This window comes from Bos indicus, chromosome 8 (assembly GCF_029378745.1).
Source record: "Bos indicus isolate NIAB-ARS_2022 breed Sahiwal x Tharparkar chromosome 8, NIAB-ARS_B.indTharparkar_mat_pri_1.0, whole genome shotgun sequence".
Lineage (NCBI taxonomy): Eukaryota > Metazoa > Chordata > Mammalia > Artiodactyla > Bovidae > Bos > Bos indicus.
In genome coordinates this window covers 31,307,844-31,379,932 of record NC_091767.1, presented here as the reverse complement: position 1 = coordinate 31,379,932, position 72,089 = coordinate 31,307,844, and the positions used below count along the sequence as shown (strand labels likewise).

Sequence of the window (72,089 nt, the reverse complement as noted above, 5' to 3'; positions counted from 1 at the left end):
TTTTTGTTACCATCTTACCTTATGCAGTATGGCACTGGAAGATGATTTCAAGACATAGGCTATGTAAAGGAAAATAGCATGCACTCCAGAGAATGAAGAAATAGAGTATGTTTACATTACTCAGGTCTTCATCTTTTCCTTCCTCACATTCATCTTTCACTCAGCCAAAAAGCACAATCTCTTGAAATGCAATTCTATGCTCTGTTGCTTCAGTTCAGTTCAGTTCAGTCATGTCCAACTCTTTGCAAACCCATGGTCTGCAGCACACCAGGCCTCCCTGTCCATCACCAACTCCCAGAGTTTACTCTGCTGTTTACAGCCTTCCAAAGGCAACACATAGTTTGTGAGAAAAGTTCAAATCCACTGCAGGGCACAGGAACCCAACTATTTATTACACAATCATTGCTCACCTTCTTCACCTTTCACTTTATAACCTAGAAATACCAGATTACTGTATTTTTTCAGTGCCCATCATGATGAATCATACATGCTGCTGCCCCTTACGTTGCCTCTGCTGCAGTCTTACAAACCATGACCTTACTGACCCATATTTAAGACACAGCTCATAGCACCCACAAACCCTCTCTGAACTCTGCTCAGACTCAACAATGGGCCCTTGTTGATCCCATAGCACCCTCTGCTGTCTTCCGCTATAGAATGGATCATAGTGGGTTTTCTTTGTCTTATCTTCTAAGGAGACTGTGAATTTCTCAAGGTCAAAGGCAAATGTGTTCACCCAACATTTTACTTATCTCTTTACTACTCCTCACTTCCACATTCCAAGATGGGAATGGGTGGAGAGAAAGAGAAAAGCAGACACAGGAAAAACAGAAATAACTAGACAGAGAACAGTGACGCCAGGAGACTCCTAGTGCAGAACAACTTGCTTATAATAAAACAAAGCTCATTACAGGAGAGGAGAAGGCAATGGCACCCCACTCCAGTGCTCTTGCCTGGAGAATCCCATAGGCAGAGGAGCCTGGTAGGCTGCAGTCCATGGGGTCGCTAAGAGTCAGTCACGACTGAGCGACTTCCCTTTCACTTTCCACTTTCATGCACTGGAGAAGGAAATGGCAACCCACTCCAGTGTTCTTGCCTGGAGAATCCCAGGGATGGGGGAGCCTGGTGGGCTGCCATCTATGGGGTTGCACAGAATCAGACATGACTGGAGCGACTTAGCTGCAGCAGCATTACAGAGCATTATGTCTCTGTTCCTTGAAATATAGAAGAATAAAATGGACATAGACTCAGCAAATGTTCATGGGGTCCTGATGAATGATAAATGTCCTCTCTGCTTCAACAATCTTCTCTGTTTCCTCCTCCAATTATTTTTCTTACCTGAAATGTCTGTTCCAACCCTCTAGGCCCATTCAGATCTAACTCTCTAAGCCCGGTAAAACCCCATTGTCTCTGTGAAGCTTTTTCTAATTACTCCAGGAAACATTATTTTTTTATCATCTCTGAAACTCTAGAATGCTGATTCGTATTCCCACTATTCATAAATATTTTAGGGCCTTTTTTCCTTCATCTTCAAGCTCAAAAAATGTGTTTTTAAACATATTGATGATTGTACTGTGGCTAAAACCTCTGATACTCATATTTATTGTTAACAAAAATGGAATGGATGCTTAATTAAATGCTTTTCTCTCTTCTGTTTTCACTTTCCGTTAGAATTTTCATACATCTGTGGAGAACAACTGATTAAATCTGAATGTGTTTTAGACTTCTTTTACCCATCCATGTGCTCTTATAAAAAACTAAAATTTCAAGTGCCTGAAGGTGGAGAAAGGGACTGTTTATACACAGGGAAAGTTTAGTGCCCCTAAAATAGTTGAAAAGTATTTTATGCTCAAATTTGCCACAAATCTTCTATGTAACCTTGGGAAAATATGTTTTCTCTTTGGATTAGATTTCTTCCTATGAAATGAAGCATGAGATGATTGAACACTTACATTTAGAAGGATCCCACAATGTATGTAAACCTGTAATTTCTTGATTCAGTTGGTGTTAAACAATAGTAGTACATGGTTAAATAATTATATGAAGATTGTTGAACATGTGTAGCAGACATTAGTCTTAGTCCACAACTCAAATGCACAAAAATATGTTTCTTTTTAAAAATTTCATTCCATTTCTACACTATAAGGAGATCCATACTGAATTTTAAAATTTATTTTTAAGGTTTTAAGATACTCTTATTTTACATAGTATGTCTTCTCATTTTGTTACTAATATTTACTATAATTGTCTATAGTTGAACAGCTTCTATTTTGTGCTTCATTTTATCTGTATGACAGAAACGTAGTGAGTGTTATGCTTCTTATCCTCTTTTTCCTGAGATGTGCCTAAGTTTGGGGGTTTACAGAGTATCAATGCAGTGGGAATATAGAAGGGTTCAAGTGCTCAATAATGCCTCTTCACAGTGGTGCTCACTGAGTTTCCCTGTATCACTGCCTCATTCCCCATAGCTTATGCTAAGTCATTCATTCCTGAATCTTGTCTACAAGCCCCCAGAAGCTCAAGACCTCTCTTCACACATCTGAATGGAAACCAAAATGGAAACCAATCTGCTATATGTATGATTTACAATAATCAAATACAAAACAATATATTTAAAGTACCTAGTTCTGTGTATACTGCAATGTTAGAAACTCAGTAAATGCTAGGTTTTACTATCATTATTTTTTTGAATAAATAATGCAGTAACAATGTTCAAAAATCAAATATATATATATATATATGTATATATATATATATATGTATACACACATGTACAAATTAAAGGGAGATGTATCCCCCTCATCCAGGTACCACTTTATCTAGTTTCCCTATTCACCTGCTAAAAGATAACCATGATAGAGCAAAGATGGTGAAATAAAATTTATGATATCCATAAAATGGGGAGTTGAGGATATTTATTTTTATGTATTCACATATGTTTATATCAAAACCTTGCATGATACATTGTCAAATATTTATGGAGCACTTTCATAGACACGCTTCCAAGTGCTTTCCAAATATTAACTAAGTTATTTCTGATACAACATCATGAGGGAGGTGCTACTGGTTGCACCCGTGACAGAAAAAGAAACTGAGGCTGAGGAACATTTGGTGAGATTAAATTTTTGACACCTCTACCCTACCACAACTACTATAATTTATATCTGTACCCATTAGCCTTTGTATATACATCCACTTTAACATTCCCTTTAATTTTTTTAATCTCGTCATCAGTTTGTCAAAAGTCAGAACTGCCATTATTCTCAGAAACATTTTAGATAACTTAAGAAGGAACTTAGGAAGAAAAGGTTTGAACAGGGAGCATCAGTAAAAATCAAATGTTTGTTTCCACTTAATCTTTGAAAACATTACTTCTTTGAAAAAGCACCAACAGTTGCATAAAATCAAGAATCCTAACCTCTAATAATAATCATGACTTATGTTCAGAAACACAAAACGCACATCCAGTATCTGTATCCTCACAACAACTCCATTAGGCTAACTTCCTTATTACTATCTCTCTGTTATTTTTCTCCTTCAGTATATCTTTTGCAATGTCAATAGGTCTTTCAAATATGCAAACTTTATAATGGAATTCATGTCTTCAGAAAGTTTGAATATTTCCCAAATACTTTACGAGTTTAATTTTTAAAAAATATTTAAAATTTACTGACTTATACATTCATATTTTATACAAATATATGTGTAAACAGAATATATATATATATTTCCTATAGTATATGACATAATCATCACAATGCCAAGGAAAAGGCATTCAATTTTCAACACATACTTGTAGCCTTATCTTTTATTCCTTGACTTTGCCCCCATCACCCAGATATTCGATTATACTAAATTATTTGCTGTCACCTCAATGTGATAGCTACTTTCCATGCCTTTGCTTATACTGATCCCTTACGTGCTGATGGAGCCTTCTTTAAGGCTCAATTCAAGTATTACCTACTCAAGTTTCAAGACTTAAAAATAATGTCGAACTTAAGTCTTCCAATCATAGCAACATGCTTTTATAGCACTGTGTATGTGCAGTCTTCGCCACAATTCATTATCTTATTTCTTCACCTGCAACTGGATTTATCATTGTGTCCTCACAGAGTACCTGAAATACAACAAGTGCTTAATGAAGCACCATTAACTCCATGAATGTTGGTGAGATGACATAGCAAGAACCATCACTTGTATTTACAAATACAATGAAGCATATTCCAAACGTAAAAGTGGTTTTCTCAGGGCTACAAACTCCTTCAGGATATTGCACTGTTACACAAGCATATGAGAAAGCTAGCTTCCCCAAACTTCCTAACTTTCTCATGATGTGTGATAGGGACTGAAGAAATGACCGAGCTGGTGGGAAAAAAAAAAAAAAAAAAATCTAGGTAATTGCAAAGAATACTAGGGCCAGTTTACAGGGACTGAATAATAAATACTTTAAATTTATATGCGTCCATGGGCTCTGAGAATTACCTATTATAGCTATTCCACATCTGTTTTTTAAAGGGCCGTATCTGTTTAATTTATTTTTATTGACGTATGCTGGTAAGTCACTTCAGTCGTGTCCGACTCTGTGTGACCCCATAGACGGCAGCCCACCAGGCTCCCCTGTCCCTGGGATTCTCCAGGCAAGAACACTGGAGTGAGTTGCCATTTCCTTCTCCAATGTATGAAAGTGAAAAGTGAAAGTGAAGTCGCTCAGTCGTGTCCGACTCTTAGTGACCCCATGGACTGCAGCCTACCAGGCTCCTCCGTCCATGGGATTTTTCCAGGCAAGAGTACTGGAGTGGGGTGCCATCACCTTCTCCGTATTGAAGTATAGTTGATTTAATATCATCTTAGTTTCAGGTGAATAGCAATGATTCACTTATACATATATACAGATCTATTCTTTTTTCCTTATGGATTATTAGAAACACTGAGTATAGTTCTCTGTGCCATACAGCAGGTCCTTGCTGGTTATCTGTTTTATACATAGTACTCCACATCTTTTTTCAATTTTCCATCACACTTATGCCTCTCTTCACTCTCAAAAGTTGACTCTTCTTCTTCAATAAACCAATACAATATTGTAAAGTAGTTAGCCTCTAATTAAAATAAATAAATTTAAATTTAAAAAAAAGAGAGGTAGCAGCAACAGAGCTTTATTGCAAGGGAGGGTAGAAGGATGGATGGACTAACAGGTATATAAGGGACTAAGGGTGATTTATTTTGACATCTAGGAGTCCTTTGACTGCAAAGCTTAACGTTGACTTGGCTAGCTCACCTCTTCTTTCTTACTCTGTAACCCTCCCAGATAACACTCCCAAGAGAGAGGAGACCTGAGATATGCTGCTGCCTTGGATCTCAACTAGTTCTCTGGACCAATATTTATAAAAATGGAAGGAATAAACAATGATGAGAAAGGAAAAAATGAATTAAACTAGTGAGTAAAAGAAGATGGAGCATATCATTTTTTGCTTGTGATGGTGAGACAGACTTTCTGAGACATTTTTCACATATCAGGGTGGATATTCTGTTGCCACATAATGAAAAGAAGAAACTTTTAATTCTGTAGATCTCTTTAGGGTAGTGGAAACTCTTCCTTAGATTTTCTTTCTGTGGCTATAAAAAGTGGTAAGGATTACTAAAGCTTAGGTGACACATTCTGAAAGTTCAGCTCATTTAGATCTACAATTAATGTAGTAGAGAACATACCTCATCAATTCTACTTGCTTATACCAGTTTCTGCTCCCTTATACTATGAGTTCATGAGTTTCCAACATCTAGTATATTGCTACATACACAGTAGATACTCAATAAATGCTTATGAGGGCTTCCCTGATGGATCAACTGGTAAAGAATCCAACTACAATTCAGGTAATACAGAAGATGTAAGTTTGATCCTTGGGTTGGGAGGAAACCCTAAAGGAGGAAATGGGAACTCATTCCAGTATCCCTGCCTGAAAAAGTCCATGGACAGAGGAGCTTGGTGGGCAACGTACAGTCCAAGGGTCACAAAGAGTCGGACACCACTGAGCAAGTGAGTGATGGCAAATGCTTGTGGAGTGAACATATATCTTGGTGATTTGCTTGTGTTAGAAGTTTTGATGGAATTTCAAATCAAAATGAAGTAGAATGTACCATATTTTAAGAAAAGGTAGCAGTCTGAAATAATTATAAGTTGTTAACATGATTTGCATACTACCTCACAGGACAAATACGATTTTGGGCAGTGCTAGAAACCCAGTTCTAAGGAAAGATCAGGAATTTTAAATTCATTTTTTAAAGTGAGAGAACACAGAATATATAATTTCAAAAAGGACTCCTATGCTCTTGGCTTGGTTCTTTCCCCTTAAAAAGAAACTCGGGAAAAACACACATTATAATAAGTCGCTTTCACCTGAGTACCACTACTAATAACTAGATTTTATTCTTATCTGTATTGCTGCATATTTGCTGCATTGCTCATAAATTTCTTCAGAAGAATGGATTATTTCTTGAGTGTGCTTCAACTTAATAGGTTTGGAATCATGTTCAGGATTACTTATAAAGGAGGAAGAATAGACAAATTGAGGTTTTCCTATGTATTAATATTTTTTCCTCTTTGATTCTGGCTCACTTATAACTCCAGTGTAGTCTTGGAGTGACACTGCCAGATCTAAGCACCATCACATGAAATAAAACCAGACTTCAATCAGGGTTAAGTGGAAGGAAATGACTTTCCTGTAAGTCTCTGCTTCTCCTGTAAGTCTTTGCTTTTTGTCTTTGTGGATGCTGTTTCTATTTCCCAGGGGATTGGCATTACACTGCACAATGTTTATCCTTAGCTTCTTACATCTCTGAGAACCTTATAAGGTTCTGCATGGGATTGTATTTGTTGGTTTATTATGAAAAGAACAAACTCTAAAAAAGGCTTATTTACCATTTTATATCTGATCTTGAGTTGATTGACCAACTCAAGATCATATATAAATGCTTATCTAGTTATTTAACTATCTGATTAACTATTACTAACTAATAGTTATATAACTATTTAATATCTAGCTATTTAACTGCTATTTAAAGTTAAAATATTTAGCCTTGCTAAATACAAGATTTCTAATATTTTAACTGGGAATTTAATGTCTGACTTTGTTTTGATGTTGCTCAAGGACTCAGTCAAGAGAAACACATAATTCTTTAGATTCAAATCATAAGACTGAGAGAAAAAGACATTTGCAAATATTTCTATGTTGCAGGAAATTTAAATTTTGTTTCTACCTCCAATATGTAGGTCAATTCACCTTTTTGTAAGGTACTGTTCTCTCACCCAATGGGATTATGCTCATCTAAGTTCCTTCGGAAGAGACTAGGTGCATTCAGGGTGGCGTGGCTGTAGCCTCACTTCGGTACCCCAGAGAGCACAACAAGGCAGACTGGGTTCAAGAGATCAGTTCAGGGACTACTGGCCATGAGCAAACTGCTAGGTCTCTTTCCTCACTGACCTGATTGATTAGTGATTTTTATTACTTAATAGCATTTATTCTGTAGGGATCAGAGTTTTAAAATTATTCTTGATCTGGAATTTCATAGTTAAAGTAATATTGCTGGTTACATATCTATTCATCATCATTGAAGCAGTAGATCTTTCCTGCTTCTCAGACTCGAACTAGTCCCAAGACCAAGGCTGAATGCTCTTCTCTCTCAGATACTACTAGATCCTTCTCGAGTTCTTTAATCAGAACAATGGTCTAAAAGAAAAGCTGGAAAATCAGGGTTAGGAAGGAAAATTCTGTGCGTTGTCAACTTGTTTCCACTTAGTCACTGGTCAAAATTGATTCAGCTGAAGTAGGAAAAAATGTGGCAGCTGGCATAGGGACCATTGTTTCTGCTCCCATCGTTAGAGTGAGACATTTTTGTGGTTTTACAAGAAATGTCAACCTCCAATCTGGCAGAGACTTGCCATTCTAGATTGACTCTGCATCAGTAGTTTAGATGGCACAGGAAGAGTCATTTACAGGGGTTCTACTTTTCCTGTTCTTGAACGTTATTTTTTAGTTATTTATAGGACTCTGCCATAATCAGTCCATAATTTTGTTTAGGGCATACTGTTTAGCTGGTCAAGTTTTTCTTTTTGTCCCCTATTTTTTAAAACTCTCTCCTTTCTGTGGGCATCTGAGGTTCCTCTCAACACTCTAAGACATTGTATTCTTTTATTTGTAGAGGAAGAAAAGCAGGTTATGCAAGGGTGTGGAGGATGAGGGTATGAGGAAGCCAGAAGACTTTTCATGCAAAGTCGACAGAATCCAAACTGTTAGCGGGGGTGAATCTTCCCACAGTCATGAGTCTACATGTGCAAATATTTAAGTTACAGGTGGTATTTTCAGAATTCACAACCAAAAGCAAATCTCTCAAGTTTCCCATGGGCCAACTTCATTGTACTTAACGGTTTAGGAATGCATGCTTATCTAGTTATTAATAGTTAATTAGTTATATACAAAACTAATACCTTTCTCACCAAAAGTTAGGGAGTAACATATCTCTGAAGAAATAAACATAAAATGTTGTTGGGCAGATCTGGGCAAAAATCCCAACTCTGTTACTAATTATGTGCTGTGCTTAGTCACTCAGTAGCATCTGACTCTTCACAACCCCATGGACTGTAACCCGCCAGGTATTTCTGTCCATGGGGATTCTCCTGGCAAACATACTGGAGTGAGTTGCCATGCCCTCCTCCAGGGGAACTACCCATCCCAGGGATTGAACCCAGGTCTCCCCCATCACAGGTGGATTCTTTACCATGTGAGCAACAAGGGAAGCCCAAGAATACTGGAGTGGGTAGCCTATGCCTTCTCCAGGGGGGTCTTCCTGACCCAGGAATTGAACTGTGGTCTCCTGCATGGCAGGCAGATTCTTTACCAACTGAGCAATTAGGGAAGTCCCACTAATTAGATTTTTAATATGAACAAGTTTAGTTTAGCATTTTGACATTCTGGGTCTTTATTTTTCTCTTCTGTAAAATGGGAACTAGTTCTGGCCTCTTAGATGTGAGAGAAATTTAGAAGTGACGTCAATCAGAACAGTGATAAGAGTTGATTTTACACGTCAGATTAAGAAGGCAGGCATCTATCTCTTTTGCCACCTATGGTTCCACGTAAATCCTGAAACCTGACTGATGAAAATAACTTTGTAATCCAGAAGATCATTCTTTGAAGATTACAATACCACTTAATAAGGTTGTATGAAATTCAAATAAGAACAAAGATAAAGGACATTATAGTACACCTACATTCAGTGTGCTTTTAGTTAATGCTAACCTTTTAACTTTATGATGTTAATTACTACAATAATAATAAGCCACAATACAAAAATCTCAGTCATAATCAAAATATAATGAAGCCAGAGGTCGGACTGGAAAGCTGGAACCAGGACATTGGTCAAATCACCACAGTCTAGAGTTTGGCCCTAGAACACCGATTCAGTAGACACAATGCTGGTCACTTCTAGGGGATGTCTCTCAACCACTGAACTCACTAAAAGCAAGTGTCACAATTTACAATGAAAAATATATTTATCAGATGCAAAAATCCTAGTATTCTCAACTTAATTCAGCAAGAGAAATCAGGGTAAATTGAGGTTCAAAAGTGAGTGAAATCAGAACAAACGTAGGAAGCTGACTGACCTTAAAGATGGGGGTTACCACACTTTGTTAAGCTGATGAATAGCAACTGTTGGAATGAACAATTTGGATCATAAGAACAGGATATTAGAAAGGCACATTAGAACATTCTATCACCTAGGCACTGCTGAAGAAACATTGCCAATCTGTCTTCCTATATTTTTATGCCCTTGTCTTTTCTCCAAGTTGATCAATTCCCTTCCACTGTCACTTCATTCTTTCTTCTTTTATCCTTCTTTTCTTTTTATGTGTGCTGCTTTGGTCTTTCCTTTTTTATTTTCCTTTTTTTAAGGCATGATATAATACATTTGAAAGGCTTACAACTTGCATATAATAATAAAGCTATTCTTTAATCCTGTTCAGTGCCCCTCCTTGGCTCCACAAAATTTACATATTGACACTGAGCTGTATTTGCATTTGGCTGATCTAATCCAACCCACAATGATTTTAGCTGATTTATTTCTTACAGTTAAGATTCACCTTGTATTCTGGAGATAATGCACTTTAGTCCCACCATATATATTAGAAATGTACTTCTTAACAAGTCAACTAAACCTATGATGCATCTGAAGTGTATCATCCCTTTAGAAATGACTGCCTGACATATAATAATTTTCTATCGAAAGATCCTTCAGAGCTGAACCTAAGATGTTAGAAGCTTAGGCCCTCTGTCCCTCCAAATGCTCCTATCATCCCTAGTTTCCATAACCAGCTGGCTCATCATGGTGACTGTAAGGTGTGATTCCACACTGTGAAAAATATAACAGGACCAGGAGGACAAGATGGAGGAGTAGTAGGTAGACGTGGAATATATCTCTCTCCAGGGATACATCAGGAATACACCATCAGACACAGAAGTGTATGCAAAACACCAGCTGAGAGCAAACAGCAGTACCTGACCAGCAGAAAAGAATACTCAGAACCATGCAAAACTCAGTAGGATGAAGGAACTGGGGGAAAAACAGGAGTGTCAGTAGGACTGGACCTGCCCTTGGCAGGTGGAAGAACCAAAACAGGGGTCCAATCCCCATGTTGGGGCAACTGTCTGAGTCAGAGGAGGCTGAGAGGGAAACAGCTGATCTGTGGTAGACTAAATGGAATGAGAATCAGACAGTCCTTGCCACAGCCATACATACCCCGGACACAGACGCAGATTTCCTGTAAGGCACCCAGGCAGAGAGCTAGAGTTTAGGGATTGTGAAGCAATCTGAGGGCGAGGGCTGCTATTGACTGCGGTCAGATGGATTGAAAGGATGTGAGGGATGAGATAGTTGTGGGAAATGCCTGTGGAGGAAAGCCGGGCAGCCATGGAAGCAAGGTGATACTGCTGAGTCACATGTAGGGGGTGGAGCCATCACCATAGCCTCTCTCTCCCCACCCGTCAGCATCCGGCAGCAGAACAATAGAGAGGCTGGCCCATCAAACACCTGATACACTGAACTACAGAGTAGGACCCCACCCAGGGTGCCCCTTTAAGTGCCTGAAGTGCAAATCTATGGAGTAGGATGCCAGAGAGGCGGGCCCTTCTATGTGTTTGATATGCCAAACAACAGAGAGGGACCCCAGGCAAGGGAGCCCTCTAAGTGCTTGAATGGGTGGAGCTACAGAGAAAGACTGACTAAAGAGGCCTTCTGATTGCCAGCTACAAGAAGCTTGAAAAATGACTCTGATAGGGCCATAACTCTTGTGGCAGAGGCAGTCCATGTCCCTGGACACTTGGCAGCACCAGGGTCCCCACAAGCCAAGCAGCTCATTCATGCACAACTCTCACTGGGGCAGAGCTGCCACAAGCCAAAAAAGTCTTGCGCCTATGCATTCAGGGTCACTTTGGTCGTGTCCAACTCTCTGCAACCCTGTGGACTGTAGCCTGCCGAGCTTCTCTGCCAGAGAGGGGTTTATCCAGGCAAGAATACTGGAGCGTATTAGCGAATACTGGTTGCCATACCCTTCTAGAGCACTGTATTTCCTGTTACGCAACCCACCATCCCCCCTGAGTACCTAGTGCTGCCAGAACCCCTGCGACCCAAGCAGCTGCACCACCTCCACACTTGGCCCCCACAGGGGCAATCCAAGTCCTCCAAAACAGTCTCAGGGGCAAACCCCAGTGGACGACCCACATGCAGAGGTAGAAATAAAACCACAATTGAAAACAGGGGCAGTGTGGCTAAGGAAGTGAAGTGAAGTTGCTCAGTCGTGTCCGACTCTTTGCAACCCCATGGACTGTAGCCTATCAGGCTCCTCTGTCCATGGGATTTTCCAGGCAAGAGTGCTGGAGTGGATTGCCATTTCCTTCTCCAGGGGATCTTCCCGACCCAGGAAAAAAAACCCGGGTCTCCTGCATTGCAGGCAAATGCTTTACCATCTGAGCCACCAGGGGGGACTAAAGAAGATCCCAAACCCTCCCACCATTTGTACAAAATGCAGATTAAATCCACATGATCAACTAGGCAGACTCTGTGTCTATGGAATATATAAAAGATCATTGAGAGCTCCCCAAAAAAGAAAATGCACTGGTTCTGATAGCTGTGGACATTGGAAGCAAGAAAACACAGGAGTAGGACAAGATTAGAATCTGAGCTGCCCCCACAGCAGGTCCAGAGATCGGCACAGTGTTGGAGGGCATCCTAGGGAGGTGAGGTGGACTGTGACTCCCAGCGAGGGAAAGGAATTGTGACAGCAGTGACTCACAAAAAATATTTATTATTCTTATGTTCTGATTTGTTCTGTATATCCTTTTCGATTTTTTTTTTCTCCCCCTGTCCCCCATTGTAGTTGTCAATTTTATTGGCACTATGAAATCTAATTAAGTGTTTGAACTTTTTTTTTTCTCAGTCACATTTTTGTTGTTGTTATAAACCTCTGCCTCTACGTTGGGCTTTTGCAGTTCTACAGTTTTCTTTCTTTTTTAATTTTAATTTTTTAAACCTATTATACTTTTTTTACACTTATTCCTTTGTTTGCCCTTCCTACAGTTCTTTTCCCCTTGCAATTAATCTTTAATGTATATAAATCTTCTTCATCTACCTCTATTTAACTTTGCATATCTATTCTTTCTTTCCTTCCTTTCCTCTCAACATATTTGTTAGTTTGGTTTTCATTGCTTTATTTCCCATTTGCAACCCTGCTTTAGTTCTGTTTTACAATTTGTGCTTTTGTTAGTTTTATTCTTAACTGGTAAATATAATTTTTGATTTCCTTTGTTTGCTGGGTCACTCTACTGTACTTTATTTTTGTTGGACTGTTTTGACATTGCTTATGGGTGTATATCAGAGAAGGCAATGGCAAACCACTCCAGTACTCTTGCCTGGAAAATCCCATGGACAGAGGAGCCTGGTAGGCTGCAGTCCATGGGGTCCTGAAGAGTCGGATACAACTGAGTGACTTCACTTTCACTTTTCACTTTCATGCATTGGAGAAGGAAATGGCAACCCACTCCAGTGTTCCTGCTTGGAGAATCCCAGGGACAGCTGAGCCTGGTGGGCTGCCAACAATGGGGTCACACAGAATCAGACACAACTGAAGTGACTTAGCAGCAGCAGCAGCAGCAGCATGGGTGTATATGTATATGTGTATATTCCATTATTTTAATTATTATTTGCCTGATTTTGTAACAGCCATTTGTCTTGGCTTCATCTTTGGTTTCTCCTTTTTGGGTATTTGTTTTAATCTCATTTAATGCCATAACAAACCACTTGTGCAATCTTTTTTCTCTACCAGAGATCAATCCCTGAGCTTTCAGAGTAGGAGCACTGATTCCAAGACCCTCAACTACCAGAGAGCTAACCTGGGGAGTATCAAATAGTGAGAATTCATACAAAGGAACCCACTTGAATACAAGACCTGGCATCACCCAACCACCAGTAGCACCCTGTGCAGGACAACTCATCTAAACAACAAGTAAAACAAAATACAAACCCAATCATCAGCAGACAGGATTACCACCTCACTCAGCCTTGCCCATCAGAGGAAAAACAAACAAACAAATAAGCTAAAACTCAGCACAAATCTCACCCTATAAGAAGCTTACACAAACCACTGGAACAACCTTAGAGGGCAGAGACCAAAAGGAAGAAAGAATTCAACCTTGAAGCCTGGGAAAAGGTAACTTCAAACACGATAAGTTTAAAAAAATAATAAAAATGAAAAGGCAGAGAAATACTGCACAAATGAAGAAACAAACTAGAAATACAGAAGTCCAAATAAATGAAAAGTAAACAGGCAAACTACCTGAAAAAGAATTCAGAATAATGATAGTAAAGATGATCAAAAACCTTGAAAATGGAATGGAGAAAATGCAGGAATCCGTTAACATAGACCTAGAAGAATTAAAGAATAAACATACAGAGACAAACAACACAATTATTGAAATTAAAAATACTCTGGAAGGAATCACTAGCAGAATATCTGAAGCAGATGAATGAATCAGTGAGCTGAAAGATAAAATGGTGGAAATAACTTCTCAAGAGCAGACTAAAGAATGAAAAGAACTGAGGATAGTCTCAGAGACTTCTGGGACAATATCAAATGTGCCAACATTCCAATTATAGTGTCCAAGAAGAAGAAGAGAAAAACAAAGGGTATGAGAAATTTTTAAAAGAGATTATAGTTGAAAATTTCCCCAACATGGAAAAGGAAAGAGTCATTCAAGTCCAAGAGGCACAAAGAGTCCCACACAGGATAAACCCAATGAGAAACACACCAAGACACATACTAATCAAACTAACAAAGACTAAACACAAAGAAAGAATATTAAAAGCAGCAAAGGAAAAGCAACAAGTAACATAAAAGGGAAACCTCATATGCTTAATGCTAATCTTTAAGCAGAAACTCTGCAGGCAAGAAGTGAATGGCAGGATATATTTAAAGTACTGAAAGGGAAAAAAATCTACAACCAAGATTTCTGTAACTGCCAAGGATCTCACTCAAAATTGATGGAGAAATCAAAAGCTTTGCAGACAAGCAAAAGTGAAGAAAATTCAGTACCACCAAACCAGTTTTACAACAAAAGTTAATTGGACTTATAAAGTCGAGAAATATAAGAGAAGACAAAAATCTACAAAATTAACCCCAAACAATTAAGAAAATAGCAATAGGAACATCGGATCAGATCGGATCAGTCACTCAGTCGTGTCTGACTCTTTGTGACCCCATGAATCGCAGCACGCCAGGCCTCCCTGTCCATCACCAACTCCTGGAGTTTACTGAGACTCACGTCCATTGAGTCAGTGATGCCATCTAGCCATCTCATCCTCTGTCGTGCCCTTCTGCTCTTGCCCCCAATCCCTCCCAGCATCAAAGTCTTTTCTAATGAGTCAACTCTTCACATGAAGTGGCCAAAATACTGGAGTTTCAACTTTAGCATCATTCCTTCCAAAGAAATCCCAGGGCTGATCTCCTTCAGAATGGAATGGTTGGATCTCCTTGCAAGATCATAAGGATCTCCTTGCAGTCCAAGGTACTCTCAAGAGTCTTTTCCAACACCACAGTTCAAAAGCATCAATACTTCGGCGCTCAGCCTTCTTCACAGTCCAACTCTCACATCCTTACCTGACCACAGGAAAAACCATAGCCTTGACTAGACGAACCTATATATCAATAATTACTTTAAATGTTAATGGATTAAATGCTCCAACCAGAAAACACAGATGGGTTGAATGGATACAAAAACAAGACCCATATATATGCAGTCTTGCAGTCTGCAAGAAACCCACTTCAGACGTAAAGACACATATAGACTGAAAGTGAGAGGAAGAAAAAATATATTCCATGCAAATGGGAAGCAAAAGAAGGCTGGAGTAGCAATCCTCATATCAGACAAAATAGACTTTAAAATAAATAATTTTACAAGAGATAAGGAAGGACACAACATAATGATCAAGGGATCAATCCAAGAGGAAGACATAACAATTGTGAATATCTATCATGGCATCTGCTCCCATCATTTCATTGGAAATAGATGGGGAAATAGTGGAAACAGTGTCAGACTTTATTTTTAGGGGCTCCAAAATCACTGCAGATGGTGACTGCAGCCATGAAATTAAAAGACGCTTACTCCTTGGAAGAAAGTTATGACCAACCTAGACAGCATATTCAAAAGCAGAGACATTACTTTGCCAACAAAGGTCTGTCTAGTCAAGGCTATGGTTTTTCCAGTGGTCATGTATGGATGTGAGAGTTGGACTGTGAAGAAAGCTAAGCATTGAAGAATTGATGCTTTTGAACTGTGGTGTTGGAGAAGACTCTTGAGAGTCCCTTGGACTGCAAGGAGATCAGTCCTGGGTGTTCTTTGGAAGGAATGATGCTAAAGCTGAAACTCCAGTACTTTGGCCACCTCATGTGAAGAGTTGACTCATTGGAAAAGACTCTGTTGCTGGGAGGGATTGGGGGCAGGAGAAGGGGACGACAAAGGATGAGATGGCTGGATGGCGTCACCAACTCAATGGACCTGAGTTTGAGTGAACTCTGGGAGTTGGTGATGGACAGGGAGGCCTGGCGTGATGCGATTCATGGGGTGCAAAGAGTCGGACACGACTGAGTGACTGAACTGAACTGAACTGACTGATGCACCCAACATAGGAGCATCTCAGTACAGAAGACAAACACTAACAGACATAAAAAGAGAAATTGACAGTAATACAATATAGTAGGAGATTTTTACACCCCACTCACAGCAATGGACAGATCATCAAAACAGAAAATAAGGAAACACAACCCTTAAATGATACATTAGATTAGATGGATCTCACTGATACTTTCAGGACATTCCATCCAAATGAAGAAGAATACACCTTCTTTTCAAGTGCACGTGGAACATTCTCCAGGATAGAGCACATCTTAGGTCACAAATCAAACCTCAGTAAATTCAAGAAAATTGAAATTGTATCAAGCATCTTCTTTGACCATAATGCTATGAGACTCAATCTCAATCACAAGGAAAATACTGTAAGAAACACAAACACATGAAGATTAAACATGTTTCTAAATGACCAACATGTTACTGAAGAAATCAAAAGGAAAATGAAAAAATTCTAGAAATAAATGACGATGAAAACATGACAACTCATAATCTATGGGATGCAGCAAAAGCAGTTCTAAGAGAGAAGTTTATAGCAATACAATCCTACCTCAAGAAACAAGAAAAACATCGAATAGACAACCTAACCTTATGCCTAAAACAACTGGAAAAATAAGAACAAAAGAACACAAAATGAGTAGAAGGAAAGAAATCTTAAAGTTCAGAGCAGAAATAAATGAAAAAGAAATGAAAGAAACAATAGTAAAGATTAATAAAACTAAAAGCTAGTTCTTTGAGAAGATAAACAAAACTGACAAATCTTTAGCCAGACTCATCAAGAAAAAAAGGGAGAAGGATCAAATCAACAAAATTAGAAATGAAAAAGGAGTGGTTACAATAGACAGTGCATAAATTCAAAGGATTATAAGAGACTACTAGGAACACCTATATGGCAATAAAATAGATAACCTGGAATAAATGGACAGATTCTTAGAAAAGTTCAATCTTCCAAGACTGAACCAGGAAGAAATAGAAATTATAAACAACCCAATTCCAAGCACTGAGATTGAAAACAAAAGCCCAGGACCATATGGCTTCACAGGATAATTCTATCAAACATTTAGAGAAGAGCTAATGCCTATACTGCTAAAACTCTTTCAAAAAACTGCAGAGGAAGGAACACCTCCAAACTCATTCTACAAGAACACCATCACCCTGATACCAAAACCAGCCAAAGACAACACAAAAAGAAAACTACAGGCCAATATCACTGATGAACATAGATGCAAAAATCCTCAACAAAATTTTAGCACACAGAATACGGCAAAACATCAAAAACCACCATGATCAAGTTGGATTTATTCCAGGGATGCAAGGATTCTTCAATATATGCAAAATCAATGTGATATACCATATTAACAAATTGAAATTAAAAACCATATGACAATCAAGTAGATGCAGAAAAAGCCTTTGACAAAGTTCAGCACCCATTTATGATTAAAACTCTTCAAAAAATGGACATAGAAGGTACCTACCTCAACATAGTAAAGGCCATATATGATAAGCCTACAGAAAACATTATTCTCAATGGCAAGAAACTGGAAGCATTCCTCCTAAGATCAGGAACGAGACAAGGATGTCCACTTTCACCACTATTATCCAATATAGTTCTTGAAGTACTAGCTATAGTAATCAGAGAAGAAAAAGAAATAAAAGGAATACAGATCAGAAAAGAAGTAAAGCTCCCACTGTTTGCAGATGACATGATACTGTACATAGAAAACCATAAGGACAGTATCAGAAAATTACTAGAGCTAATCAGTGAATTTAGCAAAGTTGCAGGATACAAAATCAATACGCAGAAATCACTTGCATTTCTATATACTAATAATGAAATATCAAAAAGAGAAATTAAGGAATCAATCCCATTCACCACTGCCACAAAAATAATTAAATATCTAGGAATAAACTTACCTAAGGAGACAAAAGAACTGTACACAGAAAATTATAAGACACTGATGAAAGAAATCAAAGATGACATAAACAGATGGAGAGATAGTCCATGTTCCTGGGTAGGAAGAATCAGTATTGTGAAAATGACTATACTACCAAATGCAATCTACAGATTCAATGGGATCCCTCCCAAATTACCAATGGCATTTTTCACAGAACTAGAACAGAAAATTTCACAATTCATATGGAAACACAAAAGACCCCAAATAGCCAAAGCAGTCTTGAGAAAGAAGAATGGAGCTGGAGGAATCAACCTTCCTGACTTCAGATTATACTACAAAGCTACAGTCATCAAAACAGTATGGTACTGGCACAAAAACAGAAATACAGACCAATGGAACAAGATTAAAAACCCAGACATAAACCCATGCATCTATGGGTACTTTATTTTTGACAAAGGAGGCAAGAATATACAATGGGGCAAAGACAGCCTCTTCAATAAATGGTGCTGGGAAAACTGGACAGCTACATGTAAAAGAATGAAATTAGAACACTTTCTAACACCATACAGAAAGATCAACTCAAAATGGATTAAAGACCTAAATGTAAGACCAGAAACTATAAAACTCTTCGAGAAAAACATAAGTAGAATACTCAGTGACATAAATCAAAGCAAGATCCTCTACGACCCACCTTCTAGAGTAACGGAAATAAAAGTAAACAAGTGGGACCAGATTAAACTTAAAAGCTTTTGCACAGCAAAGGAAACTATAATCAAGGTCAAAAGATAACCCTCGGAATGGGATAAAATAATAGGAAATGAAACAACTGACCAAGAATAAATTTCCAAAATATACAAGGAGCTCATACAACTCAATACCAGGAAAACAAACAACCCAATTAAGATGTGGGAAAAAGACCTAAACAGACATTTCTCCAAAGAAGACATACAGATGGCTAACAAACACATAAAAAGATGCTCAACATTGCTCATTATTATTAGAGAAATGCAAATCAAAACCACATTGAGATATCACCTCACACTGGTCAGAATGGCCCTCATCAAAAGTCTACACACAGTAAATGCTGGAGAGGGTGTAGAGAAAAGGGAACACTCTTGCACTGTTAGTGGGAATCTAAACTGATACAGCCACTATGGAAGATGGTATGGAGAATCCTTAAAAAAACTAGGAATAAAACCACCATATGACTCAGCAATCCCACTCCTACGCATATACCCTGAGGAAACCAAAACTGAAAGAGACACATGTATCCCATTGTTCATTCCAGCACTATTTACAATAGCTAGAACATGGAAGCAACCTAGATGTCCATCCACAGATGAATGGATAAAGAAGTTGTGGTGTATATACACACTGGAATATTACTCAGCCATAAAAAGAAACACGAGTCCGTTCTAATGAGGTAGATGAACCTAGAACCTATTATACAGTAGAAAAGAGTCAGAAAGAGAAAGATAAATATCATATTCTAATGCATGTATATGGAATCTAGAAAAATGGTACTGAAGAATCTATTTACAGGGCAGTAATGGAGAAACAGACATAGAGAATAGACTTATGGACATGAGGAGAGGGAAGGAGTGGGTGAGATGTATGGAAAGAGTAACATGGAAATTTACATTACCATATGTAAAATAATAGCCAATGGGAACTTGCTGTATGGCTCAAGAAACTCAAACAGGGACTCTTTTCAACCTAAAGAGGTGGGATGGGGAGGGAGATGGAAGGGAGGTTCAAAAGGGAGGGTATACCTATGGCTGATTTGTTTGATGAGGTTTGACAGAAAACAACAAAATTTTGTAAAGCAATTATCTTTCAATAAATAAATAACAGGTTGACTGACCTACAGGCTTCCAACCAGGATTTGTTCTACCTGCTTCCCTTTTCATTACCCTTCATGATTTTTCTTTCTTTCTTTTTTTTTTTTTTTTGAATAGTACATAGAGTTTTTTTATTTTTTATTTTTTATTTTTTTTTTTGCATTGATTGATCAATACCCACTCTAGCCTAAAGATTCCTATATAGAATGTTTTGATTTCTCTAAAATACTTCTATTTGAGTAACAGCAGCATCTACCTCCATATAGTTGTCCTGGGAAAGGATTAAAATGATACAGTACCTGGAAATAATTTAATAGAGTGCCTGACATATAGTAAGTGCTCAATACCCTCTCTTTCATATATTAAACAATAAACACTATGAAAGTGATATTTGTTTTTCTAGTACTTGACATTATGCCTAGAAGATGATCAGTGGTCAAAAATAGTGGCTTAATTATTAAATGAATAATGAGAGGGAATGAAGAATCAAAACACCCATTCACATGGCTTCCTCTCCTTTTTCAAACTTAAGAATCCCAGTGTCTTTTGTCCTTTTCCACAGAAGAATTCTGAAGAAGAGTGAACACCACCTGGGAGAAGAGAACCTAGCCCAGCACTGCTAGCTCTAGCACAAAGGTTTTGTCCTTCTTTTTTAAAAATTGTAAAGTCTTACGAAATTGTTTAATACAACAGTTTTATTTTAAAATATTCCATAACCTCTTATTCTTATTCATAACCTCTGGCATAAAATCTTTACCCTAGGATTTTAGAACACTTATGACAGTGCTTCTCAAAGAATGAAAGTGAAAGTTGCCCAGCTGTGTCCAACTCTGTGACCCCATGGACTATGTAGTCCATGGAATTCTCCAGGCCAGAATACTGGAGTGGGTAGCCTTTCCCTTCTCCAGGGGATCTTCCCAACCCAGGGATCAAACCCAGGTCTCCTGCATTGCAGGCGGATCCTTTAACAGCTGTGGCACAAGCGAAGTCTAAAGTTGGTCTAAAGACCACCTGCATCAGAATCACCTGAATGTCTTCTTAAAAATTGTTTTTTGGGGGCAAACACCTCCCTGATTTACTCTGGATAAAAACCCAAATCTCCAAATAATTTTTTGCACCTTAAGTTTGTGTGACACAGATTGAAAGAAGACAAAATCATGCATAGATACTAATAAAACATTTTTTGCATGATTATAAAACGTTTCATCTTATTAAAGGAAAATGAGAGTAAGAAGAGTTCCTTGAGCGTTTAGTCACAGGGGCTATAGCTGTAATATACCAAACCAGAGCCAGTCAGCAATTAAAGCTATGAAAACAGATTTTAATCAGGAACTATTGCAATAGGAGGAAAGAAACCTCAGTACAGAACTAGGCTCGATTTTGAATATAGCAAAGACAACTGGGGATTTATAGTAGGAGCAGGACTGAGGTCAGTGGATGGAAAAACACTAAGAGGAAACATCAGGGGTATGGTGGATTTTGGTTGAACAGACCTAACAGGATTTTTTCTGAAGTCAGGCCAGGATGATCACATATCAAGGGTGCAAGATGAGGAATTTGAGCAGGTATTGAGGGTGATTAGATAACAACAATGGGAGATTCTCTTCAACTGACTTACGATTCTCCCTAAAACTGAGCAATGTAGGCCTGACAAGGACAAATGCCAAGGTCAAAGCCTAGTTAAGGGTTAGAGAGGAACCTGACTAAAGTTTAGTAAGGAGAGAGTCTTTGTCACTAGTCATGTGTATTTAAATTTAAGTCATTGGGAATTCGCTAGTGGTTCAGTGGTTAAGATTTCGTGCTTCCACTGCTGGGGCCACAGGTTTGATCCCTGGTCAGGGAAAAAAGATCCTGCATGCCATGTGGCATGGCCAAAAAATAATAAACAAATAAACTTTTAAGTAATTAATGTAAAATTTAAATATACAGTTTATCAGGCACACTAATCACATTTTGGGGACTCAAACCCTCATATGACCATGGCCATATTACTAGGTAGTCTGTTAGGTCAGTGGCAGGTGGAATTGATACCATGGCTTTATTTGCCTTTTAAATTCTAATTCCAGCAGAATTGCTTGCTTTCCACACACCATTCTCAATACAGTAAGAAACTAAGCACTTTTTTTACTCTAAAATTAAATACATTTGTAAATTTCAGTAGTCTTTTTTTTTTTTTCCTGACGATTTGTAGATATTTGTGCCATAGACCTAGAGGCATTTCAAATCCAGGTCTTCTGATATCTTAGTATCACGGAATTCAGCTTTTCTGGCAATCTCACATATATAAACTGTCAAAATCCATCAGAATGAATACTGTGTGAGTAAACTGAACCTTGATAAAAATTACACAAACATATATATATATGTATGTTTTATTTAATCCTCAAACTCATTCTACGGGAAAACCATAGGTCATCATGTTTAGGAAATGTGTCACATAAGCTATGATTTTCTAAATAGTAATTTTATATTATATCTAATCTCCATACTATAGGGCATGAGCACAGATACCTCTAGGTAACTGATGAGGATGAAAGATAAGCAAACTATAGATCACATATGCAGAGCACTGTTATCTAGACTCTGATCCAGGAAAGAAGATACTCCAGCAGCACAACTGTGGTTCATTTGTAAGAACAATGATCTCGCAGGCATGTGGAATCCGGGTCTTCTGAAGTCTCAAAGCATCAGCCAGCTTAGTTTGTAAGTCATTAGCATGATCAATATTTCTGTTATTCAGCCTTCAACTGGATACTCCATTACATCTGAGAGAGGGAAAGTTCTAAAGCCAAAGCTAAATTACAGGCACCACTACGGGAGTCACAGCACGTTATTCGAGGATGAAACAAAATATCAGAGAGCCATCTAAGGATAATTCAGACTTCTGAAATTATCAGGCGATAAACTGAAAAGTCCAGATACTGTTCTCTATCATCTGTCAACAAGAACCACTTTACTTTCTGTTTTTGCTTGTCTCCAATGTTTAAGGATTAGTTTAAGATTACAGCAGGCAGTGAGTTTAATTAAAAATAGAATGAATAGATTAGTGGACTGGAAAATGGAGCAGAGTATCAATGTTTAATAAGTCATTCCTGATATTTTCTTATAATTCTAGGCCTTTATACTGACTGCTCTGTGGCTAAACCCTATTTTTATTACCTTGTACTTTTAATATAGTATAATTATAAATATAGTTCATGAACTCCTCCTATAATTAAACCCATTAAAAAGATTTTTCTTAGAAGTCTATACTAAACAAAATGGTATATATATTTAAAGCTTGATAGCACACTGCTATTAACAAAAGTCAATAATATTACAGAAGGTTTACTAACTACTTAAGGAAAGACAGTGCTTCAAAAAGGAACTAAAATCACAAACATTATTTCAGAGCAACTGTAGGAGAAGACACTACTTATAAAAGAAGTGTTGGTGCTTGGGGATGGGGAAGGAAGAAAAGATGACACTGATTTTCCCAAAAGGGAGCCGTTTTGTGAAGATAAGAAATAGAGTCTAACTGCATTAAGAGATAAGATTCAGGAGTTTACCTGATGATTAAACATGTAATCATAACCATGTTATGAACATGGTATTTAAATATGGGAGCTCTATCAACTAAAAATAAAAAGCGGATTTGAAGAGCAGATAAGGTTAAAACTGTTATCGAAAATCCTGTTAGACCTAGGGAATTTATTATTTGTTATTCTTTTCTGTCCTTTTGCTATCATTTTTCCTCATTTTCCCTGTATAAATTAATCAAATCACCAATGATTTATCAAATGTGTTTCCTGGATGACGTATTTTGCTAGGAAATGTGATATCCTTGTCATCACAGAGCTCATAACATTTTTTGGGTTAGGAAGCGAGGAAAAATAAACATAGTACAAAATGAGTGGCTGGACAACATTTAAGAAGTTCAAAACCAGATGAAATGTCATGAAGCAGCTCTGGTTTCACTGACTGAAGAATTTTTTACATGTCGGTTAATTCAGAGCTGTTCAGAGGTGCCAGTGATCACTCAGCTTTGGAAGATTACACTGGAATTTATTTAATTTTCACTTTATTTGTATTGAAGTATAATATAGATACAGAAAGATGCACACAAATCTTAAATATTCAGTTCTATGAGTTGTGACAGTTGCATACACCCCTGAAACCACCAGCAAACTAGACATCAAATATGTCCATCACCCCAGAAAGATCACTCATGACCCTTTTCAGCTAACCCTGACTCTCCCATTTGGCCTTCACAAGCAGCTGTTTTCTGATTTCTATCACCATAAATTATTTTTGCCTGTTCTTGGACTTTTATAAATGGGATCATAGAATATGATCTCTTTTAATTCTGGCATCTCTGGATCAACAAAAAGTTTCTGAGACACATGCCTGTTATTGTGTATATTAGTCCTTTTAGTAGCAGTAGTGTTACTTGCTCAGTTGTGCCTGACTCTTTGCAACTCCATGGACTATAGCCCACTAGGCTACTCTGTCCATGGGATTCTCCAGCAAGAACACTGGAGTGGGTTGCCATTCCCTTCTCCAGGGGATCTTTCCAACCTAGGGATCGAACCCGGGTCTTCTGCATGGCAGGCAGATTCTTTACCACCTGAGCTATAGGGAAGCCCATATTAGTCCTTTGCTCCTTTCTAATTCTGAATAGTTAGGCTATTATTATTTTCTGGTTATCTATCCAGTGGAAGTCCATACACTTAAAACTAACAATATTATTTTGCTATTGAAACAGAACAAATCACCAAAAGCTGTTTTCTCACTGTTTTGTAAGTCAGGGTCAGGGGGGCTCAACTGAATCTTCTGCTCAGGGTCTCAGAAGGTCTAAATCAAGGAGTTGACCGGTATGGCTCTCATTTGGAGGCTCTGGAGAAAAAAAAAAAATTTATTCCCCTGGGTTATTGGGAGAATTTACTTCCTTGCAGCTGTGGGTCTGAAGCTCCCATTTTCTGGCTGGCAATCAGCTGGGAGCCTCTTTTGGCTCCTAGACAACACCCAGCTTCCTCATCACTTGACACCTCTCATCTTTAAAAAGCCAACAAAGGTGCATCAAATCCTTCTTGTGCTTAGAATCTGATTTTCTCTGGCCTTTCCCTTCTGATACCAACTGGAGAAAGTTGCCTGCTTTTAAAGGCTCACATGACAATCTTACCTTCTAAAAGGTCAATTCTGTCATTTAAGGTAACATAATCATGAGATGGGCTTCCCTGGTGGCTCAGACGGTAAAGAACCTGCCTGCAATGTGGGAGATGTGAGTCTGACCCCTGGGTCGGGAAGATCCCCTGGAGAACAGAATGGTTACCCACTCCAGTATAACTGGGGCTTCCCTGGTGGTTCAAATGGTAAAAAAAAAAAAAGAGAGAAGAAAACAAACAAACTGCAATGTGAGACCATCATGAGATGGTATCACAAATCACAGTTCTAGGAATTATGGGACAGAGGGGGGCCCTTCCTAGAAATACTGCCGACTGTGTTGACTGAAATCATCTTGTCAGTGTAGGTATTCAAATGATTGGAGAGTGGCCAAAAGAGCGAGCAGGAGGCAGCAAAGGCTGATAATGCAGGCTGGAGAGCAGGCATCCTGGTTTGGACAGGACTGAGAACTCCAGACCAAAAAGGAACCCAGGAAATGCTGAATTAGTTTGTCCACGTCTAAAGTAATAATCAGAAAGATCTACAATTCTGCCAGAGACTTCTGGAATACTGAATTATAAAGTGAGAAGAGCAGAGAAAACAAGCCAAAAGAGGAAGGAAAATACCTGCAGTTAGAACAAGTAAGTTTTACAGGAAATAAAGTGTAATCTTCATAAATGAAGAAAAATGTCTGGCTAAGCAATAAGCCACACTTAAGTAATCACATTAGGGAGACACTGAGTACTGATTCAGCCAAATAAAGGTCTATTTTTATTGAAAAAGTACAGGAAGGGAAAAAGGCATGAGTAATATAAGACTGCTAAAATCTAACCTTTCGTAATATAAAAAAATACATAAACAAAGAAATGTGTGTAATTTAGAAATATGAACATAAATAACAGAATAAATTAAAAGAATGTGAGCAGGTGGTGACAAGGTAGGGAAAAAAGAGGGCTTTTCTTTTTCATTACAGAAGTTGCAGTATTTGAACCTTAATTCAAGATACATAGATTTAAAAATACAAAAAGAAAAATTATATGCAAATATTTTATTTTAATAGACAAATACATACAATTTAAAATCTAAACAGTTTTTGTACTCTAAGATTTCAAACAACTGCATTAGTTTTGGCAATTTTATCTCATATCTTTTGTTGTTAGACTCTTTAAGACCCTATGGACTGTAGCCCCTCAGGCTCCTCTGTCCATGGCATTCTCCAGGCAAGAATAATAGAGTGGATAGCCAGTCCCTTCTCCAGGGGATCTTCCAGACCCAGGGATCAAACCCACATATCCTACGTTGCAGGCAGATTCTTTACTGTCTGAGTCAGTAGGGAAGACCCATCATTAGAATACTTTAAAGTCACCTCAACAAAATCACCTACTTTGGCTTATTTCTTATCTCTGTAATTGAGTCAGATTGCATGGGGCTGGGTAAAGCAGGCAATGAACCTAAACCTGTTCTGAAATTGTGGGAAAAGTAGGCTATCAAGGTACCCAGTCCTGTGGAATTACAACCAAGCCTTCAGAACAAAGGAAGAAGCCTTTTAGCCTCAGGATTTCAAGTGGGCTGCTTCAGGAGTCATACTCATTTTGAGCACAAAATTCTAGACTTTAACCATCCTCTGAGTCAGGTTCTATATATAATATGTATAGAGGCTTTTTAACTTGGGACTTCATGAAGGCAACGCAAGAATTTGTCTAGAGTGAGTAAATCCCCTCACTAAAGAGAAGTACATGTGTGGCCACTTACACCTGCATGCTTGCATGAGTGAGAATCCATTCAGTACGGGATGTACCAGACTCCAGTTCCCCTCATCTAGTAACTGAAGGCAGCCCTCAACACTTTTCTGCTGAGAGAGTAATTCTAGTCTTGTCTGGATTCTTTCTGTTGCTTCCTATAGTCTTCTTATGTGTGCTTCGGGTCCGGTGGGTGTGACTATAACTTGCTTCACAGTCCCTATGCTGATCAAAGTCCATCTCTCACCAGAGTTCACCATACCTGGAAATGAATGCCTCCTGTAATGGATCCCTGCCTCTCTAATCATAGCACACTCTGCAGCCTTTTCAAAATGCTGTTTATTCTTTGGAATCGTTCTGTTGCAGGACTGTATATTTCTTACATATCACTATTAAGGATATAATATACAATCATTGGAATGACTGATCCTAAAGCTGAAGCTCCCAATACTTGGCCACCTGATGCAAGGAGCTGACTCATTGGAAAAGATGCTTATGCTGGGAAAGATTGAAGGCAAAAGGAGAAGAGGGTGGCAGAGGATGAGATGGTTAGATAGCATCACTGACTTAATGGACATGAACTTGACCAAACTTTGGGAGATAGTGGAGGACAGAGAAGCCTGGTGTGCTGCAGTCCTTGGGATGGCAGAGTCAGACATGACTTAGCGAATGAATAACAACAATGCATATCACATAGTTAGGAAACATCATGCTACCAATAATGCAATTTTATATTTCATGCAAGAAGAGATTACATGGTAATGGTCTAAGTCACTTTGCTTATATCAATAATTAGGTATAACTAGTTTACATAATATACATATAGCTAACTTAATAAATATATACTGAGAAGCTATTTTAGATTAGGCTCTGTAATGAGGATAAAGCAGCTCAAGAAGCTCAGAGGTTACAGGACAAACACAATCCAGGCAGTTTTAATCCAACTTCTCATGTCAAAGGGGCTCAGGTAGCATCTAACAGAGAACACTGGACCCAAAGTAAGATGGTATGGGAGACAGCTTTCTGAAAAGTCAAGGACTGACTCGATCACCATTTCAAGCAATAATTGTTCCTTAAATTCTGGGGAAAAAATCCAATTTATTTCTCTCTAACTTGTTACCTTCTCACCGAAGTTTCACTGAACTCCCAACTCACAAACTTTGGTACCTTCCTTCTTGGCATGACAGCTTATTTGAACCCAGACTCTTAGTGGGCTTATAAAGACGTCATTCACTATAGGAAACATCCGTGTTCTCAGTCCTGAGTCAACTGTTCAGGAGACTGAATTGGGTGTAAAGATTCTTATTACTGAATCCAGCATTCACTGGCCATTCCAAAAAGAAGCAATAAAAACAAAACAAAAACACACCAATGTCTTATATTAACTGTATTTTTTATGTTTGCTCTGATGATCTCCACTTCACCGACTCAATGGACATGAGTTTGGGTAGGCTCCGGGAGTTGGTGTTGGCCAGGGAGGCCTGGTGTGCTGCAGCACATGGGGTCGCAAAGAGTCGGACATGACTGAGCGACTGAACTGAACTGCTGATCTCAGTGGTATGGAAGTGACACAACTGCAACAGGAAAAAAATAAATCTTTTTTTCATTTACTACCATTCCTTAGCCCCTATAGTAAAGAATAGCATCTTTGAGATTTTCATCACAAAACCTTTTGGTTCCGAAGAGAAAAATCAAATTTCAGCTGTTTTTCTGTATTTTAGAGGTACAGAGAAACAGAAAATATTTACTCTATAAACTCTAAAATACCAGAAATGCCATTGGAGCCGTACATGTATGTGAACACTTATTTTCCCAAGGCTGAATATTCTGCCAACCCTTGCCTGTCAAAAGAATTTGGAGCAGCTCACTGCAAGATGAAAAACAGAACTTCTTATCTTGCTCCAAGAAGTTTATCTAAGCTTCTTATCTTACTTCCAGCCCAGCAAGTAGCAAGGAAACTTGTATAAAATGAGTCAAAAATTAAGGGAGAGGAAAAGTAGAAAGCTAAATCGCCTTACCAAAACTCTGCTGTTAAGTGTAACAATGATAGAAAAGTGATAAATGCAGTTCTACCCAAAGAAATGAGCTCTCATCTGCAAGACCTAATTTAAAAATCATCTTTACACACTTGCCATGCCACTTCATACTCCAAGGAATACAGATGACTTCAACTGGAAGGATCAAATGCTGGAAGGCTTTCCCTTAGTATGCGTCAAAGATCTTGTATTTCTTCTCAGTGTTCTGGAAACTAAGAGGATTTCCTTTTGAAATGCATATACACCTGTCAAGGTGACTTGGGTGCAACTTGATAACAGCCCAGTGGTAATGTTGGGAGCTGCCATGAGGGCAGCAATCCAGGGCAGATGAAAAGCGCAATGGCAAATCCTGAGGGATGAGAGAAAAAGAGAAGAAGCAGGGTACAGCATCTTTTTGTAGAGTCTTATGCTAACTCTGGCTGAGGATAAAACCAAACCACCACGCCAGAATGCTTAGACAGTAGAAAGAGAATAGGTCCATGGCCAGGGAAAGAAGAATCTAGAAGACATGCCAGATGACAATAGGCATACATATATATGTATTATATGATTTCATTTATAAGAAGTTCTAGAAGAGGTGAAGCTAATAATATAAGGTAATATCAGTAATAAGATTAGATTGTGTTGTGCTTGTGCTCAGTCACTTCAGTCGTGTCCAACTCTTTGTGACCTTATAGACTGTAGCCTGACAATCTCCTCTGTCCCTGGGATTCTCCAAGCAAGAATACTGGAGTGGGTTGTCATGCCCTCCTCCAGGGGATCTTCCTGACCCATGAATTGAACCCGTGCCTCCTGCACCCCCTGCACTGCAAGCAAATTCTTTACTGTGGAGCCACTGGGGAAGCCCCAAGATTAGATTATTCTAGAGCTATTCTAATGTGGAATATAAATGGAGATGTGAAGAACCTACACATAGGCTCACTGTCATATCTTCTAGAACAGAAGGAGTACTGAAGCAATAACAGAAAGAACATTTCTTTTGCAACTTTACCTAAGATGAGTGAATTATTAGAATATGAAAAATCATTAGAATGTTTTACTATTAGAATATATTTACACACTATATATAGTAGAATTATTAGAATATTCTACTGTATATAGCTACTCTCTAATGATGGGCTTCCCTTGTGGCTCAGCTGGTAAAGAATCCGCTTGCCATGTGTGAGACCTGGGTTCGATCCCTGGGTTGGGAAGATCCCCTGGAGAAGGGAAAGGCTACCCACTGGAGTATTCTAGCCTGGAGAATTCTGTGAGCTGTATAGTCCATGGGGTTGCAAAGAGTCGGACACGACAGAGAGACTTTCACTTTCACTTTCTAATGATGAGACATAGGGAAGGTTTATAGATGTCTCACCCACAATCCCATAATATAAATTATGTTATTCTACTTTAAAGTCATTTATTAACAATACCACAGTTACAAAATGGCTCTCCTGTGTTCTATGAGCTTGATGATGTCTCAGCTTTCTTTTTTTTAGAGGGCCTTTGAACATGTTTTTAGGAAAAGTTCCATTGGTGGTGACTGTGATAATATCTGAGCACCAGGATTCAGCTGTTCTTACACACGGATCCAAACAAGAATGCCCTAAGTCAGTGGCACCAGATTCCAGGGGTGTTAGGAGAATTATTTCCTAGTGGTTCTAAGGAGCAGGTGAGACAGCATGTCCCTACCACTGGTATTTTGACAGGACTCTGAATTCTTAAGCAGGTCCTTTTCCCACCTCAATATTTTATAGTAGAAAATACTTCTCTCACTGTCTCCCCCCACCATTAGCTACTTTTAAAGGAATGCTCCCTCTGAACCTATCACAACTATATCACATGTCCACTGTAAATGATCTACTAGCATGTGTCTTTCCTTCATTGTGTTTTGCATTTATTATGTGATTTTTTATTAGTTATCTCCCATTCCCAATAAACTCTAATCTTCTGGGAGCAAGGAAGTGCCTGTTTTTGTAATTAGTATATTTTAGAATGCTCAGCATGCTTATTTCTGTTTGTTATGTTCCTTTATTAGTATGTGTATTAATTTGTTTTATTTATACATATAAATATATGAAAACTACCTGAGTAAACAAAAAATAATAAATGAACAAATGAGTGAGTGAGTGCATGAACAGTCTCAACTGACATGGTCTCAAGGAGATTAAAAATCTCTGTCTTCTGCCTGAGGGAAAGGATGAGGCAGCCCTTGAGTTGCTGAGAGATGGAAAGGCAGCATTCCCAGCATGCAAGACACAGCAGAGACACCAGAGAGCAGGTTTATGAGGAAGCAGCACTGACGGTTGCATCCAGGCTCATGAGGGCAACTGGCAAGAATGCCAGTGCACAGCAACACCACCAGAGGGCTGCCTGTATTTGGGAGGGAAAATGCCGGACATTTCACATGCGGGTCAAGTGGAAGACATGTTTACCTCAGTTGGTGAGTTTCCAAGCTGTTAAAATTCCAAGAATTACTTAATATAGACACAGTTTGTATAGATACAGACTTTGCTTCACTATACTGAGTGCTGTATGCAGCTACATACGCTATCCATTTAATTTATTGAGCTGTGCTTCAAAGCAAGAATTTCCCAATTATGGTCAAGAAGGAGAGTGAAACTGAACAGTGCAGACAGGAGAAGTGGATAAAACTCTAGGCCCTCTGCTTCAAACAAAATTCTCATCATTCTTATATTTTAGCTTTTATATCATGGGGTGTATAACTTCCAACAGAATGTAAGTTCCATGCAACAGACCTTTGTCTATTTTGTTCAATGCTGGTTCTCCAACACTCAAAGTAGCATCTAGTGCACTGAGAACGTTCAGTCAACTTTTGTTGAACACACTGACAAGGCTTTATTTAAGAAATAATTTCACCATTTTTTAATATCAAGTTTTGCTAATAAAAATAATTTTACAGAGAATATAGCTAATCATTTCTTAAAGCACTGGTCTTCAAGTAATGTTTATCATTCTCACCACCAATTTTTAATGATGCAAATAGATCACTGCTAATCAGTACAGCAGAATACATCAACAAAATCCATCTTCACAGTGTTTAGAATACCGATGTTTTTTGTCTTTGGTTTCATCTTCTGAATTATTAAAGATCATCTGTTCCTGCACAGTCTAAATTACTGCCTCCATGTTAGCAGCAGTTTTTAAATGTGAATTTCACATTTCCTACTAATTTTTAGATTTAAGTTACCTTGATGGTTCATTTTCTGGTACTTATTTTAAGATCCGTATGAAATAGTTCCATCTGAATATAACAATATGTTGTATGAGTTAACCCCTAATATGGAAGAGATAAAGAAGGTGTCTTGAATAAAATATACATGGAAGACCTGTTTCCTTAAATCTCTAATGGAATTTTATCACCTATACAGAATGCTACTAGAACTACCTGATATTAATATCAAATCTAAATCAAACTTCCAAGGCTCATTGGATCTTTTGGATGCTTCTGTTTCAGAGGAAGGAAAGGTACCTGAAAGCCTGATCAATTTTTCTTACTTTGCTAGAGACAATCACGATACCTAATGGATGCAAATTATATTCACTTTCCACATAATGGTACCTAAGGGCTTCCTTGGTGGCTCAGATGGTAAAGACTCTGCCTTCAATACAGGAGACCCGGGTTCAATCCCTTGGTTGGGAAGATCCCCTGGAGAAGGGAATGGCAACCCACTCCAGTATTCGTGTCTAGAGTATCCCATGAACAGCAAAACCCGGTGGGCTGCAGTCCATAGGGTCACAAAGAGTAGGACACAACTGAGCAATGAACACTTTCACTTTCTAACAATAAGTAAAAATGAGATTAATGAGTTTCTGATTTCTAAATATTCATGTTCTAGTTTTTCTCTTTAAAAAGTTTCTAAACATATGAAAGTAATAAATAGCATTGCAAATGTTTAATGTCATAAGAAATTCTCATTGCTAGATCATACTTCTGAAAACCAAGATGTGTAATCGACTCAGTCTGGTACTTAATACTTAATCAAGTACTTAATACTTAATACTTAATCAAGTACTTAATACTTAATACTTAATCAAGTCAATTAGTGGATACTCCAAATTCACAGTTCATAACCACCCAGAAACATAAATTAATGAAACATCCCTGTATAAGTAAAATAAAAAAGAAAGGATTGTAGGGAGATGGTGGCATAAGTGATATAGTTTATTGTTGTTATTTCTTCACTTCTTTAGTATTTATTGCATAAAAATAGAGTGAATATGATAGAAAAAAATTCCACTGTCAACATCTACAATAAACTTAGGTGACAAGTTAATCACCACAGACACCAAAATACAAACAGAAGGGGACAGAACCACCAAAAGAATTAGGACAGAGTATCAGTGACTATGCAAAAGGAAGCAAGGAGAAGGCAAGGAACTTTTAACAGGCCTGAGAGTCAGAGAAATGTTAAACCACCACTGGGTACTAACAGGGGCCATTCTGAGAAGAGCAGCAGGAGAGGACACTCAGTATCAGACACTGAGGCTCTTATAGGCCAGGACAAGGGGGCTTCAAGAAGTTCTGACAGGTAGTCTAAGTCTGGACCTGATAGCTTCCTATAACCAATAAACTGTCATATTCCACCAGAAAGGATATTGCACCGTACTCTGAAAAACTGCCAGAGACAAAATTCAAAGTAAGGTTACAGGAATGATAATGGTAAAAAGAGAGAAGAAAATCCAAATAGAGGGGCAGGGTAGTAGAAAAGAAAGACTGCAGAATAATAGAAGCTGTATATTTTGTCAGTCTGTGGGCAGGAACTCTAGAATTGCTCTGTTGATTATGTTATTTGAACTTGTCCTAGCTCTAAGTATAATATGCTGTATTTGTAAAATAAAAGCTTGCTTTAATGACTCAATATAGGAAACATGAATATAAAATATCTAATTATATTTGATTTATATTGAATTATCTTAGTAAGTTTTATATTAATATGTTGCTTTTAATAATTTTATTTTGATGTTATATCACACAATACATACTTTAAATATTTAATTAATTTACAATGATGTTCACAAGATAATATTATAGATATACGGGGTAAAATTATCAAAATGAATTTCGCCTATTTCTTTTTACATCTTTTTTAATATGGCTACTCAAACATATGTGGAGAAGGCAATAGCACCCCACTCCAGTACTGTTGCCTGGAAAATCCCATGGATGGAGGAGCCTGGAAGGCTGCAGTCCATGGGGTCACTAAGAGTCAGACACGACTGAGGGACTTCACTTTCACTTTCCACTTTCATGCACTGGAGAAGGAAATGGCAACCCACTCCAGTGTTCTTGCCTGGAGAATCCCATGGACGGAGAAGCCTGGTAGGCTGCAGTCCATGGGGTCGCACAGAGTCGGACGCGACTGAAGCGACTTAGCAGCAGCAGCAAACATATGTAACTAGGTATATGTTTCATTATAATAGAAGCACAAGAAAACAAACAATGAGAGAGAGATGGAGTGAAAGTCTGTAGAATTCAAGTAATATGACAGACATTAATCAGTAACAATATATGAACCAGGTTTGGGTCACAGTACAAACAATGATCATTTTAAAACAACGTGGAAACTAAACTCTGATTAAATTTTTGACACGAACGGAGATTTATCACTACTGTAGTGATGACTGTAAAAATCCTTATCTTCTAGATATATGTATCACAATATTTGTAGATGAAGTAATGTATCAAGAGAGGGTTGAGAGAAGGAGATGCAAATTTAGAAGAAATCAGAATGGCCATGAGCTGATCCTGGTGAAGAAGTGGTGAGTACATAGTTCCACTCTGGTCTTCTAATCTGAATGATGTTTAAAATTTTACATAATAATAAGGTAAAAAAACAAAGGATGAGAAACAAATCTATTTCTACTATGGATTAAAAAAAAACAAAACACTTGTCAGAAGTAAAGGTGGTTCTGGATGGTGCAAAATAATGGAAAAAAAAAATCCCCCAAAAGGTTCCTTTTCTGTAATATTAGTACCAAGATGAGAATTGCAGGAGGCTTCACTGAGCTGGTCAGCTTTTCCATTTACGAATATTCCAAATCTTTATAAACCATCTGGAGAGCAAGGGTTTGGCTAGATTTCCATTCCACTATACTAATGAGACATTTATTGAGAAAGAATGTAAAAAATAACAACTTTCAATGTAGCAATACTCAGATACCAAAAACTGAAACACTTAAAGCCCTTCTCATCCCAACTTACAAAAAACAAACTCATAAAATCATGTGTCAACAATGTCCAATTATTCTAATCACACAGTACAGTGTAAAACCAAAATTATTGCTCTGACTACATTTTGGTTATAAGGCCACACTATAAGATTGCCAACTATGTACTTTTTTAGTAATTAGATAAGCTAAGAAGAAATATTAGCAGTAATGAATCATTTTAATATTCAGCAATAAATACAGAAGGAAACAGAAATAAAACAATCTAGGAAACAGTATTTTGAAAATAGAGGCATTTTAAAAAGAAAAGTGAATTTCAAAGTTTTTGCCCTTTCTAGTTTCCTCTGTCTTCTGGATTTCATTTTTTTCTACAAGCCTATACAGATTTCACATAATTTCTAATACACATGCTCTTGGTTTTATAAACTTTGGGCCAAACAGCTTAATGTGCTCTGGTCTTTCTTTGTATTACATCTACCTCCATTCTAAAAACAGACTTGGTTTAGCAAATAATCAGGAACAATAAAGAAGAATGGGAGAGGCATGGATGTAAAAGTATTAATAACCCTTTAGGGTCCATTTGGTCAGAAAATATGCCATCATGTTCCTCATGTGGTTTTATTCATCATTCTCATTTTAACAATCCTGTGAAGCATATAAATATTTGTATTTCACTGGCAAAAATACTGTAAAATAATGTCCTCATGCTACTTCAATTTAACTTAACAAACCTTTGTAGAGTGCTTACTACTTGTAGGAAGCACTGATGTGCTAAAGATTCAGAGAATATGATATTATACCTGCCTTCAATTTGCTAGGGAAGACAAACTAGGGAAGACAAACTAAAGAGGAAGAACTAGAAAATATCACATAAGAAAGTTTTAGGGGAGCACAGATATCTCCAGTCTTTTCATGGACCAGGAAGTCTTCTGAGGGAAGGTGAGACTCTGTAGCTGGGCTACAGAGAGCAGGTACAGGGTCTCCTGGCAGAGAAGGGGCAATGACCAACTAAGCAAAAAGCAGAGGTTTCTTCCCCCCACAAGGGAAAAACAATGGATGGAAATAAACTACAACAGTCAGGGCAAGGACCTGAGGGGAAGAGTGAAAAAGACAGAGGATACAGAAGAAAAAATAAAGATAAAGAATGCTCAGGAAAGAGAGTCCTTTTCGCTCATCTAGTGCATTTGGCATAGCCTGAATTCTGAATCAAAGGGAAGAAAAAAAAAAAAAAAAAAAGCACCAACCCCTGGTTTCCTGAAGTGTGCTTAATCATTGAATTATCAACTGTTATAAAAAGCAATATATCTCCATCCTTCCAAGCATTATGGCCATAGCCAGGGTGTTATGTTCTCAGAAAAGAGATGAAAGAATGGCTTCCTTGGTGTTGAACTCCCCCATGGTGTATAATGTCTTCCTGTGTGTTCTCTACATGCATGGAGGACAGACACTTTCCTTGTTCTCACTGTAAGTGTCTCACATCTATGTGTGAAACATATAGCTCCATATGCATTTGTGTATTATAAGTTCCACGTCAAGTGAATAAAACAGTCCCCTATTGGCTGACTTGTTTTTAACCAATCTATTGGTCTTAAGCACATTCTACAAAATGCTGGAGGAATGATGCAGTAGTGGAAAGAATGATTTCAATATTAGACCAAGGGCAGTTGTCACTGCCAACTTGACCTGCTTAATAATAATGGGAAGAAAAGCAGTTGGCTGAGAGACCAGGTGAGAACATTTCAGAGAAGGCTGAGCCCTGCTGGAGTTCCCTGTGAATGAGATGGGCACGGAGGGGAGTTCTGCCAGGACCCACATGTGCAGCTCTGGCTCTTGGAAGGCCACGCATGCTTTTGGTACAAGCCAACGGAAAAAGAGCAAAGCAAGTTTGACAGCATGCACATTCCTATTCTCTCTTAAAAACACTGAGTTTCACAGACTTAGCTCCATTGTTTGGAGTTAAGAGTCTGGGATGCTGTCATTTTTAAGCCACGTCACTGAGGACTAGCCAGGGAAATCATCAAGTAGAATATGCCGTTTCTGCATAATGAGATATTAATGAAGGAGAATCAGCACAGCAAATATTCCTGAGTTCTAAGACATGATGTTGTTGTATGAGTTTGTTTTCAATTTGGTTATCAAGCATTAATCAACACATTGGCATCCTCTAAGGAGCAGATTTTAGTGGTATCAAAGTTGTTCGATTTCTTCCCTCTTCTCAGACAAACAGGTATTGGACAAACTGGAACCCTACCCAAGCACAGCGTCCCCAAGATCAACGGCAATGGGACTGCTGCCTGCAAATGCCAGGGTATGGTGCCAAGGCGTAAGTTCACAGACTTGTCTTTGTCTCTGAGTGTGCTGATCAGAGTCGGGAAAACAGTCTACATTCCAGTTAAGGGTGGATGGTGGTAGTGGTTGAGGGGTATGAGGACAGTAAGCCAAACATAACAGAAAACCAAGACAGCTAACAAAGATGAAGGTTTGAAGCCAACAGTGGTTAGCAGGCTTTGGAGACATTTCTGAGACGAAGAACAACTGTCTGATTGCATGTAGTTTTGATGGTTATGGATACACTGAGCGCTTACGCCTACCAAGAGCAAAAAAATTCAGTTGACCATGATTTAAACTAACATTCTCACATGACAAGAATTCTGGAAGTCAGCAGAATTTTGGGTTAGGTTGAGCTGCTCAGCCGTGGCAGAGCTCCAGGTCCCTGTCTTGACTGGTCCTCTTGACCTTCTTCTCATGGCTGCAGATCACTGCAGCAGCAACAGTCACGTCATCAGATGGTCTTGTTTAAAACCAGACACTGGGATAGTTCAGAGCAGAGCTTTTACCGTCATACCAATTCCTCAAGTTAGGAAAGAATAAAATCTTGCACAGAAATAAACAACTCATCTACAAGATCAGAGAGAGTTTAGAGTGACCAATTCAATCTTGCTTGCCTGGGACTTTCTTAGTTCTGGCAGTGAAAGTATCATGTCTGTGGAACCTTCTCAATCCTGGGCAATCAAGGATGGTTCGTCACTGCGTCACAGTCACAGGGCCTTCTTTTATTAGTTTTCTTGAGATGAACCATGCTCTATCCTACACCTGAACTAGAGTCTGTTAATTACAAGAGGAAAGGATGGGTTTTTGCTATGACAGATTCTCTCAATCTTGGTTTTTCTTTAGAGTAACCAGGGGAACTTTTTAAAAGTCCCAATGCCTGAGCCCTATTCATTGTGATTACAAAATTAATCTGGGGAATTTCTTGAGAATTAATACATCTTAAAAACTATCCAGATGTTTCTAATGTATATCTCTGGTTGAGGAGTAAACTACTAGAAAAATCAAGTAATGTTATCAACCATTGAACACCTAATAAAACCACCAGGGAACATAGAATATACTTTAACATGACTGACATCATAATCAATCTTTCAACAAATGTGGTGCTCTAGTTTTCTAAAAAAAAATATAATATTTGTTTTTCACTGGCACTCAAAGATAAACAAGATACTAACAGATGTTATCTAAATTTATATATTAAAAACCAGAAGCTCAAAAATGTTGTTATTCATTCTTAAGCAATCCCCCTATTCTATAACACATTTAACAAGATAGCCAAATTTCCATTTGAGGACAAGTACACTTGAGTTTGAGCAAACTCTGGGAGATGGTGAAGGACAGGAAAGCCTGGTGTGCTGCAGTCCATGGGGTCGTAGAGTTGGACATGACTGAGCGACTCAACTACAACAGCACTAAACACTGGGGCTTCCCAAGTGGCTCAGTGGTGAAGAATCTGCCTAATGATTTTTTGCACAAGCAAATCCTAAAATATTCTAACATGAGTTCTAAGAAAGAGATAAAAGAGAAAAGGGAGAAAAATACAAGAGTCAAACTAAAGTGTTATTCTACATCCCTGAGGGAAGGGATGAATAGAGAGGAAGGAAGATGTGACATATATTACAAATTTGCCACTTTATCTCTGAGCTGATCTCTGAACTGTCAAATGGACTGGTAAACCAACTACAGAGTCCTTTCCATTATAACAAGTAGGCAATTTCTTTTCTGTCTCTAAATTTTTTCAATTTATGTACTTTTAATTGGAGGATAATTGCTTTACAATATTGTGTTGATTTTTGCCATATGTCAACATGAGTCAGTCATAGGGATACATATGTCACCCTCCTCTTAAACCTCCCTCCATCCTCCCACCCCTCTAGGTTGTCACAGAGCACCAGATTTGAGCTCCCTGCATCATACAGCAAATTTCCACTGGCTATCTAATTTTACAAATGATAATTGTTTACTTTGCTTTTCCCTCCTTACCTATCTCTCCCCTGCTTGTTACTTGGATTTCTCTAATAGCGTTATTACTACTGCCACTGGCTGGGCCTGAGTGAAAAGCTGCTCTTTAACATGAGAGTGTGGAGTGTTGGAAGTGAGAGACGTAATTTGTGATGCTAAGAACAAATGAGTACATTCTTTGCTAGGATCCTGGTCTCCAGTCTCTCCCCTAACTTTAATCTCCTGGGCAAGAGGAATATGTAAATCCTACAGAATGCACCAAAGGGAATTACATGAGTCTGGGTTTCACATGGAGAGTTGGACTAGACATGGTGAAAGTATGCCCACCGTAGTGTGTGAAGTAAGGCTAAGTAACAGATTTAGTCAGAACTCAGAGAGCAACATAGCCAGGGAGAGAATCCATATAGTGGTTTGGCAAAAGACTACAGCTGTAAAAGTGTTCCAAGCATCAGATCTGGGAAGTGAGGCTAGACCACAAATGGAAATATCAGCTAAAATTTGGATGTAAAAATGTGTGATGGGTCAGTGGTTAATAACAATGATATAACAAATGTTTACCAAAGACCATGTGCCAGTAACTAAGCTAAAAACCTTCAATAAAGTACTTAACTAATTCTCACAACACCCTCATGAAATTGATTATGTACTGTATAACAGATGGCAAACTGAGACTCAGAGAAGTAGGTTGAGCTGCCCAGTATCACATGACCAGCAAGTGGTAAACAAGGATACACACTCAGGCCATCGATTCCATAACATTACAGAGGCCAAAGGACATTTCAGGAACTTGGGGCAGTTCCTTCTCCACTTTGTCCTTACCAGAACTTCTCCCCAAACTGAGGTCTGTTCCCCTATTCTTTTGGGTAGAGTGCCAATCACCGTGCAAGTTTAGGTGGTTGACCATGCTTCAGTGTGTGAGATCGTCATGACAAGACCGGAGAGCTGATGGGCTCTCTGAAAATATTTCTGTTCTACCTCCTCACTGTCTGCTAAGTAACAGACAGCTGAGGCAGGATAAAATTTACTAAGCAATCAGAAGAGACTAGCATAAAAGTGAAAGGGTAACTTGGCCCCAATCCAACCTCTTCCAGAAGGTCTGAGTTTCTGCTTTCTCTTGGTGGTTGGTAATGGCTTTTGTGCCACCTGACCCAACATGAAAGCTTCTAGATATCTGTTGTCCAACCTTATCAAGGCTCTTTTGTGAGAGGAGAACTTAGCTTTGTAGTCCTCAGGGGAAAGAGAAAGGGACTGGGTTGAAAGGAGGTGTTGCTCAAATGTAGCAGCGGCTCCTAGGACTGGAGGAAAGGCAAGCAGAACTGGGTTCTACAAAGGGTTGTGTCCTTTGGTGCAGTCCCCAAGGTCACATGAGGGCTACTGATGGGGAAAGAAGATGTGTTCCCAGAGGTGGGGGCTGCCAAACATCCAGTATCACAACCTTGAGAGTTTCAGCCAAAGATTCTGGAACCACCCTAGCAGAGAAGCTGTATGTGGTATTACCTATCTTTGAATGGACAATAACGTTCTGTTCTGTGAGCCTCTTGGTGGCAACTTCAAAGGACCAAAGACTAGAGGTCTTTGTTTTTTTCCCTCTTAGAAGGTTGCTGTTGCTGCTGCTGCTGCTGCTAAGTCGCTTCAGTCGTGTCCGACTCTGTGCGACCCCACAGACAGCAGCCCACCAGGCTCCCCTGTCCCTGGGATTCTCCAGGCAAGAACACTGGAGTGGGTTGCCATTTCCTTCTCCAGTGCATGAAAGTGAAAAGTGAAAGGGAAGTCGCTCAGTCGTATCTGACCCTCAGCGACCCCATGGACTGCAGCCTTCCAGGCTCTTCCAACCATGGGATTTTCCAGGCAAGAGTACTGGAGTAGGGTGCCATTGCCTTCTCCGTCTTAGAAGGTATATTACACTACAGATTATTATTAGGTATCATTCCACCCCTGTAAATAGGGGCTTAGAGTCAGATATAATTTAATTTATAAAACTTAAACATCATTTTACTTGCACCTCATGATTTTGGAAAGATTCTAGAAATATTTTCTGCGTTAACCTTGATTATCCTATTTTATATATGCAAATTTTCTTTTTTTTTTTTTTGCACACTGATCAGGACTTTATTTAAAAGTTAGCAAACAATACTGTAGAAATATTGATATGTAAATTTCTAAAATGCTGTATCTTAAATTTAGTTGGCAAAGACCACATTTAGCTATAAGCATGAATTTAGTCTTCCATGTAGAAATGAGATACTAAACTAAAAAAAGTAGTTTCCTATTGTTTGAAAACACAAGTTTAAGAAGAGGACTGTAAAAATGCATATTTTTTAAGGAAAGAATTGACTGTACAAGAGTACTCCCCTTTTACAGTATTCCTTTTTACTTCATATGCAGGTTATTGGTTATGCTGTAGGATTTAACTGTCACAGCACTAAAAGGCAACTATTTAGGGAAGAGGCTGAAAAAGGAAAAAGGAACATATGTAAGGCAATAGTTCCTTTAGGTACAATAAGCATAATAGTGTTTTAGGAAGACAAGATAAAAATAACTCAAGGCTAGCTTGGTTCTCACTGAATAAAAACAATGGGCTAAATACTGAGCTCTTCTGTTAATCTAATAATCAGTGCCTTGGTCATCATTCCGGATAACCTCTGGGTAGTCATCTTGGTACTGGCCATGATATTCATCTGAGTATTCTGCCTGAAAATCACTGATTTCCGACCCACTGGTTCCTGTTCCTTGGCTTCCATTGTGAATGACAGGTTCTGTGGGAGCAGCACAGTATTTGGGATCATACAGTTGCCACCCAAGGCCACACACACTCATTCCTTTCTGGGAAGCAACTTTGTTGGTACCCATCTGTAGGGAAATTGTGGAGTTCTCCATGGGTTGTAACGTTAGCTTCTGATCGTAGATATCTTTTCGGGTACCCAGTGCTAACATCCCTGCCTGGCTGCCTCCTTTGTTGGTGCCCATTTGTAGGATAACTGTGGTCTGATCAAAAGGTTTGTCAGTTTGCATCTTGGGATCATAAAGGTGCCTTCTCATCCCATAGGCCGTCATACCTGCTTGACTGGTGCCATTTGTTGGTTCCCATCTGCAAACTAATTACACTTTGGCCAGCTTTTAATTTTCCTTCATCAAAATGTCTTGTTTGTTTTTCTGCATACTTATCTCCAATGTCAATGGTTGTATGGAATCCTTTTGTTTTGGCCACACCTGCTAGGGCCACCAACTAGTCTGAACCTCATGTTTCCATTCTCAAAAAGATCATTTCCTTCAAATACATCACGTGGCTTAATATGTCCTGTGGCTTAATGCCGTAAGCCTGAATAGCTTTAATAAATTTGCTGATATTCTCCACCTGAGGCCAGTTTAATGAGGACTCATTGACCTTCTTCACTGAGCCTGGCTGTAGCTTGTTCATGAGTTCACAGAGATTAATGCCATCTTTCACACTCAGCTAGAAGTTGGTGCCAGTGCTCATGCCTGTCACCTCTTCTATCCAATTGTGGAGATCTTCTTCTGCCTAGTGATCATAGTTGGAAGCTATCTGGTTCTTGACCTCAGCCGAGAGCCCATAGGAAGGGCCCTTGTTGAAGTGGGTCATGATGATTTGGGTGGCAGGAAGAGGCTGAGTCGCGGGAATTGGCTAGTCTGGGGGATTCCCACACTTGGCTTCCCTGCTCCTGGCCCCAAGGAGTGGCCTAACCACAAGATGTTCAGAGCTCGCTCCCCTGGGTGGTGCAGGAGTCGCTGGGACGTGGCGGCCGAATGCGGGTGGTGCCTAGGCTACTGTAAGTACTACCTCACAGTACGCGGCTTGTAGTACTACCTCGTAGTACTCGGCTATGAGTACTACCTCAGCTAATTGGCTACGAGTATTACTGTGGAACACCGGAAGTGCCTCGGCTCCTCTGCTGCCTTGGCTACGAGGTCCCGCAGAGGTTCCCGTTCTGCTCCAGAGTCCCACACGAACTATATATATGAAAATGTTTTAAGTATTTAATGGAGCTAAATCCTCTTGTACAGAAGGGGGAACTGAGACATGATGAGATATTAAAACAGGTTAATGTCTATGTTTTAGTGTGCTAGCACAGAAGAAAGAACCATAAACAGAATTCATATGTACCATGAGGAAACATTTGATTGAAAGTAACTACAACAACAAATATAATTTAGCACTGATGAAGGGATGTGCAACTGACCCTGGATCTGGGCAGACGTTGGATGGGGCCCCACAGTCACTTGCCAGAAGCCTGAGTCACTGATTGGGGTATTTGGCCTTCTGGAAGGCTCTAGCACATGCAGTTGACTCCCCCATTCGGTCCTTTGGTAGTACTACTCAAGCATAGCCTTAGGACCAGAACCCATCCCTGCATCTGTCTGGGAGGCACACAAACACTGTCACCCTCAGTTAGGGGTGAGCAGTAGACAGGGATCAGGATCTGCTTAATAGATGGCATGAACCATACTCATAGACAAGCCTAGGACAAGCAACCTCTGGCACCTGGAGCACCCATATTTTCTTATTCTAGGACTCCCCTGCTGCTCGGTAGAACTCGCAAGATCCCCAGAGATGAGGCTCAGGTGACCCCATCTGGTCTATCTTCTCCCTGCCCCCACTACATATACATATGCATACATACACACATACACATGAAGCCAGACAGCACAACCTGCAGCTTCCAACTGTGCCCTCTGCCTTCCTGGTGTTAAAATTAAATACAAAAGAAACTAGACCCCAAAATTCCCTAAGCAGTCAAAATCACTTAAGCCAGATAAGTGAAACCTAGTTTTTCGTGCAAAACAAGTGAAACACAACTTGGGCTGCCTTTTAGGCTGCTTCTCATAAATGCCTTCTATAATCATAAAAGAACAGTCATCTTCGTAAGAAAGGTATAAGAGAGTAAATTTTAACCAATTCATTGCCATCTGGGAACCACCAGTGTAATAACCAATCATTATAAAGTGAAACAACTTCCTCATTTTCACTTTATAAGCCATCTTATAATATCATGCCTCTAAGCTTCATAGCAGTCTTTGATTTTAAAAGCTCCCAGTTGGACAGGTGTTCTTATATGAACAAACAAACAAAGCTTTAACCAAGAAGGGATTTCACTGATTAATACAACAAAGTCTGAGGGCAAATTTGATCCTTAGCAGAGATACTCAGCTGATGTCATCAGAAATGAGTTCCTCTCTACTTTTACATTCTCCGTCTTTTGACTTTATTCTCAGGTTTTACACGCTGGCAGCATGGCTGCCAACTAGGTCAGGGTTGTCTTCTCCCAAGTTCAAGAGCGGTTAAAAATGTGGTATTTCTCTCATGATACCTCTTGCAAAAGCCTCATTGGCTTCAGTTGGGTCACCGAACCATTCACTTTAACTAGGTTATTAGAAATTATGGCCAGAACTAAGTCCCTCGGATGCCGTGAGTGTAGGGATGATTAGGGACTACAACTCCACCTGCACAAGGCTGAAGAGGAAAATAGAAGGACTGTTTCAGAAGGCTGAATACATGCTAACTATTCAAATAAAAACAAAGATGTCCACTTCAGCCTCTTTCATCTTGTCCACGTCTTACCTACTGGCCTAGAGCCACAAATTGACCTTGAGGCTCTGAAATTTAAATTCACAGTTATGTGTATGTGTGTGTTAGGTGTTCAGTCATGTTTGACTCTTTGAGACCTCATGGACTGTAGGCCACCAGGCTCCTCTATCTATGGGATTCTCCAGGTAAGAATACGGGAGCGGGTAGCCATTCCCTTCTCTACAGGATCTTCCTGACTTAAGGATTGAACCCAGGTCTCCTGCATTGCAAAGGGATTCTTTATCATTTGAGCCACCAGGGCAGTTTTTTTGTGTATAGTAAGCTCCATAATGATCCCCTCCCCCCAGATATAACCAGGTCTGGATTCGTGAGAGCTGTGAATGTTTTCTTATATGCAAAAAAATGTGCTTTGCTATTATGAGTAAGTTAAGACTCTTGAGATGGAGAGATTATCCCGGTTACCTCAGTGAATCCTAAATTCAATCACAAGTGTCCTTATAAAAGGGACTTGAATCCATAAACTGTTTTGGTGAGGGCAACCCAATCCTAGTTCCTTTCCTCATCTCTCATTCTCTCCTCATCACTATCTGTCAAGGATTGACTCCATAGCTGAGTAACACAGTTCCCAGAAAGAAAGCCTCAAGCAGATCAGGAAGACAGGCAATCACTAAAAATATAATCCTTGCCCTGGGTCCAAGTGCTCCGTCTGCCCCCCTCACAAGGGGGCAGAGAAATGGTCCTTCCTTGTTACTAGCTCTGGATTCACAGACCTTTCTCAGATGAGAAGAGAGCAGATTTTTCACACTCTCCCACCCATCACTGTTGCCAAGACATGACACAGTGGGACTGTATTTCAGGGGCAACAGAGGCAGTTCAGAGGCTGCTTACAAGGCAAGCAACAGGAAATGAGCCCAAGGATGAGAGTCAGTTATATCCCAGGAGAATCTGACAATAGAATAGCAATGTTCCCAGAGCATAAGGATGTGAGAGATTAAATGAAGAATCTCTTCAAGGGTCAAAGGGTCAAGGGAGATAGTCAAGGGTGAGGAATTCACAGCTTCTCAACCACAATCAAGAGACATCCTGAGAGCCAGCAAGCTAGGAAACTCCCAAAAATCTAAACAGAAATCTAAACAGTCTAGTGACTCAGAGTTCAAAGAATGCTCCCTTCTACCCTGAAGATTCAGCAAAGCCATATCTTATAGAACCTCTTGCTGAGAAGTTAAAACTGTCATTGGAAGTTCAACTGTACAGCCAGTCATCAGTCATATCTTTGAAGAGACCCCTGCTTTAATCTCCCTGGGATTTGGCAGTTTCCCAGATTGCTGTATGCCCACGTGGAGGACAGTAGGAGTACTGATGAAACTAGGAGCCCTGGATTCCTCAGTTTCAGGCCTCCTGGAGGAGCCAGGACAATTTAGAGGCAACTGATAAAAGGGAGGCCACAGGAGACCCGAATCAGGAGAGCATCAGGATAATGATGTAAGATTGAGATCTTTCTATACCAAGACTGAAGAGACACCCTGCCCAGTGCGTGCAGTCAGTCAACAGGGCACCTCATGTAAAGTTGTATTATTGTGTCCCCGTACCCAGCAGGAAGAACAGACTCCTCCAAGAGGTAATTTCTAAAGAAAGAGGCATGCGTTTCAGTAACTTAGTTGCATGAATAACTGTCAAAGGGCAAAAAGGTTCTTTGCACAAAGGAGTCCCAGCTGAAAGCAGAGCTGTCTTGCTAGATAGAGGGGAATTGAACTGCAGGAACATGAGGCCTTCAGGGATCTTACCATGGAATAGAAATTGGGATTAGATGTTGACCTCATGCATGAGAGGAAAGTTAGTTCAGGAGGGAACTTCAGGCACAAGCCAAGAAGTAACTGGATGTTTCTATAATGAGCGGAATCCTTTCCACTTAAGCAAAGCTGGGGTTCTGCCTTCTGTTTTGCTCTGGAGAGAGATATTCTCTCTACCTTCCAAGGCTATTCACCATTCAAATATCCTTGAAAAGATGATCTGGAATATTTAAGTCTGGGTCTTGATATAAGAGATGCAGAAACATGAGAGCCACATGAAAACATGGGCAAAACCCTCTTTGACATAAATCACAGCAGGATCCTCTATGACCCAGAGTAATGGAAACAAAAGTAAAAATAAACAAACGGGACCTAATGAAAAGCTTTTGCACAATGAAGGAAACTATAAGCAAGGTGAAAAGACAGCCTTCAGAATGGGAGAAAATAATAGCAAATGAAGCAACTGACAAAGAATTAATCTTAAAAATATACAAGTAGCTCACGCAGCTCAATACCAGAAAAATAAACAATCAAATCAAAAAATGGCCAAAGAACTAAACAATCACTTCTCCAGAGAAGACATACAGATGGCTAACAAACACATGAAAAGATGCTCAACATCACTCATTATCAGAGAAATGAAAATCAAAACCACAATGAGGTAACATCTCATCTGGTCAGAATGGCTGCTACCAAAAAGTCTATAAACAATAAATGCTGGAGAGGGTGTGGAGAAAAGGGAACCCTCTTACTGTTGGTGGGAATGCAAACTAGTACAGCCACTATGAACAGTGTGGAGATCCCTTAAGAAACTGGAAATAGAACTGCCTTATGACCCAGCAATCCCACTGCTGGGCATACAAACCGAGGAAACCAGAACTGAAAGAGACACGTGTACCCCAATGTTCATCACAGCACTATTTACAATAGGTAGGATATAGAAGCAACCTAGATGTCCATCAGCAGACGAATGGATAAGAAAGCTGTGGTACATATACACAATGGAATATTACTCAGCTATTAAAAAGCATGCATTTGAATCAGTTCTAATGAGGTGGATGAAATTGGAACCTACTACACAGAGTGAAGTAAGTCAGAAAGAAAAACACCGATACAGTATATTTACGCATATATATGGAATTTAGAAAGATGGTAACGATAACCCTATATGCAAGATATCAGAAGAGACACAGAGATAAAGAAGACTTTTGGACTCTGTTGGAGAAGGCGAGGGTGGGATGATTTGAGGGAATAGCATTGAAACATGTACATTACCATATGTGAAATAGATCGCCAGTCCAGGTTCAATGCATGAGACAGGGCGCTCAGAGCCAGTGCACAGGGACGACCCTGAGGGATGGGATGGGGAAGGAGGTGGGAAGGGGTTTCAGGATGGGGGACACATGTACATCTGTGGCTGATTTGTGTCAATGTATGGCAAAAACCACTACAGTACTGTAAAGTAATTAGCCTCCAATTAAAATAAATAAATAATTTTTTTTAAAAGAAAGCTGTCTTCCAACCATAGTGGGAAATCAACCTTTGTCTTATATCTCTTTCAACTTGATACTTCATTTTTATTTAGTCATGCAGTAGAATTAGAAGCATGCAGTTATATAGATTGATTAAATACTTTTCAAGTAGTCCCTTTAAATGAATATTCTTTTGATTATTATTGAATGTAACACTTTAAATGGATTCACCTAAGAATTTTACTTTACTTTGTGTGAATTCTGTCCATGTCCTTTGTTATTTACCAATTCACTATTAGGCTAGAATGTGCTACTACTTGGCCTTAAAACTACAAATGATAAACCTTAAGAATAAGGGCAAGTGCTGGCTGAAGTTGACCTGGATAGGTCTAGCCATTGCTGTTGACAAGGTTCTGGAATAAGGGCCCTACCTATCCATACCCACTCAATTCCTTCACCTATCTAAAATCCAAGGACTCAGCGTCTCCCTTCACCCAATTTTAGACAAGAATTGACTATAAAAATACACATATATCCAGATGCCAGTAAATATGAAATACTTCCATAGTTTTTACAAAAATAGTCAAAGACCAAAGGAAGTGAAAAGTTTCTGTGGTTTAGAATAGTTTATATAACTAACCAAGAATATGCAGTGGAATTTCTAAAAAGAAATAGATTATCATATAGAACAGAATTTTCCTTCACAAATAATACAGCTAAGGTATATTTTTCAACTAAATTATTGTATAGAAAGTCCCCATGAAGTTAATGATCTATACATTATATTGTTTTGGTATTGGAATACTATTTAACTAAGGAAATTTTCCTTTATTTTTGTGGTTCAAAAATCCAAACAACACAAAAGGTACATAGTAAAGAAGCTCCCTCTGAATCTTGTCCCTATATAGTCTATAGGTTTATTCATTTCCTGTGCATCTTTATCAAACATATCAGGCATATTTTCTTATTTTTCTCCTTCCTTTCATAAAAGATATATACATTGTTCTGTCCTTCACTTTTTATATTTAAAATCATATCTTGAGATTGTTCTATATTGGAATATAGAGTTTTTCTTCATATTTTTGTACCATTTGTAATAATTATTTGACCTATACCCTTTAATGGACACTTGTATCATTTCTTATTGTTGCTGTTCAGTCGCTAAATCATGTCTGACTCTTTGCCACCCCATGGACTGCAGTACTCCAGGCTTCCCTGTCCTTCACCACCTCCTGGAGCTTGCTCAAACTCATGTCCATTGAGTCTGTGATGCCATCCAACCATTTTGCCCTTCATCATCCCCTTCTCCTCCTGCCTTAATCTTTCCCAGCATCAGGGTCTTTTCTAATGAGTCAACTCTTCGTATCAGGTGGCCAAAGTATTGGATGGAGTTTCAGCTTCAGCATCAGTCTTTCCAATGAGTGTTCAGGATTGATTTCCTTTAGAACTGACTGGTTTGATCTCTGTGCTGTTCAAGGGACTCTCGAGATTCTTCTCCAGCACCACAATTCAAAAGTATCAATTCTTCAGCCCTCAGTCTTCTTTATGGTCCAACTTTCACATCCATACATGTCTACTGGAAAAACCATAGCTTTGAATATATGGACCTTTGCTGGCAAAGTAACATCTCTGCTTTTTAATATGCTGTCTAGGTTTGTCATGGAGAGGGCAATGGCACCCCACTCCAGTACGCTTGCCTGGAAAATCCCATGGATGGAGGAGCCTAATAGGCTGCAGTCCATGGGGTTGCAAAGAGTCGGACACGACTGAGCGACTTCACTTTCACTTTTCACTTTCATGCATTGGAGAAGGAAATGGCAACCCACTCCAGTGTTCTTGCCTGGAGAATCCCAGGGACGGGGGAGCCTGGTGGGCTGCCGTCTCTGGGGTCGCACAGAGTCAGACACGACTGAAGCGACTTAGCAGCAGCAGGTTTGTCATATTCAACTTTGCAGAATTCCACAGTCATGTTTTCAAAGATATACATTGCCTAATAATATATTGTAATACTTGAAATTCTATTATATGTTAAATTTAGATGGTTGTCACTTCAAAGCATTTGGTCAACATGGTGATTGATGATATCTTTGATAGCTTTGGTAAATATACTTGGAAAATTTATACCACAAAGCAGATACTCTCAGATAACTAGGGGTTGACAACGTGTTACAAGTCCTATATGTAGCAATTCAGCAGTGTCTGTGCAAGTTGGAAACACTTTGATTCAGCCATTTGATTTCTGTTGACTTCACTTCTTTCTAGGTTTGTCATAGCTTTTCTTTCAAGGAGCAAGCATCTTTTAATTGCATGGCTGCAGTCACCATCTGCAGTGATTTTGGAGCCCAAGAAAATAAAATCTGTCACTGTTTCCATTGTTTCCCTATCTAGTTGCCATGAAGTGATGGGACCAGATGCCATGTTCTTAGTCTTTTGAATGTTGAGCTTTAAGCCAGCTTTTTCTCCCTCCTCTTTCACCTTCATCAGGAGGCTCTTCAGTTCCTCTTTGTTTTCTGCCATAAAGGTGCTGTCATCTACACTGTACCGTTTCTAAGTTTATACTGTTTCAAATAGTGTGTTAATATATATATGCATATACTACACATACAATATATTGAATATATTGTATATATATGATATAGACTATGTATACAATATATACAATATATTATTGTATATGGCAATATACAATGACACAATTTGTATTTGTTCTATCATATATGTACAACGTAAATTCCCAGAAATCAGAAGGCTGAATCAAAGGGTTTCCAACTTGCACAGACACTGCTGAGTTGCTACAAAAAAGACTTGTGACACTTTGTAAACCCCTAGTTATCTGAGAGTATCTGTTTTGTGGTATAAATTTTCCAAGTATATTTACCAAACCTATCAAAGGTATCATTAATCAAACCATGTTGACCAAATGGTTTGAAGTGATAACTATCTAGATTTAACATATAATAGAATTTAAAGTATTAGAATATATTATTAAGCAATGTACATCTTTGAAAACATGACTATGGAAATCTGCCAAGTTGTCAAAAATAAAGTTTAAACACTACAGGAGATTATTAAGTATCTGTCAAATGATTAATAAGAATTTTATTATCATTGCTATAGAAGATAATCTTCTGTATGTCAATAACTGAGATTATGTTTTCCTAAATTTTATCAACTAATGAGGGAAAAATAAATTTACTCCTGATTAGAAACTTCATTCAGAAAATTCTAACCATAAAGGAAGATAAAATAGGTTCCTATTTATTTAGAATAGGAAAGTAGTTCAAACAGCAGGGTTTAAATTGAAGTAGTCCTGGGTTTGAATGCCAGTGCTGTTGCCTACTGCGGTCAGTTCTTCTTTCCCTCTCTCTCCTTGCCATGCCCCCATGAGGGCAGAGAACACTTCCCTGATGACTGACTTTGGCTTGACCTGTGACTTGCCATGACCCTGGAATGGAAATTCAAGTGACAGTATGCCAGTCCCCGTTATGTAATCTTTTCCCTTTGGACTTCTTCCTTCCCCCATGAGAACAGCTTGCCTCAGAGAGTGGATCTTTATTTCAGAATGAAAAAATACTCAGAGAAGGCTTGAATCCAACTAATAGTCTGAAGCCAGGCCCAGCTGAACCCAAACAAGCCTGGTCAAAGAAGTTTGTACCAATTTATCTACAGATATATGAGATTTTCAGGATTTTTTGTTTGTTTGGGATTTTTTTTTTTTCTGCTGCTGCGAAAGCTGACCAATACATCTACTAATTATAACTTCATAAAGATTCCTCAAACTCTACATCACCATTTTCTTATCTGTGAAGTGAAAATAATAATAATGCTTAATTTACCGAGTTTTCAGGATTAAAAGCAATAATGTAGGTAAAGCATTTAGCCTGGGAAGCCAAGAAAGTACCCTTGCCTTTCTGCCTTGTGAGAGTAGAGTGAGCAGATAACTATGAATGAGGCAATGGGGCTCTCATTTCACCAGACCATCAGTGGGCTAGCACCATGATCTTGGACTTCTTAGTCTCCAGAATTGTGAGAAATAAATGTTTATTGCTGCTACTGCTGCTGCTAAGTCACTTCAGTTGTGTCCGACTCTGTGCAACCCCATAGATGGCAGCCCACCAGGCTCCCCCATCCCTGGGATTCTCCAGGCAAGAATACTGGAGTGGGTTGCCATTTCCTTCTCCAATGCATGCAAGTGAAAAGTGAAAAGTGAAAGTGAAGTCGCTCAGTCGTGTCCGACTCTTAGCAAACCCATAGACTGCAGCCCAACAGGCTCCTCCATCCATGGGATTTTCCAGGCAAGAGTACTGGAGTGGGGTGCCATTACCTTCTAAATAAAAAGTGAAAGTCGCTCAGTCATGTCCAACTCTTTGCAACGCCATGGACTATATAGTCCATGGAATTCTCCAGGCCAGAAGACTGGAGTGGATAGCCATTCCCTTCTTCAGGGGATCTTCCCAACCCAGGGATTGAACCCCAGGTCTCCCACATTGCAGGCAATTCTTTGCCAGCTGAGCCACAAAGGAAGCCCTTATATTTATAACCACCCAGGTTATGGTGCTTTTGTTACAGGAGCACAAATAGAACTAAAAGAGGCATCTTTTTTTTTTTTTTTTTAATGTATTAGTCTTAGACCTTGATTAAATATACACTCCATCCTTCTTTTATACATGTGTGGGTGTGCATGCTATATGCTGTGCTTAGTCTCTCAGTCATGTCCAGCTCTTTGCAACCCCATGGACTATAGCTCACCAGGCTCCTCTGTCCATGGGGATTCTCCAGGCAAGAATACTGGAGTAGGTGGCCATGCCCACCTCCAGGGGATCTTCCCAACTCAGAGACTGAACTGAGGTCTCCCACATTACAGGCAGATTCTTTACTGTCTCAGCTATCAGGGAAACCCATATGTGTGTGTATATATATATACACACACATATACTTTTTCCCACCTATATTCAAACATACAGAGAGAACTCTTTTCCTAGGTTTTATTTTTTTTCCAGAAGTTAGATTATACTATCTAAACTCATTAGTTTGAACTTATTTTTCCACTCAAATATATATCAGGTACAGATTTCCAAGTCAATAACTAAAAACCTAACATTATTTTTAGAAATTTCTAAAAGTATCTTCAACGTTTGCTTCATACATTCTTAAGAACAAGATAAAAGGTAACCAGTTAAAATATGTCATTTATGCCTCTAAGTCTTTCCACCTTCTCCCTTCTGATTTCTTCTAAGTTTATTGAGTTACTGTACCTCCAGAGACTTGATATTCAAATCTATCCTCATTTTTGAATGATTGACTTTTAAATATAAAATGATAAATAGAAAATAAGATGGTAAATGGAAAATGCCTTGTGAAATTATGTAGTTAATGACAAGGTAGTCATTGGAGATCTTCACCAAAAAAAAAAACTCTTAAATTGTGGAATGCAACATAGCTGAAGCCAGGGGTGAAGTCTCCTAATGGTTCACTTTAGATTTTAGTGTTTGGGATTCAGTTCAGTTCAGTTCAAACACTCAGTCGTGTCCAACTCTTTGCGACCCCATGAATCGCAGCATGCCAGGCCTCCCTGTCCATCACCAACTCCCGGAGTTCACTCAGACTCACGTCCATCGAGTCAGTGATGCCATCCAGCCATCTCATCCTCTGTCGTCCCCTTCTCCTCCTGCCCCCAATCCCTCCCAGCATCAGAGTCTTTTCCAATGAGTCAACTCTGCATGAGGTGGCCAAAGTACTGGAGTTTCAGCTTTAGCAGCATTCCTTCCAAAGAACACCCAGGACTGATCTCCTTTAGAATGGACTGGTTGGATCTCCTTGCAGTCCAAGGGACTCTCAAGAGTCTTTTCCAACACCACAGTTCAAAAGCATCAATTCTTCGGTGCTCAGCTTTCTTCACAGTCCAACTCTCACATCCATACATGACCACAGGAAAAACCATAGCCTTGACTAGACGGACCTTTGTTGGCAAAGTAATGTCTCTGCTTTTCAATATGCTATCTAGGTTGCATACTTTTTTTCCAAAGAGTATGCGTCTTTTAATTTCATGGCTGCAATCACCATCTGCAGTGATTTTGGAGCCCCCAAAAATAAAGTCTGACACTGTGTCCACTGTTTCCCCATCTATTTCCCATGAAGTGATGGGACTGGATACCATGATCTTCGTTTTCTGAATGTTGAGCTTTAAGGCAACTTTTTCACTCTCCTCTTTCACTTTCATCAAGAGCCTTTTAAGTTCCTCTTCACTTTCTGCCATAAAGGTGGTGTCATCTGCATATCTGAGGTTATTGATGTTTCTCCCAGCAATCTTGATTCCAGCTTGTGTTTCTTCCAGTCCAGCATTTCTCATAATGTATTCTGCATATAAGTTAAATAAGCAGGGTGACAATATACAGCATTGCCGTACTCTTTTTCCTATCTGGAAAGTCTGTTGTTCCACATCCAGTTCTAACTGTTGCTTCCTGACCTGCATACAGATTTCTCAAGAGGCAGGTCAGGTGGTCTGGTATTCCCATGTCTTTCAGAATTTCCCACAGTTGATTGTGATCCACACAGTCAAAGGCTTTGGCATAGTCAATAAAGCAGAAACAGATGTTTTTCTGGAACTCTCTTGCTTTTTCCATGATCCAGCAGATGTTGGCAATTTGATCTCTAGTTCCTCTCCCTTTTCTAAAACCAGCTTGAACATCAGGAAGTTCACGGTTCACATATTGCTGAAGCCTGGCTTGGAGAATTTTGAGCATTACTTTACTAGCATGTGAGGTGAGTGTAATTGTGTGGTAGTTTGAGCATTCTTTGGCATTGCCTTTCTTTGGGATTGGAATGAAAACTGACCTTTTCCAGTCCCGAGGGCACTGCTCAGTTTTCCAAATTTGCTGGCATATTGACTGCAGCACTTTCACAACATCATCCTTTAGGATTTGAAATAGCTCCACTGGAATTCCATCACCTCCACTAGCTTTGTTCGTAGTGATGCTTTCTAAGGCCCACTTGACTTTACATTCCAGGATGTCTGGCTCTAGGTGAGTGATCACACCATCGTGATTATCTGGGTCGTGAAGATCTTTTTTGTACAGTTCTTCTGTGTATTCTTGCCACCTCTTCTTGATATCTTCTGCTTCTGTTAGGTCCGTACCATTTCTGTCTTTTATCGAGCCCATCTTTGCATGAAATGTACCCTTTTTGTCTCTAATTTTATTGAAGAGATCTCTAGTCTTTCCCATTCTGTTGTTTTCCTCTATTTCTTTGCATTGATCACTGAAGAAGGCTTTCTTATCTCTTCTTGCTATTCTTTGGAACTCTGCATTCAGATGCTTATATCTTTCCTTTTCTCCTTTGCTTTTCACTTCTCTTCTTTTCACAGCTATTTGTAAGGCCTCCCCAGACAGCCATTTTGCTTTTTTACATTTCTTTTCCATGGGGATAGTCTTGATCCCTGTCTCCTGTACAATGTCATGAACCTCATTCCATAGTTCATCAGGCACTCTATCTATCAGATCTAGGCCCTTAAATCTATTTCTCACTTCCACTGTATAATCATAAGGGATTTGATTTAGGTCACACCTGAATGTTCTAGTGGTTTTCCCTACTTTCTTTAAGTCTGAGTTTGGTTATAAGGAGTTCATGATTAGAGCCACAGTCAGCTCCTGGTCTTGTTTTTGTTGACTGTATAGAGCTTCTTCCTCTTTGGCTGCAAAGAATATAATCAATCTGATTTTGGTGTTGACCATCTGGTGATGTCCATGTGTAGAGTCTTCTCTTGTGTTGTTGGAAGAGGGTGTTTGCTATGACCAGTGCATTTTCTTGGCAAAACTCTATTAGTCTTTGCCCTGCTTCATTCCGTATTCCAAGGCCAAATTTGCCTGTTACTTCAGGTGTTTCTTGACTTCCTACTTTTGCATTCCAGTCCCCTATAATGAAAAGGACATCTTTTTTGGGTGTTAGTTCTAAAAGGTCTTGTAGGTCTTCATAGAACTGTTCAACTTCAGCTTCTTCAGCATTACTGGTTGGGGCATAGACTTGGATTACTGTGATATTGAATGGTTTGCCTTGGAAATGAACAGAGATCATTCTGTCGTTTTTGAGATTGCATCCAAGTACTGCATTTTGGCCTCTCTTGTTTGGGATTAACAGTCTCTAAAGAGAAAGTATTACTAAACAGATTACATTGCCAAGTAATACCCATCATATGAAGCTGATTATGAAAATAAACCTGACATATTTGACCCCCACTATTAATGGGTCTATTTTACTAATAAAAATAATTCTATTGATAATAAAATTATCAATGTAATGAAATCAATGAAGTGAAAATATAATAGAGAAATGAATAAGTTGAAGGAAATAGTAATGTATTAAAGTAATAGAAATATATGTGATACCACAATAATTAGATTTGAGTGATAAATGTTTGTATGAGCTAAATATTCTATCAAAATGAGAATTTATTTTAAATTAGTCATAATATAAAAGGCAGAAATCTACACATAAACATAATAATTACACTATAAAAGTAAACTAATCTACGATCTTTTAAGACAAGATTTATCTGAGAAATAGTGTTAATTCTCTTCCCAGGATTCATGTGAAATGCTCATTGTCAGGCTAAATTGCTGCTTGTCAAACTGAATATGGTTACATTATCAAATACCATGAGCTGTCACAGTACATCCTTTTTTCTGGTTTTTAATAGGTGTTTGAGTGCCCGAATTGACCAATAAGATTATAACTATCCTGAATTCATTTTACAGTCACAGAATAGACTATGCAATATTGAATTAATAAAAGAACAAAATTCTTTTAATCATCCTTTTTCCCTCTGCCACATTAAGAGTTTAAGTGACTAACGCTAATGAGCATTGGCCCTAACCATAGATGTAGGAGACGCAGGAGACGTGGGTTCAGTCCCTGGGTGAGGAAGATCTTCTGGAGGAGGAAATGGCAACCCACTCTAGTATTCTTGCCAGGAGAATCCCAAGACAGGGTAGTCTAGTGGGAAGCAGTCCATGGGGTTGCAGAGTCGATATGACTTAGCAACTGAGCTGCACATATAGGACATAATAGACCAAATTTTGAGTTTTTTCCCCAAGAAAAACATTACTTAAACTGTAATATCTCAGAGGAATTATGGTAATTCATCTGGGTGCCATACACAGCCAAAAATGAGGTTTAAGCTTAAGTTTGAATGAGATTTATGAGTAGTTTGATTATACTTATAATTAAGCCTGGATCACTAATTTTCTAACAATTCCAAGTTGACAAAATTATAGCAGTCTCTTCATATTGTCTAACTTTCATGTTCTTTATTTTCTCATTACTTGACAAAATTATTGATTGCTCAAGTGTTTTGAAGTTATCACCCTGCTTATTTAACTTATATGCAGAGTACATCATGAGAAACACTGGGCTGGAAGAAGCACAAGCTGTAATCAAGATTGCTGGGAGAAATATCAATAACCACAGATATGCAGATGATACCACCCTTAGGCAGAAAGTGAAGAAGAATTAAAGAGCCTCTTGATGAAAGTGAAAGAGGAGAGTGAAAAAGTTGGCTTAAAGCTCAACATTCAGAAAACGAAGATCATGGCATCTTGTCCCATCACTTCATGGCAAATGGATGGAGAAACAGTGGAAACATTGGCTGACTTTATTTTTGTGGGCTCCAAAATCACAGCGGATGGTGATTGCAGCCATGAAATTAAAAGACGCTTACTCCTTGGAAGGAAAGTTATGACCAACCTAGACAGCATATTAAAAAACAGAAACATTACTTTGCCAACAAAGGTCCATCTAGTCAAGGCTATTGTTTTTCAAGTAGTCATGTATGGATGTGAAAGTTGGACTATAAAGAAAGCTGAGAGCTGAAGAATTGATGCTTTTGAACTGTGGTGTTGGAGAAGACTCTTGAGAGTCCCTTGGACTGCAAGGAGATCCAGCCAGTCCATCCTAAAGGAGATCAGTCCTGGGTGTTCATTGGAAGGACTAATGTTGAAGCTGAAACTCCAATACTTTGGCCACCTGATGCTGAGCACTGACTCATTTGAAAAGACCCTGATGCTGGGAAAGATTGAGGGCCAGAGGAGAAGGGGAGGACAAAGGATGAGATGGTTGGATGGCATCACTGATGCAATGGACATTGGTTTAGGTGGACTTCAGGTGTTGGTGATGGACAGGGAGGCCTGGCGTGCTGCAGTTCATGGGGTTGCAAAGAGTCAGACACTACTGAGCGACTGGACTGGACTGAACTGAACTAGCTTTAGATTTAGAGCTACAGAGTTGAAAAGAATAAGATATATTCAACAGTTCTATAAATCTGATGTCTTACAGCAGCTTTTTAAACTATCAAACTGATTCTACTTTATCAGTATCCACCTTTATCAGTGTTCACCTCTGGTCACACGTAATCTTGTGAGGAGTAGCTATACCCATAATGAATTCATTACTAAAAACTCTGGTTGGCAGTTAAAACCATACAGAAGGTGAAGCTAACCTCTTCTTCAAGCAAGAGCTTTCACTACTCTTGTTGTGCGTACTTTTTTCTCCCACGTCACTGCATAACTCATTCTCTGACCTTGCTTCACTGTTTCCTCCTTACATCTCTTTGTTCATTCACCCATTATTCATTTTTAAGTGCCAAGTAACTGTATTCACCATTGGGGCATCAATAAGGAGCAAGGTATTTAACATTCTTGTCCAATATTTTAGTGGGATTTCCAACAGGGAAGTAGCTAATTACAACTTGATATGATATGTTTCCTTGTTTTCAAGTTGCCCTCTCTTGCTCCTTCAGCAGCAAAGATATGAAACAGTTTTCAATATCAACCACATATGGAAACTATACATAAAGCCTTGCCACATAATACCTTCTATTACTAATGTATTGAATCACTTAATTATGTCATAGTGTACTCAATACTAGATTTTGCATGCTAAGCAAGTCCAAGCATACTCTCTTAAACTTGAAAACGTTTAAATATTTGTGTGACCTTTTTTAAAATATTGTAATAGCCAGGAACAAATTTCGGTAATCTTCCCCTTTAAAATGTTGGTATGCTTGCATTTTAGGGCTTCCCAATGGCACTAGGGGTCAAAAGCAGCCTGAATGCAGGAGTCATAAGAGACATGGATTTGATCCCTGGGTTGGAAAGATCCTTGGAGAAGGAAATGGCAACCCACTCCAGTATTCTTGCCTGGAGAATCCCATGGATAGTGGAGCCTGGCACTCTACAGTTTGTGGGGTTGCAAAGAGTCAGACACGACTGAAGCAACTTAGCACACACATACATACATGTTTGCATTTTAATGCAATTGTTCAATTTTAGGGAAAAACTCATGCCATTTTACAAACTTTATGTCAGGGTTTAAAGTATCTTTGAAGGTAAATTCAAAAATTCACCTGTCTCACAAAATCTGTACTAGTCCAGAATACTTGTGCTGGTTTTACTTTTCTCCCAATTCCAACTGCATTTATTGTATTTTTTGTCTTAGTCCACCCTTTCTCTCCATTTATAATGTCTGCACTGCTGCAGGCTTCAAAGGCAATCATTCTCAGAGCAGGCAACAATGTACTTTTTATTCTGGAATTCTGTCTTATAGAGATGACTTGTACTCCCAGAGTGTAACACAAGTAACTGCCTGGTTTCCTTCATGACCCCAAAGTGGCTCCCAGCAGCTACCAAGTCCAAATGCTGTCTCACTGCCAATCTGTATGAAAAAGCATTGCTGATTTCCTCTCTGATTGGAACTACTTAGATAATGTAACCCCTAAAGTTATCCCAGTGTCAAGGGAGATAGCTTCACCTTGATTCAGTCAAGAAACCAATGCTATCTTTTCACAGGCTGTGCACAGGGACAAGCCCACTTAAAGGGCAGGGAGGGGGTTGCAATGGAGACTGATGAAATGATCTCAGGGTAGCCAAGTCAATTCGCACATCATGACTTTCTTAACTTCGTGAACTGGTGACATAAAACCATTCATAGTAACAGATAAAGCCAGTGTCAGAGTTTGAACCAAGAACAAATTACTTGAATATTTAACTGAGTCATTCATTCACGTACACAATAGAATTTTTCTTGAAATTTCTAATAGAGAGCTATTAGATAGATATTGGTACCTAGCTCTTTGAGACACAAAGAATCCAATAGCTGGTTATGGCAGACTGGTGGCAATGGTGATAACCAGCAACACCACCACCAACTGGAAAGCACATCAATGTTTGCCCAGTGGTAACAAAGTTTGTGGGACTCCCACTATGTAAAGCATCAAAGCAATTTCACCCTCTTTTATAATCTGCCCTAGAATTTGCCCCAAATTATGTGGCCTCTGTTATAATTCAAGCATAGCTGTAATAATTTTACTCAGAAAAAAAATTAACCTATTTTATGTACTTTCTATGGATCTAAATAAATAGATCCTAATATGTTACAAATCAACCACTCCAATAGCATTTTCTAATTATAAAACAAATGACCATTAAAAATTAGACCTCTTTTAATAACAACTTAATGAGTGATATTGCAATAGATTGTCTCCATTTTCATAATTAACTTCTGGATAAAACAACATATAATATCAACTGAAATATGTATTTGCCTTGAAAGAAAATTATATTTCCTCACCTGAATACAATCTCCTATAAGTCTAAACTTCATTATATGAAAATGATAAATTAATCTTTGATCAATTAGCACTGTTAAAAGTTTTGGATTTATTTTTAAAAACAAAATATTTTATAAAATTTCAGGGTTAATGATCCGTATATCTTAATGAGTTATTTTCTTGATCCTATCAGAGACATTGTGAATTAAAGTAAAATAGAATTATTATTCATTGATACTTGACAAGAAAGAGACACAATTTTAAAAAATATTCATATTAAATTGGTCCATTTTTTAACAGGTAATATCTTTTCCTTTAAATTTATGAATTATTTGTTCTCAAGAAGCTGTCATCTCTATATGCTGCCTTAGTACACAATACTTAATTCCAAGTGCCCTTTTATTTTCTCTAATTAGCCACCAGTGAACATAATTCTGGCAAATCCTATCATACTTCTCACTGACTGCTCAATTTAATGTTAAGATCAACATCTACTGCTCTTTAAACACGTGGATATCATTCAGTTCAGTTCAGTTCAGTCCCTCAGTCGTGTTTGACTCTTCTCGACCCATGAATCGCAGCACGCCAGGCCTCCCTGTCCATCACCAACTCCCGGAGTTCACTCAGACTCACGTCCATCGAGTCAGTGATGCCATCCAGCCATCTCATCCTCTGTCGTCCCCTTCTCCTCCTGCCCCCAATCCTTCCCAGCAACACAGAGTCTTTTCCAATGAGTCAACTCTTCGCATGAGGTGGCCAAAGTACTGGAGTTTCAGCTTTATAGCATCATTCCTTCCAAAGAACACCCAGGACTGATCTCCTTTAGAGTGGACTGGTTGGATCTCCTTGCAGTCCAAGGGACTCTCAAGAGTCTTTTCCAACACCACAGTTCAAAAGCATCAGTTCTTCGGTGCTCAGCTTTCTTCACAGTCCAACTCTCACATCCATACATGACCACAGGAAAAACCATAGCCTTGACTAGACAGACCTTTGTTGGCAAAGTAATGTCTCTGCTTTTCAATATGCTATCTAGGTTGGTCATAACTTTTTTTCCAAGGAGTAAGCGTCTTTTAATTTCATGGCTGCAATCACCATCTGCAGTGATTTTGGAGCCCAAAAAAATAAACTCTGACACTGTTTCCACTGTTTCCCCATCTATTTCCCATGAAGTGATGGGACCAGATGCCATGATCTTCGTTTTCTGAATGTTGAGTTTTAAGCCAACTTTTTCACTCTCCTCTTTCACCTTCATCAAGAGGCTTTTTAGTTCCTCCACTTTCTGCCATAAGGGTGGTGTCATCTGCATATCTGAGGTTATTGATATTTCTCCCGGCAATCTTGATTCCAGCTTGTGTTTCTTCCAGCCTAGCGTTTCTCATGATGTACTTTACATATAAGTTAAATAAGCAGGGTGACAATATACAGCCTTGACGTACTTCTTTTCCTATTTGGAACCAGTCTGTTGTTCCATGTCCAGTTCCAACTGTTGCTTCCTGACCTGCATACAGATTTCTTAAGAGGCAGGTCAGTTGGTCTGGTATTCCCATCTCTTTCAGAATTTTCCACAGTTGATTGTGATTCACACAGTCAAAGACTTTGGCATAGTCAATAAAGCAGAAATAGATGTTTTTCTGGAACTCTCTTGCTTTCTCGATGATCCAGCAGATGTTGGCAATTTGATCTCTGGTTCCTCTGCCTTTTCTAAAACCAGCCTCTATCTATAATTTATTTATTTTCATATTTAAATTCCACTCCAGGAATAATGATGTTAACCATAGAATTCTTTTTCCTTCATGTCACTAATTAAATGACATATGTGATCAGAGTTTACATTTTTTTCTCCTTTTACTTCAGCTAATTTTTCGTCTTTTAAAAAAATTCTATTTTATATTGGAGTATATTTGCTTAACAATGTTGTGCTAGTTTCAGGTATACAGCCAAGTAATTCAGTTACACATATGCATTTATATATTCTTTTTAAATTATTTTCCCTTTTATGTTACTAAGGAATATCATGATGGATTCCCTGTGCTACACAGTAGCTCCTTGATGGCTATCTATTTTAAATATAGCAGTGCGTAAATGTCAATACAAAACTCCCAATCTGCCCCTCTTCTCCCTGGTAACCATAAGTTTGTTCTCTGTGAGTCTGTTTCTGTTTTGCAAATAAGTTCATTTGTATTATTTTTTAATTGCTTATCCTCACATATGTATCATATGATATTTGTCTTTGACTTATTTTGCTTAGTATAATAATATCAAGTACAACAGCTAATTTATCACGCAATGGTGGTACACAGTAGAATGTTTTGATAAATGGCCTATTTTATAGACGTTCAGAACATGGAAAGAGCTCTAGTGAATAATAATAATTTAGTTAATAGTCCACATAAACATAATAGAGTCAAAATAGAACACTTAACTCCAAATTCCTGACTTCCAGAAAAGGCTCTGCCCCTTTCAATGTTCTTCTCTGTAAACAGTACTATCACTTGCCCAGTCGCTCAGGCCCACAGCTCTGGAAACATTCCTAGTGCACCTCTTTCTCAAAGTCCCTATTAAAATGTGACTGTTACTATATTATGGCAAGACCCACCTTTCTCCAGTGTTGCTTCCTCTAATGCACTGTTTATTGGCAACATAGCAAACATTAAAAGAAGTGAATCTGCTCATGTGAACTCCACCTTATTAATTAACTATCCTTAAATAGATCCCTATAACCTACAGTACAAAGTCATTCTTAGTGTAACGAAAGAGACTTTGATGAAGCCTGTCTCTCCCATCTCATCTCTCATCATAATGTACTCAAGCTGTTTGTATCAGCCATCCAGCTATCCTACGCTCTTTGTATTAATATTTCTCTGAATGGGCCAAGATCTTCTGTTTCTAGGTTTTTTCATATGAATTTCTCTCTTCTTATCTAGCTCTTCCCCCCTCTTCTCTGCTTCATTCACGTTTATATTTCAAAACTCTTCCAAATACCACTTCTTCCCAGAATCCTTTGTTGACCTCCTAAGTCTAAGGTAGGTGACATAGCACTCAGTGGCTCTTCCACTAGTATCTTTTACATTCTGATAACTTCTTTTTAACTTGTCCATTTCCATTCTTAACAGCGAGTTTCTTATGAGCAAAAACCATCTGCCTGAACTTGACATACAAATCATCAAGCATAGAACTTGATACATATTAGGCATCCAACTATTCTGAAAGGAAGGAAAAAGGGAAGGGAGAGAGGTAAAAAGAGACTGTGTAAATCTCAAGGATCATCAAGTATCTGGAGTTATAATCTTATACTGCAACTGGGAAAGCCATCCTAGGGTGTGTAACCTCAAGGATCCACAGGAATTAACTTTGATATGAAGAGTGGAAGGAAGCACTCTTCTTCTAGGTTTTGGAATTCTCTGCAAAGAACCACATCAAGCCAGCAAATCCAATTCCCCTACCCAATGAAAAGACCAGTGCCATTCATGAAAGTGAAAGTGAAAATGAAGTCGTGTCTGATTCTTTGCGATCCCATGGACTGTAGTCTACCAGGCTTCTCTGTCCATGGGATTTTCCAGACAAGAGTACTGGAGTGGGTTGCCATTTCCTTCTCCAGGAGTACCATTCATAAGTAGTGTTAATAATTTCTTGGTTCTAAAGAGACAAGAGCTAACAGCATACCAAAATTCCAGGAAAAGAGCACTTAAATGACAATTGAGGAGAGCCATGGACTTGCTTTATGGGACAGCTGTTTTCTCCAACAGCCATCATTCAATAAAGGGGCACAATAATAGGAAAACAACAGTCAGTATCCACACATTTGCTTCATTTTGTGTAGTAATAAGGAAATCAACTAGTGAGAGTTATACACAATTTCCCCAAATGACTAAGAATAATTTTCCAAGAAAAAATGTTCCAGCCCTAAAGTTGTCCAGAAGTTCTATTTGTATTCTACTTCAATTATTTCTGATCAAATTAACTCTCTCTGAAGTTTGTCTTGATAAAAATCATGAAAAAGTTATCATTTAATATAGTATGTTAGATATCTAATGCTATAAAATTTTGTCCCAATCTACAACTTAAAATAACAAGCATTTTTACCTTACAGTTTCTACACATTAGAAAATTGGAAGTGGCTTACCTGAGTGGTTCTGGCTTAGTCTCTCATGAGGCTGCATGGCCACATATCAGCTTGGGCTGCAGTTATCTGAAGGCTTATTGGAGGGCTGGAAGATCCACCACAGAGATGACTCACTCAGATGCTTTTGGCAGAAGGCTTCAGGTTTTTTTCACACAGACCTCTTCACTGGACTGATTGAGGGTCCTTATCACACTCCTGAGAGTAAGCGATCCAAGAAAGAGCACAAAGAGGAAACACAACCTTTTATGACCCTATTACAGAAAATGGTGTATGTGCTAGTCACTCAGTCTGACTCTTTTCGACCCCATGGACTCTAGCCCATCAGGCTCCTCTGTCCATGGGATTCTCCAGGCAAGAATACTAGAGTGGGTTGCCATATCCTCCTCCAAAATGACATAGTCATTTCTGGAAGAATATATTCTATTCATTAGAAATAAGTCACTAAGACCACCGTGTATGCAAGTAGAGCCAAATTAAGCTCCACATTCTCAAAGAAGTATCAATGAATTTGTATACATATTTTTAAGAACAGCACATATAGTAATACTAAAGCAATTTTTTTTTTTTGCATAGTATTTCAGCTTGATTAGGTTTGCTTCTAGAATGACACCATCAAATGATAGTTTGCATTCTATGGGAACACACCTGGAGGAGGGCACAGCAATTCACTCCAGTATTCTTGCCTGGAGAATTCCGTGGACAGGGAAGCCTGGTGTGCTACAGTCCATGGGGTTGCAAAGAGTCAGACACGACTGAGCAACTAAACAACAACAAATGGGAACAGACTCCAAAATGACATTTTGGAATAAACTTACTATCAGTGTGTATCTGCCTCTATTTGCATTGAGTGATATTATGGGGAAAAATATATAGCTCTTTCCTCTTTACCCTCAACCCAAAAAGGAATTGTCCATCCAATCCTCTATGTCCCCCTTTTACCTCCAAAGTTTAAAATATTGAGAAGACTAATCATTTGATAGTGAATACACAATAAATAAAAAGTAACCTGAATGAGACTTTCCATTGGTATTTCTGGTTGGAGGGTTTGAGAAATATGTGGTGAAGGTTTTTAAACAGTCATTTTCTCCTACTTTCTGCTCATTCTCCCTTTCCCCTTCTTTCCCCCCTTTTCCTTACTCCCCTCCACCCCACTTATTTTCACTGGGAAACAAGACTTCAGCTGACACATCCAACAGACAGTTAAGAGGGAAGTATCTCTGAGCCTGGGCTTTCAGCTGCCCCTCACTGATGGCACACCACTCCAGTACTCTTGCCTGGAAAATCCTATGGACGGAGGAGCCTGGTGGGCTGCAGTCCATGGCGTTGCAAAGAGTTGGACATGACTGAGTGACTTCACTTTCACGCATTGGAGAAGGAAATGGCAACCCACTCCAGTGTTCTTGCCTGGAGAATCCCAGGGACGGGGGAGCCTGGTGGGCTGCTGTCTGTGGGGTCACACAGAGTCGGACACAACTGAAGCAACTTAGCAAGCACCTCAATTTATGTTGGTTATACAAATGAAGCAACTTGCTTGTAGGCTACTCTTTATCTTGTCTTTGAGGACATTTTTCTTTTAACCACTTCTAAGCTCTCTGCAGGGCTTCCCTTGTGGCTCAGTGGTAAACAATCTGCCTGCCAATGCAGGAGACATGGGTTCAAATCCCTGAGTCGGGAAGATCCCCTGGAGAAGGAAATGGCCACCCACTCCAGTATTCTTGCCTGGGAAATCCCAAGGTCAGAGGAGCCTTGTGGGCTGCAATCCATGGGGTCACAAAAGAATCAGACAGAACTCAGTGACTAAACAACAAGCTGCCTGCAGGGCAGGATCCTGGTTGAAACACCAGCCTTTGCCTCTCATAACAGCAACTGTACACATTTTGCTCTCCATCTCTACTCTGTGGTCTCAGGTCCTTTCATGCCCAACAGCCTCAAGGACCTTAGCTCTGTAATAACCCTCCTCCAGACTTTGCAGAACATAACTGGCTGGGGTGTGGGTGGGAAAGTTCTAGCTTTGTGTAATAAATCCTCTCTAATAGGTCCCATTCTCTAACATGTTTCATCTTTTCCCCCTCTATTTGTCACCGTTTCTGGCTTTTCTAGCCTAGTAAAGCCCTTTACTTGTTGCAAGCATCCAAAAACTTGGAATCTTCCAAGTTCATCCCAGCAGGGTGTCTGCTGTATGCCCCAGAGTCCTTATATCAGGGCTGCTGCTGCTGCTAAGTCGCTTCAGTCATGTCCGAATCTGTGCGACCCCATAAACGGCAGCCCACCAGGCTCCCCTGTCCCTGGGATTCTCCAGGCAAGAACACTGGAGTGGGTTGCCATTTCCTTCTCCAATGCATGAAAGTGAAAAGTGAAAGGGAAGTCGCTCAGTCGTGTCTGACTCTTAGCGACCCCATGGAATGCAGCCTACCAAGCTCCTCCGTCCATGGGATTTTCCAGGCAAGAGTACTGGAGTGGGTTGCCATTGCCTTCTTCATATATCAGGGCAGTAAATCCTATATCACGGGAAGGTGCTTCCATAAGATAAACTCTCTGTAACTAACTTTGTTTCCTTGATCCAGCATTACTAAAATCTGGACTCAGATTTATTCTGCACTGTAGCTTCAATCTTCTTCAGCACGAGATCCCCTTCTTCCCCTTTGCATCCCCATAGCACCCCTGGCCAAGCATTTTTTTGTGTGTGTGACTTTACCTCAGTTAAAGTTCTGGTGGCAGGAGTGAAGAGGAGACTAGCTTCTGAACAGTCACATGTAGTCTCACGAGGCAGAGGCTCCTGCATCCTCTGAGGTGAGGAAGGAGCATTAGGCTTCATTTGAGAAGAATGGGCTACATCTGTAGGCTGAGAGGGTTCATGGGAAGATGGGGACTTAACGTTTTCAATGCATCAACCCAGACATCTCCAACCAAAGTCTCATACCCAACAAAAGTCCTAACCTTGACGGACAGCAGACTTAAATTCTTAACGTTCAAATCTCTACTTCCTGTTTAATTAAATTCTCAGCCAAGTATTCAGTGTTTTCTGCCTGGTTTGAAGAAGATGAAAGACTGTGTGGTCCAAGACATCCTCTGGCTTTCACGCTTGGCCCTATATTGGTGATTGATTAATCACCCTCAGACATTCTTTAACTTCTAAAGCTTGACTGCGTTCAGCAGTAGCCATGCACTTTCACAGTCCTTATAACTACTAACCCCAAACCAATTTCACCTGCCACGGCATTCATTTCCACTTGAATCCCATCGCTTTTCAGCACTGATAAAAATTGGTTCAGCACAGGTGATACGGTTTTCACTTTCAGCCAACCAGTGGGCAATCCAGTCAAAATGTGATTTTAGAATATGTTTCTTCAAACAACTTCTGGTGCCAAATGTCTATGTGAAGTTCCCCCAGGAAGTGGGTTCTGAAATAGAAATTTGCATGTGTGTCATTTCTTGGAATTCTCTCAGGAACACTATCTGTAAAGAAATGAGAGAAGCAGGACTAAATAGAGAGGAAAGGCTGAACTGCAATGCAGTTGCAAGAGACCTCATCCACTCCCTCAGGGAGCCCGGGAGCTGGAACAGACATTCTAAATTGCTCTGAATGAGGCAAGAGAGCCCAGTCGGTATCCTTGTTCAAACAGAAGCCAAAGCATGGGCTTGCGAATTCCTTAGGTAGAGAATGCTGAAAATGGACTCACCGTGAGATGTTTTTACCTAAGACATCACACAGCTAAGCAAATGAGAGCTGTGTGGAAGGAGCGGGAGGAGATATTAATAGATCTGGGTAATAAATCACCTCTACAGCTACTATGCTCCCTGTAATAGGCACAATTAAAGTATCAAGAAAGCTAAGAATGGAATATGGGCGCTTTGTAAGTAAAGGATAATGTAGCATAGATGTAGAAAAGCATACTTTTAAAAATCGAAGTATGAATTAAATTGACTTACAATGTTGGGTTAGTTTCAGGTGTACAGCAAAGCGCTTCAGTTATCAGGTGTGTATATACGTATATATATATATTTTGTCATATTCTTTTCCGTGATAGTTTAAGATACTGATTATAGTTTCCTGTGCTATATAGTACGACCTTGCTGTTTATCTATTTTATATATAATGAACACCTCATTTGTCCCTCCCCTTCCCCTTTCCTCTTCGGTAACTATAAACTTGTTTTCTGTCTATGAGTCTGTTTCTGTTTTGCAAATAAGTTCATTTGTATCATGTTTTAGATTTCCCATATAAATGATATGATATAACATTTGTTTTTCTCTGGATTACTTAGCCTGATAATCTCCAGGTCCATTCATGTGGTTGCAAATGGTATTATTTCATTGTATTTTTTTTTTTTTTTTATGGCTGAGTAGTATTTCATTGGAGAAGGCAATGGCACCCCACTCCAGTACTTTTGCCTGGAAAATCCCGTGGACGGAGGAGCCTGGTGGGCTGCCGTCCATGGGGCCGCTAGTGTCAGACACGACTGAGTGACTTCACTTTCACTTTTCACTTTCATGCATTGGAGAAGGAAATGGCAACCCACTCCAGTGTTCTTGCCTGGAGAATCCCAGGGACGGGGGAGCCCGGTGGGCTGCTGTCTATGGGGTCGCACAGAATCGGACATGACTGAAGCAACTTAGCAGCAGCAGCAGCAGTATTTCATTGTATGGATATATCACATCTTCTTTACTCATTTCTTTGTGAGTGGACATTTAGGTTGCTTCCATGTTTTGGCTACTCTAAATAGTGTTGCTGTAAACAGAGGGGTGCATGTGTCTTTTCGAATTAGAGCTGTCCCCAGATATATGTCCATGAGTGGGAAAGATGGATCATATGGTAATTCTATTTTAAGTTTTTTTTTTTTTTTTTTTTTTTTAAGGAACCTCCATGCTAGGATTTCTTTGGAAGGAATGATGCTAAAGCTGAAACTCTAGTACTTTGGCCACCTCATGAGAATAGTTGACTCATTGGAAAAGACTCTGATGCTGGGAGGGATTGGGGGCAGGAGGAGAAGGGGATGACAGAGGATGAGATGGCTGGATGGCATCACTGACTCTATGGACATGAGTCTGAGTGAACTCCAGGAGTTGGTGATGGACAGGGAGGCCTGGTGTGCTGCGATTCATGGGGTCGCAGAGTCGGACATGACTGAGCGACTGAACTGAACTGAACTGATGCTGTTTTCCATACTGAATGTACCAGTTTACATTCCTGCCAGCAATGTAGGAGGGTTCCTTTTTCTCCACAGCCTCTCCAGCAGTTACTATTTGTAGAGTTTTTAAGGATGGTCATTCTGAGTTTTTTTAATGAGTAAGAATGAATAGTTCAATTTGACTAGAATAAAAAAAATGAAAAGGTATAAGTTAAATACGCCAGCAGTATAGTGTGTATAAGTGACAAGGAAGTTGGATCAAAGTGTGAAGGACTATGAGTAACAGAGGAAGGAGTCTGGGCTCTATTTAGTAGTCAATAGGAAATTTGAGTTGTAGATGACAAACATTTTTCTGATATTTTCAAATATAATCTAATGATGGCTAAATTTCAGTTTACAATTCATATTTATGTATTTTTAAAGATGTTTTTAATACTTCTACCTCTTCTATTTCTTTTTTCCCTGCAAGTTATATGCATTACACACTACTTTAATAGCAGCAAAAAAGAATTGAGTGTCTGGTTGCCTTGTGGAAAAGGGATTTGCATAGTAACAGCCTTCTAGGAACAATATATTTGCCAGTTTTGAATAAGCAATAACATGTGATTATTTTCATATTGCTCTTCAATTATCTGAGAAGTATAAAAAACATTACTTGAGTCATTGAAGTTAAAATAAACATTAGGGAATTCATTCTAGGCAGAAAATGTTTCCATTGGCAAAATACTGAAACAATTGATCTCATAATTATGTAACTCTTCCTTTCTTTTTAGATAAACTTTATTTAAATTAATATGACTTTTGCCTGTTTCCTTGAAACACCAACCTCGAAAGACATTTGGTAGCTACACAGAGTAATCTAACAGAGCACTTACTAAATTTCTTTGTCTTCTGATTCTGCTTTTAGTCCAGGATGTGCTGACATAAATTTCTATAACTCCATCTCTGCTTTACTCTGGATCATAATAATCAGCAATTTCCAAAAATCTTTTTTCTAAATGGTAAGATAGGGGGCATTTCAACAGTAAGAGCAAGAAAAATAACAATGCCAGCAAGTTTACTTTCTCATGCTCTGTTTCTCATAACTGGAACCAAAGCATAATTCTAGTTGGAATACCTTAACAAATTACCTGCTTACTTTACATTTATTAATAATAATGGCATACATGCCAGAACAGAGTTCTCAGGTCTGTCCTGCCTCACATTTACCCCTCATGGGAATACAGTTTGTTAGCATACTGACATCAAAGTTGTACAATGACAAGCTGTCTGTATTGATATATTAGTAAGGATATAATTTGTTTTATAGCATTTTATCCTGAAGATAAAACTTGCTGAGGAAACAGAACTTGAATATATAACCTCAAAGAATGAAAGCACATCAGAAGGGTAGTGGGGGCAGAGAGTCTGTCAAAAGGATAAAGGTAAGTCTTTCACTGCAAGGCAGTCAGAAATAAATAAGAAATATTTGCATGATCCTCTGGACAGTAAATGTACACTCGGTGAAATATCAGGAAATCGAAGACCTTTCTGGAGATATTTTTTCATCACATTGGCAAAGAGGCAGAATCATGCTTACTTATATGGTGCTTGACAGTCCATGAAGCACTTTCACATAATTATCTCCTTTGACCATAATGATGACCCCAGAGCATAAGAAGAATAGGGACAATTCCACCATATACAGATGGGAAAAGTGAAGCCAAACAACTTACCCAAAATGAAGTACTTACCAAGTGACAGCAGATTGGATATTGAGCCTGAGTCACCTCTTTCAAACTGCACTAATTTCACTTTCCCATACTCTCTCTGATTTTGAGTTAATCTAATTTACTTAAATTGTTAGTAGAAAAGGCATATCTTAGATTCTTTTCTGCTTATCCTTTGAGAAATAACTCTGGAAGGAATGTTTTAGTGCTTTTGAATATGTCACTCTTTTCAAGATCAGAAACAAAACTGAATCAAAATCCCCAACTTAAAATGAAAACATCCACAGAGCATCATACCATTTATTTACTGTTTTCCCTAAATTCTGACTCTAATCATAATTTTTCAATACAGCTGGCTAGACTCATCAAAATTGTGTCACTAA

At 39.0% G+C, this 72,089-nt stretch overlaps 1 pseudogene; it reads right to left on the bottom strand.

Annotated features, from left to right (window-relative positions):
• Positions 1-41,661: 41,661 nt before the first annotated feature.
• Positions 41,662-42,941, bottom strand: LOC109562470 (calponin-3 pseudogene; annotated as a pseudogene).
• Positions 42,942-72,089: the final 29,148 nt, after the last annotated feature.